At 43.2% G+C, this 71,474-nt stretch overlaps 3 protein-coding genes across 4 annotated transcripts; 2 read left to right on the forward strand and 1 right to left on the reverse strand.

Moving 5' to 3' along the window:
* Positions 1-5,535: 5,535 nt before the first annotated feature.
* Positions 5,536-27,840, reverse strand: USP12 (ubiquitin specific peptidase 12). The gene is made up of 9 exons (XM_081860609.1): positions 27,463-27,840; positions 18,572-18,652; positions 16,404-16,617; positions 15,577-15,806; positions 13,145-13,221; positions 12,432-12,515; positions 9,256-9,453; positions 8,758-8,836; positions 5,536-7,405 (listed from the first exon to the last, which is right to left on the reverse strand). The coding sequence occupies exons 1-9, from the start codon at positions 27,508-27,510 to the stop codon at positions 7,304-7,306; spliced, it is 1,113 nt and encodes a 370-aa protein (XP_081716735.1). The 5' UTR covers positions 27,511-27,840; the 3' UTR covers positions 5,536-7,303.
* A 3,614-nt stretch (positions 27,841-31,454) lies between these two features.
* RPL21 (ribosomal protein L21) lies at positions 31,455-35,931 on the forward strand. Of its 2 annotated transcripts, none has more exons than XM_081859564.1 (6): positions 31,455-31,527; positions 32,706-32,784; positions 33,462-33,523; positions 34,517-34,629; positions 34,994-35,144; positions 35,803-35,931. In XM_081859564.1, the coding sequence occupies exons 2-6, from the start codon at positions 32,718-32,720 to the stop codon at positions 35,890-35,892; spliced, it is 483 nt and encodes a 160-aa protein (XP_081715690.1). In that variant the 5' UTR covers positions 31,455-31,527; positions 32,706-32,717; the 3' UTR covers positions 35,893-35,931. The 2 variants fall into 2 exon arrangements, with proteins under 2 accessions (XP_081715690.1, XP_081715691.1); XM_081859565.1 differs by lacking the exon at positions 31,455-31,527 and adding an exon at positions 31,548-31,583.
* Positions 35,932-46,109: 10,178 nt separating this feature from the next.
* RASL11A (RAS like family 11 member A) lies at positions 46,110-50,499 on the forward strand. Its single transcript, XM_081858934.1, has 4 exons — positions 46,110-46,357; positions 47,537-47,593; positions 48,351-48,430; positions 49,543-50,499. The coding sequence occupies exons 1-4, from the start codon at positions 46,237-46,239 to the stop codon at positions 49,993-49,995; spliced, it is 711 nt and encodes a 236-aa protein (XP_081715060.1). The 5' UTR covers positions 46,110-46,236; the 3' UTR covers positions 49,996-50,499.
* The last annotated feature ends 20,975 nt before the right edge of the window (positions 50,500-71,474 follow it).

Genomic DNA, 71,474 nt, shown 5'->3' on the forward strand with positions numbered 1-71,474 from the left:
ACTAGAGAAGTGATGGGGAATCTGTGATCTTCCAGATCTTGTTAAGACTCAAACTCCCATCATTCTGGTCCATCAGACATGCTGGCTGGAGCTGAAGGGAGTTGAGAGTTCAACACGATATTGAGGGCAATAGGTTAGCCACACCAGGGTTACTTATTGGTGAGGGGGATGCACTTTGCATATACTCAGAATTACTTTGCCAAAACAATAATATCACACTTTGTTGGTATTCCAAGTATGTGAAGAAGCAGAGCCCCGGATCAAATTAAAGCTAAGCCATGAAATGAATTTACCAAAGTATCTGGGTTAATGTCAGAAGATGACTTCTATACAGTGGTACCTCGGGTTACAGACGCTTCAGGTTACAGACTCCACTAACCCAGAAATAGTACCTCGGGTTAAGAACTTTGCTTCAGGATGAGAACAGAAATCATGTGGTGGCAGCATGGCGGCAGCAGGAGGTCCCATTAGCTAAACTGGTACCTCAGGTTAAGAACAGTTTCAGGTTAAGAACGGACCTCCAGAACGAATTAAGTTCTTAACCTGAGGTACTACTGTAATCTCCTTCTCTATAAATACATGACTGGAGTAATGACGTGGATCATGCAAACATAAACAGACTTAGAAGCCTAAATAGCAAAGCTCAGATTTCTTTACAGGCCACATTTCAGTCACACATTTTATTACAAAAGCAGAACATGCACTTGAGCTCTGAAAATTAAATATAGCCACAGAAAGTGAATTATTTCAACTATCAATTCTTCTGCTGTCAATAACCTAGAAACACCAGACAATTAATGTTCTTCTTTCTTCTGTCTTCCCTGAGGCTCAGCTGCCAACCTTTCCCATTCTAGAAAATGAGCCTTTGTGTATACTGAGATTGCATACATGCCCATGCCAAACAGGTCAGTAAATAGTGAATGGCTGATATCAAAGTTTTATTAAACCAGGTACTTCCCTCTGGGGTCAGATAAACTCAGCAAATCCTTTTTAACCATAAGTTAGTAGAAGTTCATATGATGAAAGGAGCAGCACATAGAGAAAATTGTGTCATGATGGGAGGAGGAGATCTTCAGAACACCTGGGGCTTTTCCCCAGCTTTCTAGGTTCTAAGTTCATGAAATCTTAGTCAATTAGATTTTTTAAAATAAATTGGCATTATTAGCATGAGAACAGCAGCTCTGAAGAAAAGTAGCATTATTTATTTTTAGATGCTGCAGCTGTGTTGTAGAAGAGGCAGTGCAACTTCTTTTTTAATACAGGAATAATTTCATTATGACTCACACAGAGGACATAGTGGTTTGGCAGTATTACACTACCAAACTTTAAGACAACTCCATCCCATTTCCACAAGTGTTCCCTATATGGAACGTGTACAGGAGTGCTGCAATAGTTTTGGCACATCACACATATATTCCTCCTGGGGAACAGGTTGCAAGTGGCCCATTATTTTAAAGTGAATAGTTAACAGTAAAGGAACTAGAAACTAACCCACTAGTTTATCACTCTTCGGCTTAGCTGGGACTTCATCACACTGAAACCAACTGAATCTTGCTTTCATTTGATTAGAGTCTGCATTCCTTTGTGCTATAGCTAATATTCCAAGACATCTCTTACTATCTATTGCACCTGTTATCTTTTAGCTTCACAAGTTTTAGTTTACAAGTTGTTTTTCTTCTTCTTTGGGCAATATCCAACTAAAATGTTCCCCAAGCATAAGCACACCAGAACTTCCCCTCACTTCTCAACCCCCCCCCCCAAAAAAAAATCTGTTGTGGATTCCTCCCCACATCCCTCCAGAGCAAATTTAGGAAGTACTCAGGGAAAGGGGAATTTAAGCATGCATACACTCGTAGATTCCTCTGTAATAATCTACTCACATAGGTGACCATTTCAAACATTTGACAATACGGGGCCTGTCTCTCAAAAGTTTATGCCACAATATATTTTTTTTCACTTAAAAGTGTCACAATAAGTGTTGCCACACCCCTGTCCACTGCTACTAGCATGGCTGGACTTTTAATTTACATCCAGCTGTAGCAAGGGGCACACTAAAGGTGCTCTTTCTTTCAGATGCAAGACTGAAGATGCAAATGACCCCATACAAGCCCATGCTCCACCACACCTGTGTGTTACAATGTGTTACAATGGCGTCTCTCAGAGGTTAGGAATCAAAATGTGGAACATGAAGTTCAAATTCTCAAGTGCCGCATTTTCAAAAACTACAAGTTTCAAAAACAGCTTCTTTTCATACAGGTTACACAACAGTAAACTTATATAACAGTGTGCCAGATTCAGAACACAGAAAGGGCTGAACTCCTCAATGCCTTCTTTGCCTCAGTCTTCTCCGATAAAGAAAACAATGCCCGACCTGAAGAATTTGGAGCAAATGATTCAGCAGAGGAAACACAGCCCAGAATAACTAAGGAGATAGTACAAGAATACTTGGCTAGTTTAGATGTATTCAAGTCTCCAGGGCCAGATGAACTGCATCCAAGAGTATTAAAAGAACTGGCAGATGTGATCTCAGAACCACTGGCAGTCATCTTTGAGAATTCCTGGAGAACAGGCGAAGTCCCGGCAGACTGGAGGAGGGCAAATGTTGTCCCTATTTTCAAAAAGGGGAAAAGAGAGGATCCAAATAATTACCGCCCAGTCAGTCTGACATCAATACCAGGGAAGATTCTGGAGCAGATCATTAAGCAAACAGTCTGTGAGCACCTAGAAAGGAATGCTGTGATCACCAATAGTCAGCATGGATTTCTGAAAAATAAGTCATGTCAGACGAACCTGATCTCGTTTTTTGACAGAATTACAAGCCTGGTAGATGAAGGGAACGCAGTGGATGTAGCCTACCTTGATTTCAGCAAGGCATTTGACAAGCTGCCCCATGATATTCTTGTAAAGAAGCTGGTAAAATGCGGACTTGACTATGCTACCACTCAGTGGATTTGTAACTGGCTGACTGACCGAACCCAAAGGGTGCTCATCAATGGTTCCTCTTCATCCTGGAGAAGAGTGACTAGTGGGGTGCCACAGGGTTCTGTCTTGGGCCCGGTCTTATTCAACATCTTTATCAACGACTTGGATGATAGACTCAAGGGCATCCTGATCAAATTTGCAGATGACACCAAACTGGGAGGGGTGGCTAACACCCCAGAGGACAGGATCACACTTCAAAACGACCTTGACAGATTAGAGAACTGGGCCAAAACAAACAAGATGAATTTTAACAGGGAGAAATGTAAAGTATTGCATTTGGGCAAAAAAAAATGAGAGGCACAAATACAAGATGGGTGACACCTGGCTTGAGAGCAGTACATGTGAAAAGGATCTAGGAGTCTTGGTTGACCACAAACTTGACATGAGCCAACAGTGTGACGCGGCAGCTAAAAAAGCCAATGCAATTCTGGGCTGCATCAATAGGAGTATAGCATCTAGATCAAGGGAAGTAATAGTGCCACTGTATTCTGCTCTGGTCAGACCTCATCTGGAGTACTGTGTCCAGTTCTGGGCACCACAGCTCAAGAAGGACACGGACAAACTGGAACGTGTCCAGAGGAGGGCAACCAAAATGGTCAAAGGCCTGGAAACGATGCCTTATGAGGAATGGCTAAGGGAGCTGGGCATGTTTAGCCTGGAGAAGAGGTTAAGGGGTGATATGATAGCCATGTTCAAAAATATAAAAGGATGTCACATAGAGGGAGAAAGGTTGTTTTCTGCTGCTCCAGAGAAGCGGACACAGAGCAGTGGTTCCAAACTACAAGAAAGAAGATTCCACCTAAACATTAGGAAGAACTTCCTGACAGTAAGAGCTGTTCGACAGTGGAATTTGCTGCCAAGGACTGTGGTGGAGTCTCCTTCTTTGGAGGTCTTTAAGCAGAGGCTTGACAACCATATGTCAGGAGTGCTCTGATGGTGTTTCCTGCTTGGCAGGGGGTTGGACTCGATGGCCCTTGTGGTCTCTTCCAACTCTATGATTCTATGATTCTAGAGCTATTAATCTTCAGATCAGGATTAAAGAGGACATGTGGCGCTGTGGTCTAAACCACTGAGCCTCTTGGGCTTGCTGATCGGAAGGTCAGTGGTTCGAATCCCCATGATGGAATGAGCTCCCGTTGCTCTGTTCCAGCTCCTGCCAACTTAGCAGTCTGAAAGCATGCCAGTGCAAGTAGATAAACAGGTACTGCTGTGGTGGGAAGGTACATAGCATTTCCGTAGGCTCTGGCGTTGTCACTGTGTTCTGTTGCGCTGGAAGCGGTGTAGTCATGCTGGCCACAAGACCAGGAAAGCTGTCTGTGGACAAAAGACAGCTCCCTCAGCCTGAAAGCCAGATGAGCGCTACATCCCAGTCGCTTTTGACTGGACTTAACCATCCAGGGGTCCTTTACCTTTCCCTTACCTAGGAAAATACTCTGTGCTGCTAACACCAACTTAATGAATTAATAAACTTTTGTAATTTTTGTAACATTTGTACTACTTATCAGATAGAATGAAACACTGTATGACTCTATCCATGTTTTTGACACTGCAAGATGCATGAGAAAGCTAAGAGAAAAAATTTTTTTAAAGTGTTTTCAAGCTTTAAAATTAAAATCAGAGATCAAGTATATTATACGTAATTTCTCACTGACAATGTACTATTTCTGTTAAATTCTAATCCCCTGCACAAAATACGAACTGCATACCAATCATAATTTATATCTGAAGACTTCTTCCCTATCTCTTTGGAAGGTTGTTATCCTTTTTTCAAGTGACGATTTCAAGCTCTCAGTGCTTCTCAAATTAAGCTGCAGTGTGATGCAAGCGAATTGTTTATATTTAAAGAACCACCTCCTCATATTTTCAACAGCGCCAGGAATAAGATAAATGTCATGGCTAAAATTCAAAAAACTACATGGACCCAAAGAGGTTTTGGACTTGCTTTTGAACAGCATTTCTCTGCCTTCCTAGATTCAAGGTGATGTTAAGGGGAATTTCAAAACAGTTGTGATATGAAAGGGAGCCAGGTGTACAAGGAAATAATTTTTTAAAAAGTACATAGATCACTGGATATATGTACAAGTCCTTGCATGAATCTCTGTGGTATTCAACTCAGTTTTACTCAGTGTTCAAATACTGAAATTAATGTACCTAATTTAATCATGTTAACTAATTTCAGTTGGCCTACCCTAAGTAAAACTTAACTGAATACCACCCTAAGTCATTCTTGGAATTTCAGGCATCTGAGAAACAGTAGCCAGAAGCAAAGCCTCGTTTAAAAAAACTCCACACACATTGCTGATGTAAAGCAACATACACTCTCCTCTCTTTATCAAATGATCCCATATCAAAATTATTCAAGCTTCACGTCACCATATGGGAAAGTCACAATGGCTATGAACCATAAGCCATATATTTAATTTACATTTGTTACTTTAAAAACTACTATGTATTCTCACTGAAGACTTAATATGGTCATCTTTGAAATGCTGGTGTTTTAGCTAAGTAGCAGTTAATTTTTTTAAAAAAAAGAAGAGTGCAGACCAAAACAAGAATTTTATAACGTTTGTTTTTATATAAAAAGAATCTTTACAATTTGACATGACATTTTCACATTTGTTAAATAAAGTAGCCCACTTGGTGACCCTGTTAGAAATCTGTTCAGTTATATGAAGTTGTTTTCCTGAGCTAAATGATACCGATAAAGTATATGCATTAATTATAGCAGCAGAAAAGGGGGGAAAGTTTTACATTTTAACATGTCCAACAAAACAAAAACCACATTCTATCAAGGCATAAATGCTCTTATTGGGAATGTGTGCTCAGCCTCTTTCTTTCTTTCTTTCTTTCTTTCTTTCAGTTACATTCAGCCACCATCAGACAACAATGATAATGCATGGAAATGTTAGCTAGAAGAGTTCAATTCCATCAGAAGAGATCAGTTACCTATCATCTGTTGCTGTCGTGATCCAATCAAATATCAAGACAATTTTTTTATTACTATATAAATTTTACTGAATAGAACCATCACAGAATTGTAATGAGTCATTTTATCCAACATCTGGGATTTTAAAATCCACTGTAGCCACAGATTGAAGATTGAGATATTCTGAAACTATTTTCAATTTTTAATTAAATGTCACAATTAAGCCCACACTCTGATTCTACTGGGACTTAAGCATGAGGAACTCTGACCTACTTTGCAGCCAATTGTTTAGAAGACTTTGAACAGAAAGTCTAGCATACCAACGGTGCTCTAGTCTCTCACCGTGATAAAACAAGTAAGCTGTTTTACAAGGTCAGAGGAAAGTTCCTTTTCCAACTCCTTAAATAAATCATGTCAAATACATAGCCAGAGTCATCAGTTCCTCATGGAAGGAAGTAAAACCTATACCTTCCTCAGTTACTTCAGGCTTTGAATGTATCCTTATTGAGATATGAGATAAATCTTAGATAAGCAATGAAATAAAATATTTAAATCTGATATAAGCTAATATACAAAACTAGGCTCCAAAACATGTTGGAATTGAGAAGAATACAAAACCTCTAGAAGTTACAGTAATACATAAATAAAAATAAACTATAGTTATAAACCAAGTTATTCCCCATAGGGAGTTTAAAATCCCAAACTGTTACCAATTATAGAGGTACATATTACTGTAATGTAAGCTTCTTAAAAGAAGCAAAACATACTTGCCTTCTTGATTCTATTAGCTAACACCAAATTCTATTAATTTATTCTGGCCAGGAAGGCAACTGTTAGGCTAACTCTCTCTAATTAGGTGTGCGATAAACCCAGAAACTGAGTATAAATGAACAAAGAATCATTTGCACTTTTAATAAGAAACAAACAAACAAACAAACAAACAAACAAACAAACAAACAATGTATGTCAAATTAATATTGCTTCTGTTACACTTATTTCCAGTGCAACACTGGCCAAAATTCAAAGCGTACTGAAGATCATGAAAATATTACCACTGACTTGAATGGACTTTTGATAAAATCTTCTAGCAGAGTTTCAGCTGCTCAATAGCTAGCTCTTATGAGAGCAGCTGGCCTCTCTGTTCCCACTGAGCAATTGTCGCGGATCAGCATTCTCAGTATGACACCTGAGCAAATTAAATGAGCATGATATAAAGAGCTTAAGAAAGCCTCTCTGAAACATTAGCTTTGTTCTGTGCAAACTGTGCTACCACTCTTTTGACTCTGCATTCCTTCCTTCCTTCTCTCTCTCTCTCTCTGGAATTATTATTTTCTCCCTTCCACAAATGTCAGAAAAGCAGCGATACAGGAAGTCACTTTTCACCACAGACCCATTTCAGTCCCGAGACTGATAGAAGAGGATATAACCAGACTCAGAGTTTTTTGAGATGTCCGATGTCAACCCGTAGAATTCTTCAATCGCTTGTGCATCTATTTTCTGAAACGAAATGCGGAGGATATAATTTCTGTAAAAAGAAAACCCACTCCAATTTATGGCTACAGCAATTCTAATTGGGGTTGGGAGAGATCAGAGTGCTGGAGCCACTGCCATATCTCAAGGACAATCAAGGGTCTGGGGTCTTGTCAATTCAAAACCTCCAGTGTCCCACCCCAAGAGCACCCCATTTCCGAGTTTTCAACTGGTTACTGCCAATGGCAGAACTACTGGTGAGAGCTTCACAACAGTTTGGGAACAGCTTGGGCCTCCACCACAGCAGAACCTCATCAGAAATGTTTCTCTTTGCTGGTGGGGGTGGGGGGAGACAGGACTGCATGTTAGAATTCCTGATTCATGATCGCAGTCATAGGATTTTTGTCTATCACAAGACAGTGTATGTTTTGACTCCACAGAGTAGGAAGTGTTGGATGTTACTGTGACTGTGTTCCGTGAAGTGGAACACAGGATGTTTGTGTTACTGTGTTCCGTGAAGTGGGACTATTGTCCTTTGTTCTTTTGCTCTTTGCTGTCTGATGCTAGAGAGAGAGGGAGCCATGTTGCAGTGCTCTGTGTGTGTTTGTATGTAAATAAAGTAGATTAGCCAAAATGTTGAGTTGCTGAGGTCTGTCACGCATGATGCGCAAACTCTGCAGATCTCTAAGTGTGCCGGTGTCGGTTGGCATCGGTCGCTGTGATGTTCGGGCTGAAGAAAGCTATTGAAGCTCCCGAACAATCGACCAGGAGGGAGGGAACATGCCAGTCGGGCACGTGTCTCTGCCAGGGTCCTACTCAAGTGTAGGCTGAACTCCTGACAGTCCCTTTCCTCCAACCAACAACAACAGTGGGTGGGGTAGCAAGATTACAGCCTAAACTCTTACACCTCATAACAAAGGAAAAAAGATAGAAGTTAAGGGTAATAGCAAACATTTTGGGAGCACATTGCTGCTAATGCAACAGGATTTCCCCTTCCGCTCTCCTGCAACGGCCTACATACCCCTCAACCCTCTTGAGCAGATTTGGGGTGTGTGCAGGGGGCTGCCAAGGGCAGGGAATACATTCCATAAACTGCATTCATACCTGTGGCTAACAAACACCATTGGCTATCATTTTAAGATTACTACAGTAGCTGTTTGCTAGAAGGAGACACACTGAAAAAGACACTCCAAAAAAAAATAAAAAAAAAATGCAAAGGCATACTCACTAGAAATGTTGAAATGTTACCATGTTCTACTAGCATTGGTAACAGGTTAACAGTTTCTTTGCAAAATCTATTGTCTTGGAGATAAAAAGTAAGTAGTAGACACAGAATAACTACTCTAATGTTTAGAATCTGGAATTACAGACGTTCTTACCTCTACAATGTCATCATCAAAGAGTAACCAAAAATCATGACTCTTCACTATTGCAATATAGTGTCCTCTGTTAGGTCCACTGTGAAGAAGAAAGCAATTCATATTGTGGTCATCATCAACTTTAACATCATTTTTTCCTCAGAAGAAAATGTTGAAGAATTCTGACAACCACTTCCACTTATTTTATCTTTTAAACACAACATTTATATGAAAACAAGCTTCAAATACTGATTTTTCATAAAGAACAAGAACCAAAGAAGCAGCTAAAACTAAAGAACAAGACATGCTCCCCCCCCTTTTTTTTTGCTAATTTAATCACTGTATAAAAACAACAACACTCAACTATGACACTTGAAGGAAACAACAACGTGGGCACATAACTCTACATAAATTAATAGAGTCCATCAAAGGCCTATTGTTTTTATGATTTTAAAGAATGATACAATGCTATTTCACAGTAAATCAGTAGCAGTAATGTGTCACATTGTATTTTCTTACCTTCCACAGTGGACTACCACAGCCACTAGATCATACATTCTGTCGGGATTAGTGGCATCTCCTGATGTATTAAACAGCCGAAGCTCTAAGGGAAACACTACCCTGTAGGAGAGTTTTGTATATCGATGTAGCTGATCCATGTATTTAAATCTCTTCAGATGGAGAGCTAGGATCATAGGCAGCTTTTTCACTTTCATCCTGAAACAAAGTATTTATTTTAGTGTGGTCATAAATGTCCAAGATTCAACTGCATCTTAAAACCTACTTTTTTCTGATGGTGGGCGGTAGCCAATGAAGTCATATCTCACAGTAGACTTATTAAAATCAGTTGACTTAAGTATACAAATATGCTAAACAGCAATACATTCACACAGCAATTACCACTTGCTAGCTGTTGAGAATTGCATGCCGCCGAAAGCCCATAACAATGTTTGGAAGGTGTCATAGCAATTTTGTAGGGAAGGGAACATGGTTGAATCCAAGCAAGTCACAAACTATTATATACAGAAGACTGAAAGCAGTTTGAGAACTTGGGACGGAGCTTCTGAAATAGGAACTAAAAATATTTGTGTCACAACACTGAGCCAAAAGGGGTGAGCATTTTGTGAGCATGTTCTACTCCTGTAAAACATTCCACTCCTTTGGGGCAAATTTTCACATCTTTGCAAAATAATGTAGATTGTTTGCAAGTGGGGTGTGCGTGTGCATATTAATGGAAATGGGAAGACATTCCTGATGCTGAGCCAACACTCCCTCCTATACAATCTAGTCCTCTATACAGTACCTGACTATGTGGGGCAGCCCATTTAAAAAGCAATGCAGTGCAAATGAATAACATGCTTATGGACATCATCAATCCACACGGCATTGTTTTCAGGGGGATGTGCATTTTGACAATGGCATCAACACACTCATTCTGCAATTCCTAGTTGGTATGCAAAAATTAAGAAAGTTCTAAAATGTTCACTAAGGAGCAGCATGTCAGAGCTTTTTGCACTCCTTAACGAACCACTTTTCACACTGAAAATCAGGCATCATTAAACTTCAGGAGTACATCACTGCTTGCAAATGCATGCTTTACTTTCCTGAAGCACAGCCATGTGAATTATTACATACAAATTTACTTTTAAAATAGTCTAAAACATGGAATACCACACTTTATAGACATTAAATTAAAAACTGAACTGAATAAATATACAAGGTTGCAATTCCAACCCTACATACCTTGGAATAGCCCCCATTAAATTCAATAGGACATTGTTCTGAGCAGACATGATTAGGACTGTGTTGCAAGTATACCAACACCAATATTTTATTTAAACTTTTAGGAACCATAGTTATTATTAACAGTTGTTGGATCCTACTGGTAAACAGTGATGGCTAAAGCAAAGGCCTTACTGCTTCATTTTATCTAGTGAACACATCCCTTGTAGAAAAATTGATATAATTTCTAGATTTGGAACTCAGTTTTAACCCTAGCCTCCAAAGTGAGATCTGTTTTTACTGCTTTAAAAAACCATATAGTCTTATCCCTCTGCTTTCCTCCCTTCTGATTCTCTTACTTTATCTCCTCTTTTTCTTAAAAGTGTAATAAAACAAGCAATGGTGCTACTGGTGAGACCCACCGTGAGGTGAAGGTGAAAACCAGTTGCAGACCCAAGTAGCTAGAAATCTATCACTTCCATGGTGTAGAACTACAGCTACCGCAGACAAAAAATGCTGAGTGAATATATTCTAGGACTGATAGTTTCCTGACCCATGGAATCATAGAGTTGGAAGAGACTTTGGAGGCCATTGAGTCTAAATCCTCTACTCAGTACAGGCTCTGTAGTGCAGGATGCAACTGTGGCATACATGACAAGTGGCTGCCCAGCATCTGTTAGAATACCTCCAACAAAGGAGAGCCCCCGTTTTCCAAGGCAAGTCTGTTCTATTGTATAACAGCTCTTGCCACTAGGAAGATTCTTTGAATGCTTAGCCAAAATCCCTTTCCCTGCAGTTTCCACCCAGTGGTTCTAGTTCTGCCCTCTGGAGCAACAAAGATGTCTACTTGTCTGCACGACAACCCTTCAGATAGACATCCTTTTATCAAAACTAAAAACACTCAACTCTTACAGAAGCATCAAGTGAAATTCCACAAAAGTACTGATCAATTTAATTAATGACTTAAGCATAGACGAGAATAGTTTTCTGAAATTTTAATCATCACTCGGCTAAACTGTAGCTTAAGTCATACGTCATCATCACCACGAAGAGTCAAAACTCCAAGGAAAATAATGGAAACATATATAGAAATGAAAATGTTACATAGGTAAATGAGCCACATATGCAATTTTATAAACAGAACAATTCATGCCTATGTTCTCCTATACAAGGATATAAAAATGGATCCTTTTCAGCTGGTCGGGCTCAGATTACATATAACAAAAAGCCAGAGATGGAGAACCTGTCGCCCACAGCCTAATTTCATGCAGCCTCCTCCTTTGGCAGCCTGCTCTGAGGATGAGAAAAAGCCCTTCCCCTTTTGGCTCTGGCTTCTCCCATTGCCAGCATGCAGCCCTTGAATGGGTTTCTCACTCCTGAAATAAGGAGGAGGGGGGAAGAGTGCAAAAAACAAAAGCCTGATGTGGGCCATTCCCGTCATATGCCAAAGCTTATCATGACGTCCAACAATTCCCATTTCTCACACAGAATCTTTGTAAAAAAAGCTGGTTAAAGATAAGATTTTTAATCTTCTTAAAATATACAGTGCTCACCATCTCCAATGATGGATCATATCCTGATAACATCTCACATTGCTTTGTCCAGCCACTCAATGTTGGCTGCTCCAAATAGTATTTGTCTGAATACTGGTACCATGGTAACATCTGGAGCTTGAGCCAGTGTAAGTGTATAAAATTTGCAGATGAAATACAAAAGGGAAGGGGGTAGGTGGGAAGACAGCGAAGACAATTAGGATTAGCTTTTTAGATCATACTGAAATATTAGGGGCTGAAAACGTGAGAGGCAGAAATCACGCAGTTAGGAAATTAATCCCACTGAACCTCAAGTATCTTGGTTGCTACAGAACATTTATTGGTGTTATAACCAAATTAAACTTTCAAAACACAACGTAAGGAAAAATGTTTGGCTAGGTTGCTAACAACTGTGAAACCTACAATATATGCTTATGGTACCTTTTGTGTGCTTCCTGTTTACTGCGACACTCTTCACAGTAATATTTATATTCACTGCACAGGGTTTCTGTATTGCTGAATCCCCTAAAACAGAAGAACAGGCATTAACGTGCAAGACAGACCAACTCTCAACATCTTGCTTAAATGTACTGAATTTAAGCTGGCAGCGATTGACATGCTAATCCCAAAGGACAAGAAAGCCATAGCAGGTATAATGACATCTAGTAGTTCAAGTTTGGTTAATAGAGAGGGTGAAGAGCTCAATGAAAGGGAAAGGCTTGAGATTCCTAGTAGCAGTCTAAGTCGGTGCAATAAAAGATACATTTTTACCAACTTTCTCTCGTTAACTTGCATAGTATGGATGAATACAGAAACGTGAGAATGGCAGCCCAGGAAATTGTGTGACTCCCTTCCCTACAGAGGTGCATCTAGCATATTTGCCATATAGCTTTCGCTATATGCTGAAGATGCAGCTCCTTACCCTGACCTGTGACAGTCAAAGTATGTTGTTTTGCGAGACCCACCTCTTTTACTGAATTTATAGTGCTCTGGCTGGAATAGTATTACTTATTTTTATAACTGTAACCATTTCAGCTGATTTTATACGGGCATATTATATTCCTGGAACCTTATGGTGAAGGGTGGGTAAGAAATCAATCAATCAATCAAACAAACAAACAAAAAACAGTCCAAAATCTGAATATCTTCCATACCTTAAACAGTGAGTGATAGACGTGTTTTGCTCCACATCAACAGAAAGGTCTAAAAAATCTTCATCTTTACTGCTTATCTGCAATTTGGAGGAGGGGGTGCAAAAGAAAAAAATTATTTCCCTGCACAAAGCACATTTTGAAATCAGGTCTCAAAGTGACCTATAAATCAAATGGTGATAAAAAGCTAATAGGGGTTTTTCCAAGATGAATTACCATTTAACAGGCCATACAAGCACATTAGTAGGATGGGTTTACCATTTTCTTCTATTTACCAGTATGCAGACCAGAAAAAATGCTTTTTTTCACTTTCATTTTTTTGTTTGCTTTTTGTTTTTCTTACAGCAGATACAGAAGCTTTATGAAAGATAGAATAGAATACACTGACAAATGCCTAAGGCAACACTTGTCAGAACTTGGTTTGGAAACCTGCTGAACTCTGTATGCTCTCCAGTGAGCAAGATAAAAGCAAACAAGTTGATGAATTGGGAATATAATTTGTCTCTTATGAATATAGTCTTAACAGTATAGATATTAGTTTCTGTTCTGTAATACCCAATGTATAAATACTGACAAAAGAGCAAGTGATACAAATGGAACTGGAATCTTGATGCCTTGACTCTGACTGGGACAACATCTGCAAATAAATTTACATAGTATTAATTGTTTTTGGTACAATAAGCATATGAATATTGGACTGCAAATTCACAGCTGCTTTCCTTTTCTGACACTTGTTACTGAAAAGTGGACTCCATCAGTCTTTGCATTCACAATACCAGACCTGAATCAAAGTCATGATGTATCTAAATCTATTGCTGCTACTACTTCTTTTTAAGTACAAAAACTCTGCTAGATGTTTGTTTTAAATCGTACAAAAAAAATTAGAGTACTAAATTTCTTGAAGTTAAGTTAAGAAGCACTGGGTAAAACTTGGTTATGTGGCATCCTACCCAGGGGGATACCATGTAACAGCAATTTTGAAACTGGGTAGGCTAGGAGAGGTTAGGGGACAGAATGCCAGCGGTGGAGGGTCAGTATCAGAGCACAATGGATATAAAAGCAGACACATACCAGCTAAGTCTTGGATAATTCATTCACTAATGATGCACACCTCTAGTGAAAAATATGCTTACACATTGTCTGTATTAAAAGCTACATAAGATTCTCTTTGAAGTTCCATATTCAATTGTGCTTTCATGCAAGACATGCATAACAGCACTATAATTTTGTTATATTAGAAAGTCAGGACCCTCAAAAAATGCTCCAGTGCTCTGAATACTGCATTGCAAGGCTAAAATAAATATTGAGGTTGGAGTCCTATGTACAGAAAACTCTCCTTTTAAAATAATGGTAACCAATTTTAAAAGAAAGTGCTATGCATTCTCACTTTTAGATTAGGCCTTTTATATTCCACATTTTGACATATAACTCTGAACTTCAAATTACGTAAGTTGTCTATCCTATCATTTATGATAAGGGGCTGAGTTGCAGGTAAATAGCTATTTTGACTACTGGTTGCCCGCATTAGGAATGTCAGGTCTTTAATTTCAAGGAACAAAAACTCTGAGAACTCTAGCAAAACTTGAGTGTTAACATGAAATGCAAGATTTCTTTGTAAATAATTTCCCCATCCCCTTGAAGCAACTTATTAACACATATGGCAGGAAGACGCTTGTTGTAAATGTTTTCTGTCCTGATCTTTGGTACATAGAAATCCTACATATTTTCCATGCAATTATTTTGCAAAAATTGGAGGCACTCATTCTTGTTTGCAGAATCAGAGAGAAATTCTAGGACTACTCCATCATGAAAGGAAACGTGAACAAGTGTTAATTTTAATAGCTGCTATTAAATGGTTAACTTTCATCAAGGTAGACTTCAAAATAAGCAGCTTCATTTTTCTCTGTGCTCAAATCCTCACACAACTGAAATCTTACACCAGTAAACCAGTTTCCTGGTTTGGATAATGTGGGAAACTCTAATTAGAGGTTCCTCACTTTGTTTGCTCACACCGTGAAGGAAGGAGTGAAAGGGCTGTGTGCGGAACGGAGGCATAAGCCTCATTCATATTACTGCTTAATAAACTGAGATATGATTATCTAAATACAGTCAAAAGAGTTGTGATACACTACAGAAACGACACTTGATCTTAGCCAAAAGGCAGAGAAGCGAGAATGCTCCTAACCCTTCTTTTAGAGTCTTTTAGCCTGGTTTAGATTCTTATAGTCTTTTATATATACCTTCTGTTTTAATAATTTTAGCTTTCCAAAACATTTTACAGATTTTAAATGATTCTTCCCCACCCTACTTATGCTGGTCTGTGACCATAATAAAGATTTGATTGATTGATATAGATTGATTTGATTGATTGATATACAAAAAACACATTTGCACAAAAATAAATGAAATCAAAGTAATCTATAGGAAATACCTACCGTTTCACAAGTAAGACATCTGGTTTCATTTGTTAACGTTCCCTGAAAAATTTCATGAACCCATGTTGGGTCTGGTGGGCTGTTGTTATTTTCACTGTCAATGCTGCCATTCGGTAAACGACCGTTTTGCTTCTCTTGTTTACTCTCCTCTTGCAAAATATCGGCAACTGTATTTAGCAGATAGTTCAAGAACTCATGCGCATCTTGCTGCATATAGTTGTCAAAAAGCTCTGCAAAACAAATTAACTAGGATATAAGACGATTGAACAAAAAGCAAGTAAGTTATATCTATAGACAGACCACCTTCCAATATTATGCAAGAGTTTTGCAATAAACAAACTCCACTCCACTCTCCACTATTACACATACTGGCCATCATTCTGAGGATTTTAATGGTTTAAAAATACTGTTTAAGAAGCATTATTGTCCTTAGGATATATGTTATGGCTATTCTAATAAAAAGAGGCAAAGTAAGTGTAAATGATATGGCCATCAAATTTTAAATTTTACAGGAATTTTGCTGTGCATCTTAGTGATATCATGTGATTGTAAACCACCTCAATACAGGGTGACATTTAAACCTTTAAAATAAAATATTTATTGCAAGTGTGGCAAAATACAGGGTTATGCCCCCATTTAATAGGGATAATAGGGATAGTATAGTACTTTAACTATCACCAGGGCGGGGTGGGGAACCGTAAGTTCAGTTTCTGAGTGTCAGTCCAAATTAGAAGAACAAGAATGAACAACAGAGAGACAACACCCTTTTTCTGACTCAGTAAAACTGATAAAGGTAAACATGTCATAACAGCAGAATAAAGCATTACCATTCTCTTTCCGAAGTCTTGTTATGAACTTTTTTGGAGGTATTACTCCAACTTTTTTCTTCTGGGTGGCTATGCTGTGGAAAAGATCAGCTAAGCAAGTAAGAAGGCTTTCCTTTTTTCTGGGCTGACTTTTGTATGCCAAGACTTTCTCCCGAAATGGACGACAAAAATAAAGTGCCTGAAGAACTGAATTGCAGTAGCATGTATTTCCAAACTAGAACACAAAGAAATGATCTATTAGTTCTCAATGAAAAGGAAGACTGTTTACAAAGAGAGTGGTGTGAAACAAAGGTGTATCTTAGCAAAAGTGTCTCTTACTGATTTTTGGAGACTGAAGTATAACTTATCCATTAACTAGTGGCAGATTTAACAGTCAGCAAAGCATGCACCTTTTACTGCCATCTGGCTTCTCTGTTGTACACATTTTATTTTTAGAAATATCTGACAACCAATGGGCTTTCTTTCTACAATGCAAAATCTATGCAGCATTAGTAAATGTTATTGTTTTGAAAATTCACCAGAAAAACTCTGGGTAATATCTAATGTCAAATAATAGTCTAACTGAGCAATGGGGCTGCCTTTTCTCTGCCTCAGATCTGTTTTGGAGGGTCCCCCAAATTTCCAGAGAAAATGTGAGGGTCATGAGGGAAATTACAGGAGGTGGAGAGGAAAGGCCCAATTCCACTCATAGAAACTGTTCCACTCCTGGGAAGTTACATTTGAGTATAACTCTCTATGTTGTATTCTCCATTTTATAAAATGCATGCACTGTTAATGCTGTAAAATTCGAAGTTCACAGTACACGTTCCTTATCAAGAGGCTGATAGCTCTGTTTAGTAAGGTTACAAGACTGAGAATGAGCCATAGGCTAATGTACTTCCTCTTCCCCCTCTTCAGAGCAAGTACCCTCTTTTTCCTTGTCAGGTTTACCTACGGTTCTATTATTACAACTACACCAATGTTTCACTTCAAATTTTGGCTTAGCTGGGAGTTCTGATTAGGGTCAAACAAGGTTAGAGTTGGTGCAAAAGTAACCATGAATCACTATTAAGGTCACTAAGACAAGGGAATTATTGCTAGAAAGAGAAAAGAGAAATGTGTGCAGCGTTATATGCGCCTAGATCACCGCAGAAACATGGGGTTGTTTTTTTTTAATGGGGCGGGGAACAGAGAACCCATATATCACTATTTTAAGTTTTGAAAGCCATACAGTCTACCAGCTGTTTGAGGCATCTTTTAAACGGGTCTAACTCCCAGTCAATTAAACAACTGCAATGAATTTTATATGATTGTCCTTTTGATCTAATGCATTAACTACAAACATTAGAATACAAAGTTTCAGTCCAATTAAGATGGGAGTTTTGCTTGTTGGCTGCTTTTAATTTTTAGTTTAAAGATATCCTAATGCCATTGTTTCTAGCTTCAACAAATCCTCTTAACTTTAACTCCAATGTACCATGAACATGCACCATGGACACCCAGCACACTGCATATAGTTCTCTGCATATTCTGAGTGGACACTCAGGCTGGCACATATGGCAGGCATTGGCTAGCGTCACAACTGGCTCTCATGAACAATGAGAGACCTAGGATATACCTCTCCTGAGGCTGTATGTACACTGCAAAAAAGAAAACTACCAGAGATGGGCAAGCTGTCTTTCAGGGACTCTTCTTCACTTTCACTCACCTTCTCATTGAGTAACCCCTACCAGGCTTCCTAGGAATCCCAGGATTCTCCAGAACAGTTTAAAACACTGCTCTTGCACTTAGTTTAGAGTCTGAACTTAAGTCTGAATAAAGATTGAATATATTTTTCCACTCACACATGTTTACAGTGGTACCTCAGGTTACAGGTGCTTCAGGTTACAGACTCCACTAACCTGGAAGTAGTACCTCGGGTTAAGAACTTTACCTCAGGATAAGAGCAGAAATTGGGCTCCGGTGGCGCGGCAGCAGCAGGAGGCCCCATTAGCTAAAGCGGTGCTTCAGGTTAAGAACGGACCTCCAGAACAAATTAAGTTCTTAACCTGAGGTGCCACTGTAATCAAGTACTAGAGAGCTTTTATAATTTCTTTATGCCCTGAATTTGTGTAGTCCTAAGGCACAGGCAAGCAACTTCATTCATATATATTCACTTTCTTTCAAAACAAGTAATATCTGCAACTTACATTTACTAAACCAAAATAATGCTCATTGACTGGAAACTGTTCCGGACCAATTTCTTTCTCCAAGGCCGAGGCATTAGCGCCCTAGAGGGAGGGGGAAAAACACACCAGTAATTACCATGACCTGTTCTATGGAACAGTTTACCCATGCAGGCAAATTAGGCAAAGAGTTTGCTTAAGAACAACTAAAGGAGGATGCCCAAAATAAGAATACAACCAGCGATGCAAGTTTCTCTGTACATACAACAGTATGGCTGTGCATGTTGAGCTGACAACTGATATACTAGTTTGTGATGCTAACAAACAGTACTTCTGTTTGTTACTTCTTCACACAACACATAGTTGCTGTTGTTTTTAATTTGTTTACAGTATTTATAGCCTGCTCTTCATTATTTTCAATCTCAGAATTGGGAACAAAGTAATAAAAACAGAGAAAAACAATATACCAAAATTACAAATCATATAAACAGGTTTGACAAACAATGTATTAACAAATCTGTCATAAGACAAACAAGCGAGACTACAATGACAAAAATTAAAATTTCCAATTTAACCAGATGCCTGGGTTAAAAAAAACACAGAACACTTTCAAATAGATTAAACCACCAATGGTTTTAGCAGCAGCTCCCATGTCATTTTTCACTTACGGCAACCTACTCACTCCCCCTCTTTCTCTCACACAAAGAGAGCTAAAGGTCAGAAATTATACTAGAAATGCAAACCTGCGATGGCAGGCACATTATCATTAAGCCATAAAACATAATATAATATTGCAGCCTGCTGTTATTAGGATAGAAGGAAGGAAGAAGCCAAACTAGTTTACCAGGTAACATGCTAGCAGTTCCTCAGCTGCTTCAGAGTCTTGTTTAAGTGACCCAGGCCAGTAACTACACTCTGAAATTAAAATGGTTATGCCTTTACTATTTGCCTTTACTATAGTAAATAGTAAAAGCATGCCTTTATTATTTATTTATCTAAATTATTAGTTCTTGATTAGCTAAAGCTAGCTGCTGTCCAGCGTGTTTAAGGACATCTGAAGGATCATTATGTTTTGAGAGATCAATATGGGAGGGAAGAAGCCAAGCTCATAGCTGCGGAAGCCTGACACATTTATGGAGGGAATCCTCACAATTCTACTCCACACTAAAGCGTTATAAAAGGTAAAGGTAAAGGTAAAGGTACCCCTGCCTGTACAGGCCAGTCGTGACCGACTCTAGGGTTGCGTGCCCATCTCGCTCAAGAGGCCGGGAGCCGGCGCCGTCCGAAGACACTTCCGGGTCACGTGGCCAGTGTGACGAAGCTGCAACTGGCGAGCCAGCACCAGTGCCGCACACGGAAACGCCGTTTACCTTCCTGCTATAAAGCGGTACCTATTTATCTACTTGCACTTAGGGGTGCTTTCGAACTGCTAGGTGGGCAGGAGCTGGGACCAAACAACGGGAGCTCACCCCGCCGCAGGGATTCGAACCGCCGACCTTACGATCAGCAAGTCCTAGGCACTGAGGTTTTACCCACAGCGCCACCCGTGTCCCTACCGTTATAGTCGTTATAGTCATTAAAGCATTATAGTCAGTTTTAACTAGAAGGGCTGAAAATTAAAGGCATCCATGCTCATTTTTGAAGGTTGTAGCACATTATTGGAATTGTGATGTTTAAAAATAAAGATCCTGCACATGTTAGTTATACGCATGCAAAAATTAGCTGATCTTTACATTGCTCATTGACTTGATAACATGCATCTGTTCCTGGGACCTATGCCTGTCTTGACAAATTTGTGAATATAGTCCAGCACTTACAAGGACTTCTTGGATTAGTTAAACATATTCAAGTATAAGCAAAAACCTTAGGCATGGCTATTCAGAAGCTCTGGTATGTTTAATGTTGCTCTTTCTTACATTTGTATAGGACTCCAGGTTAAATTTTATGGTAAAGGACTAAGTAGCATTAATTTGCACACCCATCATTTCTGACATTAACTACCAGGATAACATCCCAGTACTAATCTCCTTCCATTTTTATGTATAACTGGAATTAATATACTTAAATTTACTTAAATATTTAAATATAGTCATGACGGAGGAAGTAGCAACACAAGAATGTGATTCAATTCCTATTGATGACCTTACTGCCAATATTTTCTTTTTTAAATGAATGGATGCTCCTCTGTAGGATGGATAAACAGTTTTGCAATTATGGATCCAACATTTCACATTGAAATCTTTTATGAAGTCACTGGTTTAAAAATACAAAGAGTTCAGAGATCACAATTCTGCTTGAACCTTTACCAATGGTTGACTAAAGTGACATTGGTTGTCTTTTGAGGAGACTTACAGGGAGACTCTAATTGATGAATGAACTTTGTACATGTTGCCCTATTTAAAATGTATGGAAATATACTTTTTCAACAAAGCACATGACGGGCTTCATAATTAAGTGCATAATCACAATGTCAAAGTATACAGAAGATCAGTAAAACAGAAAATGTATTATGTCGTGAACATAAAACTATTCAATCTACAATGTGACAACTTGCCTGATGGTACTGTTTAAACCTGTTGCATTCAGCAAGGGATGTCAAGGGATGGTGAATTTAATATGATTGGGTGGTTTGTTTCCCTGGGGTGGTCTGAGTTGCTAGGATACTGACAGAAGAAAAACAAAATGGAAATCTATTACCCAGCTGAGAACCCCCTCTCACAGTAACACTTCGTATTATCTTCTATCTGCTGTAAGCTACTTTGGGAGCCAATTTTTGGTTCAAAACAGCTTGAAAATATAAAAAAAACCTATTAGCGTTTGTACAGATAATTGGTTTTTCAAGAGTGTGTTCACCATTATACCCCTTTTAAGGTTGCACTTCCCTTGCACACATGGGGAGCTTCCCGGCTTACAAACCTACTTCCTGATTAGTGCTAAGCTTAGTTTGTCAACTTCAGACTTAATGGCAATCAATGATTATATCAAGCCATTGAAGCCAGAGGAGAATCTGAGTGCTAGTCTACTGCTATCCCACTTAATGTTATTGGAAGATTTGACAGGAAGGTTTCCGGGGTGTGTGTATGATTATTCTTTTTTCCTGAGTTTTTATAATTTTAATGGCTGGGTCAGTCCATTTCATACGCTCTCTTTGGCATGCAGCAATGGGCTTGTGCTTGATTATGAAGATTAGTTCACTCTTCACCAGGCCTTTGATTCTATCCCTAGGTTTTAGAGATATTTATAGGGGAAATGGTTAGGTTCATTTGGCCTCATTTCCTTTACACTCCTTCTGGCTCTAGGATGGGTTTGTTTTCTCTGATGATGTATCTCAATATTTGACATATTGGCTGCTGTGTTGTGCTTTCTTATCCACTTGTAATTTATTCATTTTGGAAAGGAAGGTTGGATAGGTACATTAAGTATTGAAGAATTCACACTTGATACCCAGCTCTACTTCTCTTTCAAATCAGAACCAGTGAAGGCAGTGAAGGTCCTGTGTGAGTGCCTGGAGGCGGTTGGTGGCCAGACGGTGACTAACAGATTGAGGTTGAATCCTGACAAGACAGAAGTACTCTTTTTGAGGGACAGGAGGCGGGCAGGTGTGGAGGATTCCCTGGTCCTGAATGGGGTAACTGTGCCCCTGAAGGACCAGGTGCGCAGCCTGGGAGTCATTCTGGACTCACAGCTGTCCATGGAGGTGCAGGTCAATTCTGTGTCAAGGGCAGCTGTTTATCAGCTCCATCTGGTACGCAGGCTGAGACCCTACCTGCCCGTGGACTGTCTCGCCAGAGTGGTGCATGCTCTAGTTATCTCTTGCTTAGACTGCTGCAATGCACTCTATGTGGGGCTACCTTTGAAGGTGACCCGGAAACTGCAATTAATCCAGAATGCGGCAGCTAAACTGGTGACTGGGAGCAGCCGCCAAGACCACATAACACTGGTCTTGAAAGACCTACACTGGCTCCCAGTACGTTTCAGAGCACAATGCAAAGTATTGGTGCTGACCTTTAAAACCCTAAACGGCCTCGGTCCAGTATACCTGAAGGAGCGTCTCCACCCCCATCGTACTGCCCAGATACTGAGGTCCAGTGCCGATGGCCTTCTGGCGGTTCCCTCACTGCGAGAAGCCAAGTTACAGGGAACCAGGCAGAGGGCCTTCTCGGTAGTGGCACCCGCCCTGAGGAACGCCCTCCCACCAGATGTCAAAGAGAAAAACAACTACCAGACTTTTAGAAGACATCTGAAGGCAGCCCTGTTTAGGGAAGCTTTTAATGTTCAACAGAATATTGTATTTTAATATTCTGTTGGAAGCCGCCCAGAGTGGCTGGGGAAACCCAGACAGATGGGCGGGGTATAAATATATTATTACTATTACTACTACTACTACTACTATTATTATTACATGTGATTGAATTGCTTTCTTCAACACAAGCTGGCAGCATTATTTAATGATATATGAACCCTACCAGATCACATACAAAACCTTTAAAGTTCCATGTTTCGAACCAATCTCAGAAGTCAAAGAACCTTATTGTTCTCATACAAAGATTGAACTATTCTCACAGTGGAGAGCAAACTTGCATAACCTCTGGTCTGGGTAATCAGATTCAGCGCCTTCTCCTACCAGGATGCTTAATCAGCCATACATACTTGCTTAGTATGCCTCTTATTAGCACACAGGGCAAAGGCTAAACTATAGTGTTGTATTAGGAGTGAAGCAGCCCTGCCACAGACCTGATCTAGATCTCCTCTTAAAAAAAAAATAAAACCACGAAAACCTATGCAAATCTATGCATTTAACTTAATATGTAGCTGGGCTTTGAAAAGAAGAATGTCAAGTATAAGTTTAAGTGAGGAGAAAAGAGTAGAGCTATCTGTCATTGTCCAATGCATTCACTGCAAATCTACTATCCATTGCATTTACCTCATGATGCTCAGCCCAACCAAGGGTTCTCACAGCAGCATACAAAACCAGAAATCTAGAAGCATTTCAATATTCATTATCTAAAACCAGCAACATTTAAAATCAGATTTTTAAAACACTTTTGCTATCCACCAGTATTTGTATACCCTTGTGGCAGAACCTGACTTGTGGAACTGCCTTCTCAAAGAGGGTTGTGGGGCACCATCTTTATTCTCTTTTCAGTACTAGATGAAAACTTTATTTACATTTTTTTTCATATTGCCATTTTTTTATTGTCACATTACTGTATTTCATCTCTTAAGTTGCAATGTTGCTCTGAAATGCTTTAATAAGTATATAGGTAAAGGTAAAGGGACCCCTGACCATTAGTTCCATTCGTGGACGACTTTGGGGTTGCAGCGCTCATCTCGCTTTATTGGCCGAGAGAGCCGGCGTACAGCTTCCGGGTCATGTGGCCAGCATGACTAAGCCACTTCTGGCTAACCAGAGCAGCACATGGAAACGCCGTTTACCTTTCCGCCAGAGTGGTACCTATTTATCTACTTGCACTTTGATGTGCTTTCAAACTGCTAGGTTGGCAGAAGGGACAGAGCAACGAGAGCTTACCCCGTCGCGGGGATTCGAACCGCCGACCACCTGATCGGCAAGCCCTAGGCTCTGTGGTTTAACCCACAGCGCCACCTGCGTCCCTATTATAAGTATATAATAGTATATAAAAAGATACGACATTCAGTCTAGAAATCTGCAGCACTGTACAGTTGTCAGAAATTTCAACAGGCAGATTCAGGATAGATGCTGTTCCAACCAAAAAAATAAAATATGATGGCAGCAAATATTGTGCCAGAATAATGACTGATAACAGTGAACTACTCACCTGCTACTAACATCCCATAGTGTCAGTATTAGAACTATCCCAATGAATTTTGTGGCAATGCAACTAAATAATTAGACATTTTGATAATGTCTTAATCAGTATTTCATCCTACTAAAGTATTAAAGCACTGTTGCTCTAGACTCCTGTTCTACTAATTTTATTATTGGTTGGTTTTGTGGTTGCAGTTTTATGATTTTAACGACCGTGTGTGTTTTTTTAATTGTGAAATTTTTGTAACCCACCCAAAGACTATATGCTGAAGGGCAGGCTATAAGTTTAAATAAATAAATGTGCCACTAGTGCCTAGCAAGAACTTGCATATCGGAACTCTGAAAACAGATATTGTGACAAAAGATAAGAGATGGAAAATAACTATCAATGTATTGTGGTGATACATCAGAGTGGTTCAAAATTCCATTTTATTAGGTTCACAGCTCTGCTTAGTCCATAAATACTTTACTGCAAGTTTAACTATTTCTCACATTACGAGCCTTTCATCAGTTCAGCACCCACTGGTAAGTATACATGTTTTCGCTGTCCCTCTTCCTTTACTTTCAAAATATTTTCCCCCTTATGTTATGAAAGAATCTCACAAATTCTCATTCCAATGCCTTTTGAGATTTTTTTTTGTCTTGGAAGGATATGTGCACAAGCACATCCCCTGACCCACAATCGCTAGATACTCAACTTCCATGAGAAAAAAGCAGCAAATGCACATATCATTTGTCTCACGTTTCTTCTTTTCCAGTACAGACTGAGCATAGTATAATGGCATCACATTGTATGTATGGGGGTGGGGCTGAATAAAGCAGTCAAAAGGCATCTATGCCTAATGTATTCTTGTAGAGCCCATCTTGCTAAGGCACATTGGCATCTACTGAGGAGATTAAAAAGATCTCCCTGCTAATAAGTAGGCATGTCAACTACAGGAAGAGGTGATGGCTAAAGACAAAAAAAAAGAAAAGGAGAGAGATAGGTATGAACAGTAAGAGAAAGAACAAGGGCTTTGTGGAAAACGCCACAAAATATGAAAACTTGGATAAAGGGGAGAAGGAAGTAATTTGAGATTGGGGGAAAGGAAGGATGTACTGTAGTCTTTAAAGCAGAGACTACATCCTACAGGCTACTTTTTCAGCAGGAGGGCTGCACTGAGGGCTGGCCACCCATCTGAGACCTACATATCAAGAATGGAAGTGGTCAGAATGGCATGGTCCATAAATGCATGAGATGTGCACACACAAACACTTACCATATATACAACAGATGCCCACACAAACACACAGCCAGACATACACACATTCAGACAGGCAGGCAGACAAGGGGGGGGGGGTGTCACAGTATTTCTGCTTCTATTCCATCGCTGTGCTGAGGAGCAAAAATTGATTCAGAAGTCTTCTTACTTTGTAAATGTGCCTATTCTCCTTCCCATTGTAAGAAAGTCTTAGGGCTCAGGAAACAGGACGAAGTTAACTTTCTTGTTTCCAAAACTCTGAGGCTTTCTTGCCATAAACACCTCACTATAAGAAGGAGATTTGCATTTAAGTTCAGGGAGAAATGTCCACTTTTGGGGACATCCCAAAGCAATATAGTAGGAACATTACAGCACTTTAGCAGAGTTGTTTTTTTAAAAAATTAGTTGCCAAATTACTCAGGTCCAGGGGAGCCATAACATAACCCTTCGGAGGACAGGGGCCAGCCTGTTCGAAGGAAGGAAAGAAAGAAAGATGTCACTAGCCACTTCAATGCAAACTCCAATACTATGATTCTCACAGACCTGTGGGGCTGAGGCTAATAACTGCTACAAATCAACTGGGCCCAGATAAGGCAACATTTGCAGTCTTCTGCAGAATGGTGACATATCTTTTGGCAAGAGATTTCCTATTTGCTTTGCTCCTACCTTCTAAAAGGCTTCTATGTCAAAAGGGAAATAGTATCAAGTTTCCCCACTCTTAAAGTAAACAGTTAAGGATTTTAAGGTGAGAAAAGTCCAGTCAGCACACTTAACAGATTATGAATAAAAATCCACATGTGCTAAGAAGAATGTCCTTCTTGAGGGGGCTTTTTAATTTACTCAAGCGGCCGGTCTGTATTTGAAAGCCTCATTTGCTACTCTCTTTCATAGCTACTTAAATGAGCCACACGTCAAAGTATGCCAGTGTTGACATCAATGTTGTGCCCTCTAAAGCTGATTAACAGCGGTTTTGATCCTGTCCTGCTTTCCCAAGTAATTAAAGCATAAGGAAATGAAACCTATGTGGAAAGTAAGCTTTAGGAAGAGGAAGCTGAATATTCAAATGAATATGTTGACAGGCAGGACACTCAACCTGCCGGATGAAGCAAGCTCTTAGCCCACAATAGCTTATGCCACAGTGTTAGCCTTTTAAAAACACAGGATACCTCGCTTTTGGTGCAACACGCCAGTTACCACACCAGAGTGCTTTAATTTGCATGAGGAAAAGCACCCTCCTCTCTTGAAGCTCTATGTTTTTAAGTTGTATTCATTCAGCTTGTTTTTATTATTGCTTGTTAGCCGCCCTGAGCCCGGCCTTGGCTGGGGAGGGCGGGGTATTAATAATAATAATAATAATAATAATAATAATAATAATAATAATGTACTGCCTTCATAGGAGATACTCATATCCTGCTGTGCCAACCCTCCTCTCTATATAGTGCTACCTTGAGGCCCACCTCCAAAATCTTTGCCCGCCCACCCATTTCCACACCTTTTTCGTTTTAAGGGGCTCACGCGTCGTTCCTGACCCGCCTCCAGGTCATGATCCAGCAGCCCAACCCCCCGCACGCTTCTGCTTTAAGGTTTGCCCCAAAGCGGCAGCCCCCCTAATCCAGGTTCCTAATCCAGGGTGGGCCTCACCCCCGGCAGAAAACCTGCACTCGAGCGGAAATCCCCTCCCGCCGCCGCCGCCCCCCCTCCAGGCAGGGAGGTGCCCCCGGTGGCCTCCCGTCCCCTCTCGGCACACGCCCTCAGGCCCCTCCGGAGCCCCGCTCGAGGCGCCGCCTCTCCCCTGGGGGGCTCCTCACGCCGCCATCACCACACAGGGCAGCCGAAGATGGGCGGAAGGGAAGACAGCAGCGCCCACCCCTCCGCCCGCTCCTCACCATGGTACAGATGGAGGCGAATTTGGAGACTGTCATTAGGATTTCCATCCGCGCAGCGCCATCTTCCACCCAATCACACGTCGAGGCGAGCCGGGGGAGTTTCCCACCGGATTGAGGAGGAGGAGGAGGAGGGGAAGGGGAAGGAAAAAAAGAAGACCCGGGCGCCGCCCCCAAGCAACGGCTGAGGGAGAGCGGGATGCCTCCGCCCCCCTCCGGCCTCCCCGAGAGCTCCGCCCGCCTGACGAAACGACCCGTGAGCAGTTCCAACCGCCGAGACAGACGACGGTGGGCGGGGGGGGGGGTGAGGATGACGGAGGGCACGCGCTGCGTCCGCTCGCCTTGCCCTCGGCACTCAACCAACCGCGCGCCGCCGCCGCCGCCGCGCAGCCTCTTCCGCCCGCACGAGCCCCGCTGCCCCTACTACGGCTTGCTACCCGGAACCGTAGCGCCGTAGTCTCGCGGGCCCCCAAGAGCGCAGCCAATCCGCTTTCCCTGATCAGCGCGAGAGCACGCCGGCTGCCTCTCCGTGGCTCCCCGAGGTCCTAGCGCTAGACGACGAATAGTTTTTATTTTGGGGTGGTTCCCCCCCCCCCGCTCTTGCTGTTCGTGGTTAATACGCGTCTTTCTCTCGTACACGCGCGCAGGTGATGCGTTGTGTGTTTTAGGCTCCTGAGAGCACGAAACAAGAGAGGGTAGTACAGTAGTAGGTATGTTAAGTGTTTCTGCAGCGGGAGCAACCGTAGCGTAATGAGATAGTTGCAGCCATGCTCCCCACCCCGCTCCAGCGGCCACACCCTTTCTAAGATTATGCAAGCTTCGAAGGTTGTACAGTAAGTTTATAATTATACAGTAATAATTAAGGATACATTGCAGCGATTATTGCAGATCCCTGTGGGTTGCCTTTCATCTAGATATATACCGTTTTATGCGCTCATAACATGGGCAAACGGTTTGGGAGAGCTCCAATATATTCATTAGGTTGCGTTTTCCGTGACATTCCAGTAAATGCAACACAGTTCTCTTGGAATGGAAGCGCCTGGTGTTTTCAGGTTCCCTAAATGCTTGGCTTTTAAAGCTCTCTTTTCATGTTGGTTTGGCGGCTCTAGGACCCCGGAGAGAGGGATGCTGCAGGGACGCTGCTGCAGAAATAGTAGCCGCCGACCACCACGACCCTCCCCACGTGCACACTACACCACCTTAAAGATTGGAATTAATTATAGAATAAGCTTTTGGGACACACTCCACTGCATCAGACACATAAAGTCATGATCAGTTGCATCTTCAGGCGTCCCATCAGGCTATAGGAGAGGGAAAGAGATGGGACTGCTGTGCTGAAAAAGCATCTCTGTTATGTTCCTTCCTCAAAGGTCACAGCAAGTCATTCCATCCAGTTATAGAAGGAGAGAAAAATGGGATTTATCTCCATCAGTGCTGTGCTGCTAAAAGACCAGCAGCTTTCATAACTCCTTGAAATATTTCCACTGGTCATGCCAATAATTAAATTGCCAAGAAACTGTGCAAAATGGTATGTCCACATTACCAATAACTGCAGTCAATGTGTTACCACCACAAGTTTTTGAAGCTGCATTCACATGTTGTTAACCATAGTTTCTTCACAAATGTCGGTGTTTGATGCATTTCTCACCTCAAATCAGCTTTAATCCAACTAGAAATTTGGATGTGGAGTAAGTGGGAATGTGAACGTATGAGCCAGCTGTTGTGCGTGCGCAGTTCTAGGGTGTGTGTTTACAGCGGTGGAAAACCAAAGAAGTCATGTACATGGAATACAGCCCGATCCTTTCTCTGATGTGAACAGCACAGGACAAATGCAGCTTGAAATGGCAGCAGGGGTAAATGATCTTATAATCATAGAATCTTAAGAGTTGGAAGGGACTCCAAGGGTCATCTAGCCCAACCCCCTGCAATGCAGGAATCTCAGCTAAAGAATCCATGACAAATCGCCATCCAACCTCTCTTTAAAAATCTCCAAGGAAGGAGGCTCCACCACCTCTCATGAGAGTCTTTACCACTGCTGAACAGCTTTGTAATAAAGTTTTTTCCGAATGTTTAGTCACAATCTCCTTTCTTGCAATTTGAAGGCATTGGTTCAAGTCCTACCCTCCAGAGCACGAGAAAACAAGCATGCTCCCTCATCCATGTGACAGACCTTAAGCTATATGAAGATGGCTATCATATCCATGTCCTCTCAGTTTCCTCTTTTCCAGGCTAAACATACCCAGCGCCTTCAATCGCTCCTCATAAAGCTTAGTTTCCAGACCACTGATCATCTTGATTGCCCTCCTCTGCACATGTTCCAGCTTGTCACATCCTTCTTAAATTGTGGTGCCCAGAATTGGACACAGTATTCCAAGTGTGGTCTAACTAAGGCAGAATAGAATGGTACTATTACTTCCCTTGATCTGGACACTACATGTAGCCTAGAATAGCATTAGCTTTTTTTTTTACTGCTGCATCTTGCTCTGTTTGAAGCAACAAATATTAAAATACCCCAATATTGCTTTTCCCTCCCCCCCATCCCCTTTCCTTTTGTGCTGTTTTTTATTAATTATTTACAGCATTTAAATACCACTCTTTGGTTAAAAGTCTCCCTGAGAGCCTTACAAAAATCAGTTCTAAGATGGTCCCTGCCCTCGGGTTCACATTCTAAAGAGACATGAGGGAGGGAGGGAGAAGCGAAAGGCAAGCTTAAGCACAAATTCATTCCTTTTGAAACAGTTATTATTGTGGCTATCTAGAAGAGGAAGAGCTCCTGGTTGTCATACTGCTCATGCATCTCTCCATAACATGGCCTGATGCAGTTTAAAGCCACTGTGTAAGATGGTAGTACAGTGGTACCTCAGGTTAAGAACTTAATTCATTCTGGAGGTCTGTTCTTAACCTGAAACTGTTCTTAACCTGAGGTACCACTTTAGCTAATGGGCCTTCCCACTGCCACCACCGCACGATTTCTGTTCTCATCCTGAAGCAAAGTTCTTAACCCAAGGTACTATTTCTGGGTTAGCGGAATCTGTAACCAGAGGTACCACTGTACGTCAAAATGTTGGTAATGCATTTTGCACTTGTCTCCCATTTGATGGGCCTCCAGGGCTCCTTGTATAAATAAAAGGTGCAGAGAATCTTTCCTACCTCATAATATTAGAACTCGGCACCATCCAATGAAGCTGAATGGTGGAAGATTCAGGGCAAATAAAAATGTACTTTTTCACACAGTGCATCGTTCAACATGTATCCAACTGACTAATTAGCATTTACTCAGGGACTCTCCAAAGTCTTAAAACATTTGAAATTGGCAGTGGCCATTATTGCATCTTAGGTATTCCCCATTGTGTGAGGTGTTGAAGCAGTAGAAATGAAGGCGGGAGGTGTGTATGTGAACCTGATTAGAACTGATCCTTAATGGTTGAGCCGATCAGCTGCAAGGAGCAAGCTTAGCTGTTGTCCACAACAGCTCTAGAACTTTCTCTTACGTGCCATTCATTCTTTCGAAATTAGTGCCGGGAGGATGCAGCACTTGAGATCGCTTACAGTGGGCCAAAAACCTGCCCTCCATCGCAGTTGTTCCTCCATAAGAAAAATAAAATGTCCAACACGGCCTATCCGCTGCTTGCAACATTCATTTATTACGTAGATGGTGCTATTCACAGCGGCACATGACTCCATTCCACCGGCTCCCTGGGACCACGTGACGGCAGCCAGCCGCACGCGCTGCCTACCGCCTGTGTGGGCGGGGTCAGCTCCTCGGTCCCGGGCTCCCTTTTGACTTGCAAGGGCCTCCTGGAAAGAGCGTCTACGACAACTGCCTGCATCCGTTCACAGTACTACGGAAGACAGGTGTTTATTCCATGCTCGGCTGCTTTCTCCCCAGCATCCGTCTCGCTTCCTATACATATTAATTTTCCACGCCAGCACTCGACGTCGCATACACTCGGGCGTTTCTGCGGGACAGCCCTACATCCCGGAGGGCCCCTGCACGCGGGCAGGAAGGATCGGAGAGCGCAGGAAGCCCCGCCTTCTTTCCTTTCGGCCTCGGACGCCATCTTACAGGTACACGGCGGAGCTCGGCTGCTCCTCTTCCACTCCTGGGGGGCCGCTTGTGGGGGGTCCGTGAGGGGCTTTGGCGCGAAATGGGCCGGCGGCGGGGAAACGGGAGAGGGGAACTGCGCCGGGCGGCGCTTGGAAGTAGGGGGGGCGAGGGAGCGAGAGCCGTTTCGCCGAGGGCGGCCTGGCCTTCGGGAGGGATGGGAAGAGGGGGAAGGTTGGCTGTGTGGGAGAGGGCGGCGGCGGCGGCGGGACTCGGACCCGGGAGCGGCGCTAGTGGGGTGCACTGGCCTGGGAGGAAACGGAAGCAACGGGTGCGATCCAAGCGCACGTGGAGGTTTGCGATGGCCGCCGCCTCCTGCTTTCTCCTCCTCGTCCAGAAGTGGGCCGAGCGCATGCCTTGCATGCAGAAGGCCCCAGGCTCCCGTCCCTGGCTTCTCCAGTTAAGGCAGGACCTCGAGTGGCAGGGCTGGGAAGCCTCAAAAGGTCTAGATGTCACTAGGGTGTATAGTCGCTCTTGGAAACGTTCCTTGCAGCAGTTCTCAACCTGTGGGTCCCCAGATGATGTTGGACTACAACTCCCATCATCCCTGAGCTCTGGCCTTGCTAGCTAGGGGTGATGGGAGTTGTAGTTCAACATCTGGGGACTCACAGGTTGAGAAAGGCTGCTTTATGGAGATTCTCTCCCCCCCCCTCCCCAATTTGCCTGCTTTTGGGCGTCAGTGGCTTTTCCAGAGGCTTGGGCAGGGAGATCTTTTGTACCGCCTCAACTCCTGGTCCTTTTTATACTGGAGGTAGCAGAGACTAAACCTATGGCTTAACTATGCATGTGCAAATGAACTTGGAAGTGTTTTGGAGGATATTGTGTGTATTCACATGCAAGCAAACGTGGGTGTAGATATCTGGGTGTAAAGTGCATGTATATGGATTTCAAGATGTTGCACAGGTAATTATTCTGACGAGATATTCAGGCTTGAATGAGACATGATGCTAAACATGTTTAATGCTAGGCAAGGGCTTTTCTGCAGTTTTGTAGTGTGAGGGGTATATAATCCCTCCCGCCTGACAATCTTGACATATGCCCCCTCCCCTCATTGTTATTTGCTTTGGGGGAAAGCTACCATTGTGCATGTTTTAATTTTATTTTCTGTTAATTTTTGATCCAATTGTATTTTCTCTTTCAGTAAACCGTCAAGATGACCAACACCAAGGGGAAGAGGAGGGGGACACGTTACATGTTCTCAAGACCCTTTCGCAAACATGGTAGGGAATATTTGTTCAGCTAGTTTAGTTGGTCAGTGGGTTTGTTGCCTCTAGTTGATCCAGGAATAAGGGTTATTTCAGTAAACTGATGTGACCACCAAGGTCAGGTGAACCTTCACATCCCATAGTCCATATGCTATCAGTATCGGCTGAGACTTACGCATCTTTAATTTATTGAAAAATGTCTTTACATATACACTGCTAGAAATCTGTGAATGCAGGCTAGAAAGCTCAGAAAGCAGCACTAATAGAGGGGCTTTGGGAAGAGGAATTGCTTCTATGTGTAGCTTATTTTACTTATATAGCCTGAATGTTGTGAGTCAATTTTAATACTTTTAATACATTTCATAGAGTTGGAAGAGATCCCAAGGGTCAACTAGTCCAACCTCTGCTTAAAATCTTACAAGGAAGGAGAGTCCACCACCTTCCCAAGGGAGTCCACTCCATTGTCAAACAGCTCTTACTGTCAGAATGTTCTTTCTGATGTTTAGTTTGAAACTCCTTTCTTGTAACTTGAATCCATTGGTTCAGGTACTATCTTTCAGAGCAAGAGAAAACAAGCTTGCTCCATCCCTTAGGTATCAGCACATTAGTTATTTGAAGGTGCCTATAATATACACTCTCAACCAACTAACTTAAGTAAAAATATGATTGATTATTATTACATTTTTTCATAGGTGTGGTCCCTCTCGCTACCTACATGCGCATCTATAAGAAGGGTGATATTGTTGACATAAAGGTATTTTTAAATTTTAAAATGCTGCTCTAATGCTAAATCTAATACTGTAGTTCTCTCATTATCCTTCTAAAACAGAATTCAAATTAAATACAATCTAACAGAATAACAAATATTGTTTTGCTTGCCCTGCCCTAGAGTATTAAATGCTGGGATTTGAACTATGCTCACATTTGCATTTCATCTTACAATGTAATTTGGAAAATACACAGAGGAGTATTAATTTGCCAGAAGGTTGCCCTCTTCAGTATATCACACTATTGCTGATACAGAACTTTCCTTGAAAATTTTATTTCATAACACTCTGGAGCTTGATGATGATTGTCTCTTATGATTGCTTTTGTAATAGCAAAGTGAGCAAATCATTTCACCGGCACTGAAAGCAAACCAGAGATGTCCAGTTCTTCAGATTTAATTTTATTTGATTGAATATTTTAAGATAGCGTTAATGTGTAAGGATAATTGTGGCAACCATGCGTGTATTGGCAAAACCATTCATCAGTCTGGATATGACTGCTGCATGATCTGATTTCCTGCAACAGGATAAGTGAGCAACTGGAAGACCCAGTACTTTGCTCTAGAATTTTATTTCAAATGGTAAACATTGCTTGATATACAATGCTATTCCATTCGCAGAGTATACCAATTGAAATCTAGTGCATTGATTGCAATGGGACTATTCTGAGTTTTGCAATTGCAATTGATTGCAATGGGACTATTCTGACTTGCTAGATATTACCCACTGTATAATCCAAAACATAGTAGCTTACTTCATAGTTTATTTATTAGACAGATGCTTAGTCTAGTTAAAGCTTGGGAACCTGACATTGGAGGACTTTGGGACAAATATATATTTTTAAACATGTTCTTTCTGATTGGAAGCTTTTGGGAAATTTTGCTAATGTTATGATTGCAACTGCTTTAGTTCAATATATCTTTGGCATTTTTTTGTTAGATAAGCTATGGTAATATTTTCTGTCTGTCTTTTATTAACAGGGCATGGGCACAATTCAGAAAGGCATGCCCCACAAATGTTACCATGGCAAGACAGGAAGGGTATACAACATTACCCAGCATGCTGTGGGCATTATTGTGAACAAGAAAGTTAAGTAAGTGCTATTAAAATGGTTTGGAGCTTTAATTGCATTGATGGATTCCTTTCTCCCCATTCACTTTGCCAGTTAGACATTTGTTGTCTCCATTGGCCATTCAGGTGGGGCAGAGACAATATCCTTTTAAAACCCAACCAGTTAATACTTAATTGGCTTGGATCCTGTCAAAGGAAACATATTGAAAAGTTCTTCAAAATCTGAAAGCTTACATGTTCCTACAGCAATCAAGAGTTGCCTGTGGTCTGAAACCAGCATGGTAACCATGTGTACTGACTTGGGCTCAGCTGTTAGTCCTACTTGTTTTTTTAAAAAACCCACAGGAAAAGCTGCTAAATCTAACAGGGTTGTGTTCTGTGTCTAGGGGCAAGATTCTGGCCAAGAGAATTAATGTGCGAATTGAGCATATTAAGCACTCAAAGAGCAGAGACAGCTTCTTGCAGCGTGTGAAAGAAAATGAAAGAAAGAAAAAAGAAGGAAAGGAAAAGGGAATTTGGTTTGAACTAAAACGCCAGGTAATGTATTGAGATGTGAACAAAGTATATGTACTTTGTCTGCAAACAAGGGGGGGTGGGTTGGCGGAAGTGGAGAGGAAGAGCCTAAGTGGCTTTAACATTCTATGACTAAGATGTCAGGAAGCAATTAATTTTCTGACAAGAGAAAAACGTCAGGTAATTAATTCCATTAACACATTTTTCAGATTAGAAGGAAGTTTAGTCATAAACACTAGTGGGGGGGGGTTCTGCATAATCCAAGTATGTTTCAAATGCATTTAGCCTTGGTATTATTTTTATAAAGTTATTTTCAGTGCTAGTAGGTAATCTTTGTGCATATTATGGGGGGCGGGGGGAAGAAAGCTGCTGTTGGCTTGTTTTAAAAAAATGCTACTGTGTGACTCATCCTATTCTCAAGTGATACAGCAAACTTTCTAAGGGAAAATATATTTAATAAATTATAAAATGATTCATGCATAGAATTATCAGTTGCCATGTTGCGAGACGAGGTGCCATGCTTTCTCAAGTCTAAAGTGTTGTAGTTTTTTGCTGTAGATTTTTTGTGTTCTAGGGACATAGTGCTGCAGTAAAAACAAGGAAAGTCCAACAGATGGCACCTGGACTAAAGAATGCTATTGTAACTTGTATTTATGTTTAAATTTCTTTTTCTGTCTTCTAGCCTGCTCCTCCAAGAGAAGCCCACTTTGTGAGAAACAATGGCAAGGAGCCAGAGCTGCTGGAACCAATTCCATATGAGTTTATGGCATAGTGTATGTAAACAAAATAAAATACCATGTTGAGGACCTAAGTTTGTGTTGGTGTGGTCAAATTATTCTTAACAAGCACTGTGCTCTTGTAAAAAGACAAGAACTATTTGGCATGAATAGAGTGTTGAGTTAAATTATAGGCAGAAATGATCACTTAAAGGTAGCAAAGTTCTTTCTCGCCCCTAAGGGCTGTCCAATCCCCAATGCACTATAAATTGGCCCAAAATTCTTACTTGTGGGTATGTTGTTGATTTAATTCCAGCTAAGTGAGCTGGATGTTTAAAAATACATAAATAATACTTATTAGTTAGAGCTGATTAGCATAGTCTCTCAAAGAATTGGTTTGGGTTATAAAATTTAGTAACTTGAGCAGAGTTCTAGGTGTGCCAATCTGGTATGTGAGATATATCTATATCTATCTATCTATCATCTATGCAATGACCGTTTTGTGTGTGGGTTCCATTCCTGGCCCCCTGCACACATCGGTGGAGCATGTATGAGCTTGACCTGTTCCGCCCCCTTTCTGCCCTCTTTTGGGTCCAAAAGGACCCATACGTCTGTGGTTGCACATCAGTTAAATGCACACAAAATGGTTGTTGCCTGTGTGTGTGTGTGTGTGTGTGTGTGTGTGTGTGTCTATACGCAACTTACCATTTGGCTAATGAAATCAACCTATTCTCTTGCACTAATGGGATGAAGCAGAAACCAAGTGTTTTTTCAGTCTATAAAGGGTACATGCAGATGGGAGTCCAGCTTTTGATCAGTAAGGGTTATTTATCTCTGTTATCTATGCCAAGCTATATCTTTACAAACTTTGGTCAACAAAATCCATTTTGGAAAAGTTGAGCACGTTCCAGTCGCCCATTCTGTGGCTGTGTGTGTGGGAAAATGGCATGTAGATCACATGTGTGAATTGAGAGTTTGACATCTAGCAGACTCTAAAAAATAACACCCTTTGTTCTTATAAATTAAGTGCTGTTCATTACATTGATTGTGCTTTCCTCTTGTCCTTGATGGCTTAGTACAATTATGCTTTCTGTAGCTACAGGAGTGATGTTCCAAAAATACACCAACATAGCCCAGTTTAATCACTTGGTGATTCAACTACAGTTGGGCTGAAGTTGCTGAACTGAGTAGCCTCTTCAAAAGGAATCCAGTCTCCAATGAAGTTTTTTGTCCTTTATTGTCTCAGGATAAGGGATGACAGCATCCCTTATTTCCCTTCCTCTACCCCCTTTCCACTACATTTGCCTCTTGCCCCTGCCAACACTAGGGGATCCACTTAGTGTGAGATTATAAACCCATGTCAATCTTTAAATATGATTTGATTCTGCATTTTAGCCTTGTCACCCTGCTGCTTGGCTTACTTCTACAGAAAACACATCTGTGGGGATCAATAAGAAAAGACAGTGATCTGGGAGATAAAAAATGGGATGAACGGGCTGGTACGTCAACAGAAAACACTGGTTCTGATAAAACATCCTAGAAATGGCATGGTTTTTTTCATGGGTTCTACACCATGAGTACTGCGATGTCAGACATCGGATCTATGCTGACAAAACACAGATCTGGTGCCTTCCAAAAAGGACTGCATTCTTAGGGGTCCTTGTAATTTTTACCAAGGATTCCCTTAAGACCACCATCAGATCATAGGTTAAGGCTAGAAGGTCTGTAGCTCAGTGACAGGGTATCTGATTACATGTTCAATGTCCCAGATTCAATTCTTGTCCAGGTAGGGCTGGGAGATTCCTACCTGAAACTGAAGAACCTCCATCTGTCTGAGCTAGATGGACCAATGGTCTGACTATAAGGCAGCTTCCTATGTTATTTTCTGTCATTCTACATAAAAAGCATAATATCCATGTCTCTGAACAAGTTGTGCCAGAAAGCACCATGTCTTTACCCTTGGCTGTACATTCTACCAACAGATTTTGGAGCAGCACATTTTTCAATCTTTAAAGATGTCACCTTTTTATACTATTTAAATCTTGATCTCTGTCTCTTTGTTTCTTTCTGTGGCTCATCCCCCTATATTCTCTTCATTAGCATCCTTTTTCAAGTATTTCCATTTCTGAATCTTCCGCGGTCCTTCCCCTTGTTTGCTGCTATTCCATCTTCTGTCTCATCCAGTCTTAGCTCTGTATCCTCACCCCCACATCTGTCATTCAGCTTCTACCTGGCCAGCTCATTCTTGATGGGTCAAAATACATTGAAAGAGTCACAAAGCCACTTCAGACCATGTGGTGTATGTTTCAGGAGTGCCATACAAATGTGCACTTTTACAGAGAGCTGCAGAAAGCAAAAGATGGGAGTCAGAAATAGGTTACATTATTAAAAGCAACAGCTTTTGACTGGAAACAAATCTATCAAGGTTTTTCTCTCTTTTTATCAAATAAAAATGTAGGTGGGCAAAACAAGCTTCCTATTTAGCTATGTGGTTTCATTGTTGAAATGAACTGAATAGAAAAAGTGACTGTACTATTCTATGGGAGAAACATTGATGAGAGTGTGATTCAGTCAGGTGCAGAGCTGCCCACTACAAAAGGTTACGAGTAACACATGCTTCTCCACTGTCCCAGGAGTGGGATCTCCATTTTGCACGTGTGAAAAGGGTTAAAGGATGTCCAAGCAAGTCCCCTTTGTTCCAAACTCAGAGGAGGCAGTAATAGTTGCTGGAAGCTAGAATGCTGCTGTGGCAGGGTCACAAGTTGCAAGTTTTCCACAGGCTTCCAGCTGGTCATTGTGAGAACAGGATGCTGGACAGGGTAAATGGCCTGATCCAGGAGGCTCTTCTGTCCTTTTCTCATAATACTGGAACTCAGGGCAATGAGTGAAGGCAGACAAAAGAAAGTAACTTAAAACTAACATCATCATTCATCATTTTTAATTTGTATACCATGTATCTTACAATACCCAAGGTGGTTTACAAGCTGAAGAAACAAGGAATGTACACCTTATAACAATCTAATCCAATACAAAAATGTGATAATAAAACATAACTACAAGCAAACTACATCAAAAATGTAACATTCAGCAACAGTATAGAATAATAATACCAGCATATAAAAATTTAGCAGAAATTCACTCTTAACAATTACGATAAATAATTTCTAAACTACAATCAGTAAAACAATGGCAAGCCACAGTGCATAAAATAATACAATACAAATTGAGAAGCAGAGACTAGAGGGTGGAGCAAGGCAGGTGGAAGAAGGCCTTGCCTGATGAAGTCTCTCCCCTCACAGTACTTCCTCCAGGACCACTGAGCCTCTTGGGCTTGCCGATTGGAAGGTCGGAGGTTTGAATCCCCACGACAGGGTGAGTTCCCGTTGCTCAGTCCCAGCTCCTGCCAACCTAGCAGTTTGAAAGCGCGTTAAGTGCAAGTAGATAAATAGGTCCCGCTCCACCGGGAAGGTAAACGGCATTTCTGTGCACTGCTCTGGTTCGCCAGAAGCGGCTGCGTCATGCTGACCACATGACCCGGAAAACTGTGGAGAAACATAGGCTTCCTCAGCCAGTAAAGCGAGATGAGCGCCACAACCCCAGAGTCGTTCGCGACTGGACTTAGAACTGTCAGGGGTCCTTTACCTTTTTAGGGCCGGAGGCTGGGGCAAGGCAGCTGGAAGAAGGCCGTGCCTGATGAAGTCTCTCCCCATACCTATGAATCTGTGTGTAAACTGCTCAGGACTGCAATACCTCAAGGACCGCCTCTCCCCACATAAACCAACCTGGACTCTGTGTTCCTCACCTGAGGCCCTTCTTTGTGTGCCTCCTCCCCGAGAGGTCCAAAGGGTGGCAATCCGAGAGTGGGCTTTTTTGCTGTGGCTCCCTGTTTGTGGAATGCTCTACCCAGGGAGGTTTGTCAGACGCCTTCATTATATATATTTTAGGCACCGGGTGAAAACATTCCTCCTCAACCAGGCCACTGGCTGATTAACATCCTGCAGTCTTTTAAATGCGTTGGGGGGTATTTTGTTTTTGTTTTACCATTTGTTTGTGTTTTTACCTTGTGCTTTTATCTTGCGAACTGCCCTAAGATCTTGGGATGAAGGGCGGTATACAAATCTTAATAATAATAATAATAATAATAATAATAATAATAATAATAATGATGATGATGATGGATGCCCAGTCAAATGGCTTTAAAAGAGGATTAGACAGTCTTATTTTCACAGTGGCCAATGGCAACTAGTCATGCTAGCTCTGTTTTCTCTTTTTGGTGATGTGCAATGGGCTACCCTTTATCCCTCCTCCTGCAGCAGCAGCAGCCCAATGTATTTCTATGCCGGCAGACTTGACTTTTTTTGCCGGGTGCATGAGAGACACCAGCCTCTCAAGTTGCCTGCATGGAGTTCCTGTTCACCCACAGCTTCCAGAGTAGTGCATGAATATAAGGCTGCTTTAAACCATATGCTGATAATTGGGTTATTCTGATACTTTATTTAAAACATTTCCATAACCACCATTCAACTGAAAATGTCCAGGGAGCAGTTTACAACCATTGGAAAACAGTTTGTTAGCTATGTATTTGGACACTTCTTAGGATATCCAAAATCGAAAAGACAGAGCAAGTTAAATAATCATGAACTGACAAAATGTAAAACGACTGTCATTCTACAAGCAGGGAGCCTCAACCCTTTTGCCATTTGCTTTACTAGTCCCTTCAAGCAGCAACTTGTATTTCCTCTCTGCTCACTGAGAAGAGTTAATACAGGCGCAAGAGGATGCTGGCTGTACGCAGAGAAGGAAAACACAAACACCCACATCTGTTTTCAAGCCTGCACCTATGAGCCATATTTGCACAGCTCAAGAGGATGCAGGAGAGGGGATGGGTGGTAATTTCGGATCTGTTGTCAGCAGATTGTTCAAGGAAATGACAATAGGCAATATTCCAGCTTTTGTGTGTAGCCTTGAATCAATAAATCCTGCACTCAGGTGTTGCCACTTGAAGAAAGGAGGAGAGAGAAAAACAGCCTCTCAATTCATATTTGTTACCTTTCCCCATGCAAGTACAATAAACAAGTTTATATGAGCAGTATAAAGGAAAGCAGACTTCTCTGCTCTCGTATGGGGCATGGCTCCTAATTGTCCGTTTGCAGGTCAGCCTCCCATTGCTTGGGAAAGTGTCGCACCTCAGTAGCAGAGCATTTGTTGTGCCCAAAGAAAGCCTCATATTCAATCTCTGGCATCCCCTGGTAGGGCTGAGAGAGGATCCTGCCCCAAACCCTGGGGAACTGCTGCCAGTCAGTGTGGGCGATACTGAGGCAGAGGGGCCAACACACCTGGTTCAGTATAAGGCAACTTCCTGTGTTCCTAATAGAAACGCATTTTTGGGGTCAGTAGATTGCAGAGCTCTAATGCAAGGTGTTGCAGCCCTCCTGGATACTTCAGTCCATACTGTGGTAAGCACAGGTAGATTCAAAAGTCAGCCTGGTTGGGCATCTGCTAGAGGCCTATACTCCAACAGACCCACTTACAAGAACCCCAATAATTCCCCTGCTGCAGTGAGGTGGGAAACTTCCGGGGGGGGGGCGGCTACAGAAGGCGTCTTGCCCAAGAGTATTCCAAGAATGATTTCCCATTTGGATTACTGCAATGCGCTCTACATGGGGCTACCTTTGAAGGTGGCTCGGAAACTACAACTAACTCGGAATGCAGTTGCCATATTGGTGACTAGGAACGGCTGCCAGAACCACATAACACCCGTCCTGAAATACCTACGTTGGCTCCCAGTACATTTCCAAGCACAAGTCAAAGTGTTGGTGTTGACTTTTAAAGTCCTAAATGGCTACGGCCCAGTATACCTGAAGGATACATGTCCACCCCCATCATCCAGCTCAGACACTGAGGTCCAGCGCCGAGGGCCTTCTGGCAGTTCCCTCACTGCCAAAAGTGAAGTTACAGGGAACCAGGCAGAGGGCCTTCTCGGTAATCGTGCCCACCCTGTGGAACGCCCTCCCGTCAGATGTCAAGGAAATGAACAACTACCTGACTTTTAGAAGACATCTGAAGGCAGCTCTGGATAAGGAAGTTTTTAATGTTTGATGTCTTACTGTGTTTTAATTTGTTGGAACCTGCCTAGAGTGGCGGGGGCAACCCAATCAGTTGGGCAGCATATAAATATAAATTATTGCAGGGGCAGTCCCTAACTCACTGAGGTTCTGAGACCCATTGGCTGCTGTCACCTGGTTGAGCCAGTCAAAGCCATGCCCGGAATATGGCTGCTGTCACATGCTGACAGCTTTAGGAACGAACCACTTTGATCATTATTGACCATGTGGATTGGGTCACGTTTAGGCAAGGGGAGGAGGGAGTGTGAAAGACTGTCTGGCCCATTGCTGGGCAGGAGCACTCCATACTGCAACATTTTCTTGCAGGTTCCCTTTTTGAATGATCCACGTACACAACCTTTCGCCACATTTTGGGAACTGCTCTGAACTGGCAATGACATGCCCTGTATCTCTGATCTGCTAGCGGTGCATTCACACCCATGAAATTGAATTCACACTGGAAAGGGAACAATTCAGAGTGCCAGCTAATAAACCATCTCAGAAAGGGCCCATATTAGCTGCGATGCTTCATGTGGATCCACATAATGGTGCCTCGCATCTCTCTTATATGTGAGGGTGTTTCTTTTTCTTACAGATTTCAGCCAAACAGCTATGAAGCGCATCCCTCTAGAGGACTAAAATGGGAGCCCATTTCTTTTAGTGTGTCAGTAGTTTTATTTTATTTTTACACAGGGGAGAAAAATATGTTCAACATATTTCCAAAGCCAGCTTAAAAAGTAGATTAGTAGTGCAGTGTGATATTTTTTGCAATGTGGGTTTATTGCAGTTACAAAAGCAATATTGCACTCTTTCCTTTCCTTTTTTATTCATTTCACAACATGACTGAGAAATTCAAATTTTAATGACATTGTTTATGAGCAAACCGGAGAGGCACATGAGACACAACAAATGCGCACCACACTGTTACCAGAGATAAAAATCTGGAAGAGGAGAATAACAAAAGCTTGTCCCAGAGGCTGGTATAGTTTAAACTCTTCTCAGTAAAATCACACAAGTCTAACTAGATATGCCAGGGGAGCCAACATTGTGATACCCAGAAGTATTTAGACTACAGTTCCTATCAACCCCAACTAGAGGCAATCAATGTGGAGCTCTCTAGTGTTTCCAAATATTTCCAGCTGTTTTCAGACTACAGTTCCCATCATCACTGACCACTGGTCCTGCTTGCTAGGAATGATGGGAATTGTAGTCCAAAAACAGCTAGAGACCCAAGTTTGGGAAACACTGGCTTTGATCATTATTGACCATGTGGACTGGGTCATTTTTAGCTTGCGTACCCCATGGTCCTCTCACCTACCACTGCCCCCATTCAGGTCCTGAGTTTGAGCCCCACGTTGGTCAAAATATTCCTGCGTTGCAGGGGGTTGTACTAAATGACACTCAAGAGTCCTTTCCAACTCTGCAGCGCTTGTGGCAGGGACTGGGAGTAAGCTGAGGGAAGGGGGCTGTGGGCCGGTTCTCCCAGCTCCCTCATGGCTGCTTTGCGCTTGAAAACCGCTCTCGCGCGTGGGCTGCAGCTATTCTTCTGAGAGAATAGTTTCTCTGGCATGAAAACAGAATTGCTGCAATTTTAATTTTCATACAAAAGAAGCTCCCATAAGCAGGCTTCTGTTGCCAGATGCCCTGATTGAATCAGGGTTTCCAGATTATGTAAAAAGATGCTTAAAGGACACAATAATAATAATAATAATAATAATAATAATAATAATAATAATAATTTATTATTTATACTCCGCCCATCTGTCTGGGCTTCCCTAGCCACTCTGGGCGGCTTCCCAAAAAATATTAAAATACTGTAATACATCAAATACAAACATGATGTGTGTTTGTGACAGCTGCACTTCACACATGTTGCAGGTAACATTGCTTCCCATGACAGCTGTACACAGAGGGGCAGCCTGGACCTCTGCAGAATTACTTAGGGTGTGTTCACATGGCTCCCTTACAAGTGCAGTGAAATTGTTTTTCCAGTGTGTTTCACGGCTCCTTCCCTCCCTAGCTGTTCATGTCAGCACAGCTTCATTCATTTCTGTTTGTATTCACATCAGTGGGCACTGGTAACATGGCTGGCATCCGTCTGTCTCGGGAGACAATGGAAGAGTGTTCCTTCATGGGTGGAGACAAACCATTGGCGAGTTACAGCACACTGCTGTGGCTGTACAGACCGGTACAGGAAAGACATATTTTGTTGCAGCTGGAGCAAAGGAAGGCGTCCAGTTATTCTGATGCAGGTGTACCTTAGCGTTTCTGCTCTTCACCTTTTGCAAAGGTGTTCACATATGGCTCAAGACGAATTAGGAGCAGCTTAAGGACTCCGATTGGTGTGAAACCAGTTTGAGAAACAACACATCAAAACAATAGGCTTTTGAAGCACAGGGCATATATGCATAACAGGAATTTAAAAACACAGCACTGGAAACACAGCGAGTGCACAATGAACAGGGAACACAGCCTGTGATGTAAATCCAACTGTATTTAATTACGTGCACTTTTCTAAAATAATTTTTATATTGGCAAAGAAGCGCAAAGGATAGATTTTTAAAAATGGCATGACTGGAAGGATAATACTGAAGATGTATTGAGGTGTACAGGTACATCATCCTAAGCATACCTGATACCTGATAGCCATACAATGGGAGGGGGGAACAACTTCTGATAAAAGATGGAGGGGTCATGCTAAGGAAATGCTCTTAAGAAGCATGGGATGAGCATAGCTCAGTTGGTACAGCATGAAACTCATAATCTCAGGGTTGTGGGTCTGGGCCCCATGGTGAGCAAAACGGGGGTTGGACTAGATAACCTATCATGGTTCCTTCAAACTCTGCACTTCTAAGATTCTGTAATCCTAAATATGTATAACCACTGAACAAACAAATCAAGGTGAATCCAGGATGAATCTCCATTGTCTTAGATCCCCCTGCCCAGGAAGCAAATCAGACCAAATGTTCAGTAAAGACCAGACATGGTCTAACCTCCAGGTAAGTTCCACGTGAACAAATCAGGGCACATGCCCAATAAAAGTGTCATCTGGAGGAGCTTGAAGACTTCTTTGATGATGTCGTGATGCCCCATAAAATGTAAGTGAACAAAGCTTAGCAATTCCACACAAAGCAGGCCATCGGTGGAGGCAGCCCCAGGTGAGCTGAATCCATTGGATGTAGTGAGGCTTAATAAACTTGCAAAGGCACGTGAAAGCAAGTGCACAGGACTGCACTACACATGTATTTCTTAATCAATTTGTAAAACCAATTGAACCTCTTGTATTCATCAATTTAAAAATAAAGTGTAGAAATGGGTGGGATAAAAAGAAGCACCATATTTTAACATAGTGACCAGCATCTTGCTTTACAGAGGGCAGTCCTATATTTGAAGGGCTGTCCAGTCTGGTTAAAAGATGAAGGACCCTCAGATTAGACAACAGAGGCCATCAATAGTCAGCACCGACCTGGACTAAAACTGAGCAGGTGTACTGCACACCTGACCGCAGTGAAACTGCAGTGTGAAATGTATTGTATTTCTTGTTAAACTGCAGCCATGATTTCTAAATTCTATGTACATCAGCAAACGCAAATGTTGCACAAACCTGGGTCATCTTTCATCCTCCTTTTTTGGAGATGCGTTTCCTTTTTTTTTGTTGGCTTTGCCTTACTGTGTCACCCTCTGCCTTTTGGCAGTCTGTGCGCGCCATAGGAGCAGACTCCTAGAGACCAAGGTCCCCTCCAATAAAATACTGGAAACCCCACCTCTCCACATTTTATTCACGTAGGCACTCCCGGTTTGTGAGGAGCGGGGGGGGGCGGGGCTCCCATTCATTCACGCCTAACCAAGCCGCAAGCCAGGATCCAGCCGCGGCTCTCCAATAAAGCGCGCACCTACACAAAGCTCCCTCGTTTCGCTGCCGCCGCACAACCTTGGCGCGCCACTGGAACCTGCATTGGATCCGCGGGCATCTCCCACCGTCTGCGCTGGGCGGCGCTCCGCGCGGTGCGCGCACAGCTCCCGGCCCTCGTGCGCGCGCAGCGCCGGCCCTTCCCCGGCCCATAGGTGGAGGCGAAGGGGCGGAGACAGCTCCCGCCCGCCCGCCGCCCGCCGCGCTTTAAAGGCTCGGCGGCTGCGATCCGGAGCAGAGGCTGGAGCTGGGAGCCTGCCTCGCTGTCCTGCCTCGCCTCGCCTCCAGCTGCCCTCTGGAAAGGTCGCCTCGCCGCCGCCGCTAGCTGCGCCCCTCCGGATTCGTCTTCGCCTCGCCGGGCGCGGGAGGAAGGGGAGCCTATCCCCATGCGGCTGTCCATCATGTCTCACAACTACCTTTTAGCTCCAATCCAGGAGTGCCCCTCCGACTACCTGGTCAAGGACGTGAAGCTGGCTGTGCTGGGAACGGGGAGCGTGGGGAAAAGCGGTAAGCGCCAAGGTCACCGCCGTGTCCGTGGAGGGGCTGCTGCAAAGCGGGATGGAGCCGAAGCGGGCGGGAGGGCGCGTGTTTTGAATGCGAAAGGTCCCGTTTGCCCCACCCTTGTAATCATAGAATTGTAGAGGTGGAAGGGACCCCAAGAGTCATGGAGTCGAACCCCCTGCAATGCAGGAATCTCAGTTCCTGGTCAGTGTGGCCACTCTGGACCTAGATGCATCCTTGGTTTGATGTGCCTATAAGGCAGCTGCCAGATGCCGGTGGACTAACTCAGTCTCTCTCTCCCCACCCGGCAACCCGATGCTCTCCAGATGTTGTGATCTACAGCCCCCTTCATTCCTGACCATTAGCCGTGCTGATGGGAGTTGCAGTTCACAACATCTGCATTGGCTGCCCTTGTGCAGGCAGTAGTAAGCAGTGGGGGCAGGGCGGTGGGGGCCGGGTGAGCCGCCCATGGGGGTGCCGTGGCAATCCACCCAGGGGGGTGGCGTGGCAAGCTGCCCATGGAGTTTGCCTGGCAGGCACAAGCCCCACTCTGCTGTTTTGGGCAGTGCAGGGCCCATCACTCCCAGGAGAGACGCTTAGCTTGGGTGTGCTGCAGGCCCTTGCCCTGTGGTAAGTGTCGTCCCCCCCCCCCCGGTGGTGTGCCATGTTGTCACCCCCTCAGGGATGACACCCAGGGCGGACCGCACCCCCCCCCCCGGTAAGTGGGAAGGATAATTTTCCTGGCTTGTTGCAAGGCAGCCACCTCTGTTCCCAAAGCCATCCACGTTTCAGCCCCCTTGTCTCCCAGAATGAATGAATGAGTGAATGGCTTCTGGGGGAATGCTCTCCTAAAGCCACGCAGGCATGTACGTGCAGATCTTCTCCTGACACAAAGAAGCTGCGAACATATTCAGGGAAGAGAGTCGCTTTCGAAGCAGACTCTACACGCCTGTTGCGTTATAGGCGGGAGATGCCTGCGCTGGCAAGCAGGCGTCGTAGCTAAGGAGACCACACTCATTTTGCTGAATGCTTTGTGTGGCTGTGTTTGCTTGTAGTAGGACATCATCGCAGCCCCCACCTTTTTTTGCAAATGCTATTTTTATCAAAGGGATGTGTGTCGTTTGATGCGTCTTCCTTTGCCACCTGTCACCGCTAGTAAACCCGACAACTCTCATTTCTTTTCAGCTATGATTGTACGGTACCTAACCAGGAGGTTCATTGGAGACTATGAACCCAACACAGGTGAGCCTCTTTCTTTCATAGAATCTCTCTGTGAATCTGGGTCTGGTGCTTGTGGGGACCATGCACATATAGCCTTGTTTTGCTCCTCTGGAATGGTTCCGTTCCAGGAAAGTCTGGGAAATGGATCTGTTTATGCTTCCCATAACACCATCTAGCCCTTCTCCTGTGCTTCTGAGGACAGGGAAGAAGCAGTGTTGTGGGTTGTTGTTTTTAATATAACCTTATAATTTTGCAGACCCTAGGTCTAGTGCGGTGAGACTGAGTCTAAGACTAGAACTGGAGAGATCCAGTTTCTGATTTCAACTCTGCCATGAAGCTTCCTGGATGACCTTAGGCAAATGACTATTTGTCAGCCTAGCCTCCCTCGCAGGGTTCTTGTGAGAATAAAATGGGGAAGAGGAATGAAGCACCTTGAGCTCATTGGAGGGCGAGAGATATAATAAATAAACACTAACAAATGAATAGAATCACACCATTCCTCCAAAGTGACCAGGAAAGTGTATGCTAGTTTTTATCTTCACAGCAACATAAAAAGGTAAATTAGGCTGAGAAAATGTGAATGACTCTTGGTCAGCCAGTGAGGTACCTGGCTAAGCCTCCCCAATTCTCTGACCACACCGGTTCCTTTTATTTACATTGCACCCCCATGGAGAATGAATGTGTTTAGCATCAGTTCCCCTGCTTCTTTATAATATACCTCCTACCTCCAAATAAAGTGCAACAGTTTTTAAATGAGCTTCCATTTTTCTTTCTCCAGGCAATCTCTATTCAAGGCTCGTTCACGTTGAAGGTGACCAGATTTTCTTGCAAGTCCAAGACACCCCAGGATGTATTGAGGTACGGAAACAATCATAAATATGTCCATTCTGTTGGCCTTTTGAGGTTTGATTCATTCCATCAGTAGATATGAATGTTGCTGAGAAAATTCCCATTGATAGGAGAAGGCTGCTATCTTTCACGTTCATTGATGCAATCTGCACATTAATGCAAACAACGTTCTGTGACTGAAGTCGTCCAGTGGTTAAAGGGTTGGAGGAAACAAATGGAAAAGATTTGCTGCATAGAATGTGGAATTGCTCGGCAATTGTCTGTGACCACAATAAGCAAGTAACTTGTAGGCATTTCAGAAGACCCACTGTGTTTTCAAGAGGGCCTATTTCAAGCAAGCATTTTTCAACAATTGTAGAGTATCTCCTTTGCACGCAGAAGATCCCAGGTTCAATTCCTGGCATCTCCGGGTACTGCTGCCAGTCAGTGTAGACAGTACTAAGCTAGATTCACCAATAGTCTGGCTGCATAAGGCAGCTTCCTATTATTGCAGTCTTAGAAAGGATGCTCTCGTAGGCTGTTTAGAAAGTGGTGTGACTTTTGCTACGTTTCATGCAGAAACTAAAAGTTCTTCGAAGCTCTTTGTTTCTGCATTATATAGCAGAGTCGCACACCTTGCTGGTTGGGGGTCAAAAGCCACCACAGATGAAGACCTACACATTGCCTTTGGCAATCCCTTCTAGATTCAGATGCAAAAGCATCAATGGTCAAGCGGGTATCTGATGAGTCTTTAAAGCTGTTGCACTTGTGCCATTCCACATGGCACAGTTAACATGCACCAGTGTCATGCACCCTTTGTGAACTGGCTATTGGCTAAGACAGCCTCCCCCAACCTGGTGCCCTCCAGACACTTTGGACTACAATTCCCATCCATCCGCCTTGACCGTTGACCACGCTGGCTGAGGATGATGGTATTTGTATTCCAAAACATTTGGCAGACATCAAGTTGGGAACAGCTGTGCCAGCAACAGATTTCAAGCTGGATTTTCTCTTTCCAAAGCAACCAGCCCGTCTTGAAGCAAACCTCTTCTTATTTGGAAAGGCATCTGATATAGTTGCTATTGAAAAGTTTCCCACTTGTATCTCATTTATTTAAATCTATGTGCTCTTTTTCTTTCCAGGTGCAAGAAGATGTTGCACAGATGCTAGATTCACTCTCCAGGTGCCTGAAGTGGGCAGATGGTGTTGTCTTAGTCTATTCCATTACAGACTACCGTAGTTACCAGTCCATCCGTCCCCTTTATCAACACATCCGGAAGGTCCGTCCAGACTCTAAAGTCCCTGTTGTCATCGTAGGCAACAAAGGCGACTTGGCTCACTCCAGACAGGTCGCAGCCAGCGATGGCCTGCAGCTGGCCAATGAACTGGGCAGTGTGTTTCTAGAAATCTCCACCAGCGATAGCTGCCAAGGTGTATGTGATGTATTTCAGTATCTTTGTAAAGAAGTGAGTAAGTTGCACAGCTGTGGCAGCGGAGACAAAAGGCGGTCGTCTCTCATTTCTCGACCCAAATCACCTAACATGCAAGATCTCAAGCGACGTTTCAAACAGGCTTTATCGTACAAAGTCAAGTGAGCACCAACCTTGACGTCAGCCCCTGCTGAACAGACTGTTTTGTAAAGCATACATTTATAAGAATAATTTATTTTTGTACTGATGCTGTTTGTTTATGCATTTGCAGGTATGCAGCTTCCTTGCATTTACTTTTGTATTAATTGACTCTGCAACCCCACAACTGAGTGCTGGATTGCAACAGAATGAAACTGTGAAAGAGACAGTGCCAATATGCATATCCCTCTGTTTGATAGTGACCTGCTCTTTAAACTTAGGGCAAGCAAAGTTGAAAGTATTTGGATTTCACGTTTGTCGAACTTTGTTTGTCTGAACTTGGCTTAAATGAGAGTATTTCCATTTTACCAGATGGTGGCTAGGGTTGCTCATCTCTCTTTGAGCCTATTCAAATACACATTTAAATCCCCCCTTAAAAAAGAACTTACAGACTGGTGTTTCATTCTGTATGTAAACACGGGGAAAGAATTACAACTGATTTTGTAAAACGCTGCGAGGATCTGAGTTATACAATTGCAAAATAAAACTATTTAAATAAAATAATTAAATATCACTTTTTTATGTGTGGACCCCTTCCCTTCATTTTCCAGAAACCCTTGTTATATTAGCATATTGAAATCAGGCCGGATATAGGCCAAGCTCCATAGAACTATGTAACTAATTCCACTAGCCAAATGAAGGTACTTTAAATTCTTGAATACCAGTCTCTAGTACTGTCTATGTATTAGAATCTAGGGGAGCGGGTGGTGCTATGGTCTAAACCACTGAGCCTCTTGGGCTTGCTGATCAGAAGGTCAGCGGTTCGAATCCGTGCGGTGGGGTGAGCTCCCGTTGCTCTGTCCCAGCTCCTGTCAACCTCACAGTTTGAAAAATCCCAGTTCAAGTAGATAAACAGGTACCACTGCTGCGGGAAGGTGTTTCTATGCGGTCTGGTTTCTGTCATGGTGTATGTTGCACCAGAAGCGGTTTAGTCATGCTAACCACATGACCCGGAAAGCTGTCTGTGGACTAACGCCGGCTCCCTCAGCTTGAAAGCGAGATGAGTGCCACAACCCCATAGTCGCCTTTGACTGGACTTAACTGTCCAGGGGTCCTTTACCTTTACCTTACCTAATACTGTGTGGTAAACTGCTTTTGAAAAGTCCTTTCAACACTGGTTTGCAAGATGACTGAAAGCGCCTGCTGTTCAAAGGGGAACACATGGCAGAAACCCAGCTGGGCATACCAAAAGCAACTTTCTAGATGCCAGGCTTAAGCTACTATCCCTAGGCATACCTGCTTGAGACTAAGCCCAGGGGGACTTCATAGTAAGCATGCACAATGAGTCACTGACCTATGATGCACATTGTAAGTAGGTACTCATCTCTTTGGCCTTCAGAGTTTGCCGCTCAGTCTTGACTGCATTTTGTATACCTGATTCATACTATTGCTAATACTGGAGTATTCTCACAGTAATTGAGATTTACCCGATTTCTATTTGTGGATTGTGCAAAATCACTGCAATACATCAACAACATCTTGTTTGGTACATTTCTAATGACACCATCTTCCATGGAATTATCCATTCTTTATAACATAGGCCCTAACTACCGTATATTGAGACTGCAGACTCTAGAAGCATTTGGGATTGTAAATCCCATTAAAATCAAAGAATTCTGAGGAGTCATCCAAAGGATTTGCATCATAAGTCATCTTAATATTCCTACTTTGATTTCACAGCAGTACATGTGGCTTCATGGAAGATGCTGCCTCAAGTCCCTTGCTGGGAGCTTTTGAACAGAGCTTTAGAGCAAAGCTCAGAAATAAATGTAATACGTAAACAGTGAATATCATAATACAATAGCCTCATTAGGTGTAAGCAGTGTAATCTCTCTCAGCCTAGCTTTTTGTTCTGGTTCCAACAGGATTAACTCTCTTAAATGCGAGCCCAATAGTCCAATAGAGTAGCCTTTTATTTTGAAACAAGAGTTCAGTGCCCTAGCTTATCTCCAGCCCATTATATTTTCAACATAAAAGAATAATGATGGTTGGCTTGCCATTATCAGACTTTCCCCTGCCTTTTAGTAGCTGTGTGGAAGTCAAATCAAGAGAGAAGCCAGAGGCGGATTTAGGGCAGTGTGGCTGGTTCCGCAGCAATACAGGGTTGCAGATGCTTTGGGACTACAACTCCCATTATCCCTGACCATTATTGACCACCCTGGCCAGGTCTTATGTGTGGGAAGGGTTTTAATGGATAGGAGAGGGCATATTGATGGCAATTTACCCCTCCTGGCGCTGCATGTCTGGGTTAAACAGAGTTTCAAAATCCCATCCATGGCTGCAAAATTCAAAGCATAGGAATTAGGCCGTAAAACTTCGTTTTGAGCAAGTCCAGTGATGAAGTAAGCCGGCTTTCCCTTTCTTACCCCGCTTAACAAAGAACCAGGCAACAACTTGTAAAGTAAGTTCAAAAATAAAATTTACTTACTTTATAATCATGCATTGGTTCACAGCAATGGTAACAGTAAAGACTATGCAGGCAAAATGCTTATATTTACAGCAAAACCAGCTTCAGGCATGTTCCTGAAGAGAGAGAGAGGAACAGGAAGTACTATATGCTCCTTCATCTCCATGAGAGGAGGGGAAATGACATCACACAGAGCCCTCTCTACTGATTGTATTTCTATGGTCTGAGTAGTGGCCTGTCTTCAGTACAACTCTGTGGACTTAGCCCCTTCTCATGCTAACTAGCAAGAATATGCATTAGTTAGGTTTGCCTGCTAATCTCCCACATTATGGGAGCTGGAGTCCCTATCCCTGCTAGTGCAAAGGGCTATAGCTCAGTAGTAGAGCAGCTGCTGCCCATGCAGAAAATCCCAGGTTCAATCCTTGCCTTTTCTGGGTAGGGCTGGGAGACAGACCCCTGTCTAAAAGCTTCTGCCAGTTACTGAATTAGATGGACCAATAGCCCTACTTGTTAGGATCATCCTACTTGCGTGTAGGACCCTGGTAGAGACACATGCCCAACTGGCATGTTCTCTCCCTCCTGGTCATTTGTTTGTGAGCTTCCAAAGCTTTCTCCAGCCCAAACATCACAGCAACTGATACCAAGAGGCATCAGCACACTTAGGATCCTGCAGAGTATTTGCAGTTTGCGTAACAGAGCTCAGTAGCACAGCATTTTGGCTAATCTACTTTTATTTACATATAATACACTCGGGAGCATTCTGACTTAGCTCCTTCCTCTTTCTCATCAGACAGCAAAGAGAGAAAGGACAAAGGACAACAGTCCCACATCACGGAACACAGTAACAGCAAAACATCCTGTCTCCGTCACTTTCCACTATGTGGAATGAAAACATACACCGTCACGTGATAGACAACAATCTCATGACTGCAAACAGGGAGCAAGAATCCCAACACTATTTCAGTATATGGCAGCTTCCTATGTCCCCATGAAAGCTTTGAAGGGAGAGGAAAACGGCCAGCAGGGAGAATATTGCACTCCTCCATTCAACACTGCATCCTCCTAAGCTTATTTTCCCTAAAGGGAAAAACAAACAAACCCCTGTCTGAGCAGTTACACAGATTTGCATGTAAAGTGTCTTCTGTCCTTTCTAACCTTTTCTACTTTAAAATCCATAAAGTATTTAGAAGCAATCTGAGAAGTATAAACATAGGGGTGGGATGCAATTGCAGCCGTAATCATGGGTTATGCTGCATGAAGAGAAAGGAAGGGTTTCTCCTCCTCCCACGAGTCACTGAAATTGCATTTATTATGGTGGCGTGAAAGACAGACATGTTATTCTCCCTTTGGAAGGGAAGTTAATGGGATGTCTGCCTTACACTCAAGCAACCCCATTGCCCTGGTTTAACACACTCAACCGCACTTTCTGTATGGTTCATTCCAATTTAGAAATGAACTCTGTATTCAGGAGAGATGGGTGTGTGATTGCTTTGGGAAGCATAAGCAAAGTGGCAGATGGGAAAGCTGGAAATGGTTAGAGAGAGAGGATATTCTTTCTGCAGCATGTGTGGGTATTTCTTTCGTCCTGGTCTTGCCTCTGGTCAGATGCCGTTTGTGAGTAGTCATGATGGTATAGGAGCCTCCAATCTACAGTCATACCTCATTTTACGTCTGCTTCATGTTACGTTCTTTCAGGATACGTCCCGTGGCGACACGGAAGCACTGGAAAGGGTTACTTCCGGGTTTCGCCGCTCACGCCTGCGCAGAAGCGCAAAATGACGTCACGCCCATGCGCAGAAGCAGTGAGTCGCAACCTGTGTGTGCGCAGGCGCACCACTGCGGGTTGCGCTTTTCATGTTGCGAACGGGCCTCTGGAATGGATCCCATTCGCAACCAGAGGTACAACTGTATCTGCTCACTAGAGACAAAATGTGTGGGAAATGTTCACTCTACAAGAAAAACCCATTCCTTCAAACCACCTTCAGTTCTCTGAAATTATGGCCACATCCACACCATGGACTTAAAAGCAATCTTATACCGCTTTGCCAATGACTTCCCCTGAAAGAATACTAGGAACTGTAGTTTGTTAAGGGTGCTGAGACTTGCTAAAAGACTGCACGGAGCTACGTTTCCCAGTGCCTGTAACAAATTACAGTCCTCAGCAGGGGTGCCAACTTGAATAAAATATTGGGGAGGGGGCAGATAAGCCCCACCCTGCATCATCGATCACATGACACAGTGCATGCAAAGCATTTGTTTTCTCATGAAAATTGAGATCATGCCTGCCTCAGATTACAATTGAGGAACACCCCCCCCCCAAAAAAAAAGAAATCCAGGAGGAGGTTGAAATTTCAGTCTGGCATGCCAACCACATTAGGATGCTGGCCAATCAGTGCTGGTTATAGAATGGTATAATTGTACAGCTGGAAGGAACCCTGAGGATCATCTAGTCCAACCCCCTGCAATACAGGAATATCCCCATATGGGGATCGAACCTGCAAGCTAGTCATTATCAGCACCATTCTCTAACCACCTAAGCTATCCAGCTGAATGGTCATGTCAGCATCATCAGGCACCCATCCAGGCCTACATTTTAGCAGGGGCCTACTGCTGACCACCCTCCAGAACCCCTTGGCTTTCTTCGTCTTTGCCGCTATTGCTGCCCATTGTCTTCAAGCATGCAAGCAGTGACAGGAGCAAGGAGAAGCATCTGGTTGCCTTTCCATCGTTCCTGGGCCATGGTGCTGACTGGGCCCAGGAGGAAATGGCATGTGAATGGGCTATGGTGAAAAGCAACAAGGAGGTGGGTCCTCTCAAGGAAGGAGTTCTGAAGAGCACACCTTGCCAAAGAACCTCTCTTCCATAATAATAATAATAATATTAATAATAACAATAATAATATATCAACCCCACCTAGAATTAACACTGCATGAACACAATTTGGATTGCATAAATGAAGCACACACCATGCACAGAGTGGCTACATATGAATGAATGTTTCCCTCCCAAAGGCTGCAATCCTTAGTATATTCTATTGAAGCCAACTGGAACTTGCTTCCAAGGCAATGTGTGGAGGACTCAGCTATAAATCCTGCAGAGACTCTGAGTGGCGGTTGTCATAGTGACAGATTCTACTAACCCAATGTGGTAGCCAATGTTCCGTTGTTAAAAAAATAAATTGTTAACTTTCTTTTCAGAAAACCCCAGCCATGTATGAGCATCATACCATTGCATTTGTTTAGCCCTCTGTAAAAGGATAAAAATAAAATTCTGATGACCAAGTTTCTGCCTGGTTCTATTCTCAAAAAAGTTGTATGGGGGGCTAATTCCACCCACCCTCTACATTGGGGTGAGGAAACATTTCTGGTTGGTGGGCCGGATTTTTATCTCTCCATCCCTGCAGAGCCAGTTTTAACAAATGGGCTGCCCCACACACTTCTCAGCGGCCTGATGCTATAGTGATGTCAGATGCCACCGCTCCTTGAAGCCCTAATTCTCTGGACTTCGAAGCACGTTGCAGGCCTATTTGAAAACCCATTTACAAAACACCTCCGTGCTGCTCTTCAAACCTCCAGGTTAACATCTCCAAGCTGACTTACACCCATGTGAGATTCATGTGCGTTGCTGTTTTGCTTATGCAAGGGTTATGCCAGATACCTTTAAATGGTGCATCTGAATCTATTTCCATATTCGTTGCCCTTGGAGAACAATACTCCTGGAGATGACTGTACAGACAATGTGATTCAGCCTCGCGAAAGTATGTAATACTCTTCTGGAGGTAGCAGTTCAGGATGACACAGCGGTAACCATGGTGTGCGAATAAAGAAAAGTTTAGCCTAAATAAATAAATAAAATACTACTGCGCTATAGCCTCCTCATAAGTGAGTAATATCTGTAGTGATCTAAAAAAAGAGAGAGAGAGAGAACGGCAGTAGCATTAAGAAAATTGCATTATTTCTTGATGATGAGAAATCTCTTTCTGTTATTTTACTTACCTATCATATTTGTACCCCATCTTCTCCCAAAGGGATTCAGGGTTTGTAAAAGGAGAGAGATGATATAATGCTCATGGTATCCATGATGCAGTGCAACCATGAATCTGGGGAAATCTGTGTGGGCTTCAGGGAATTCTTCAGATAGCTGGCCTAGAATTACTGGTGGATTCAGAAAACCCAACACTTAGGTTTTGCCAACTCCCTAACATTTATTAATTAACATTAAAAGGGACGTGGGTGGCACTGTGGTCTAAACCACTGAGCCTAGGACTTGCCGATCAGAAGGTTGGAAGTTCGAATCCCCGCGACGGGGTGAGCTCCCGTTGCTCGTTCCCAGCTCCTGCCAACCTAGCAGTTCGAAAGCACATCAAAGTGCAAGTAGATAAATAAGTACCGCTCCGGCGGGAAGGTAAACGGCGTTTCTGTGCACTGTTCTGGTTCGCCAGAAGCGGCGGCTTAGTCATGCTGGCCACATGACCCGGAAGCTGTATGCCTGCTCCCACGGCCAATTAGACCTAATGCTCAGGGGTCCCTTTACCTTTACCTTTTAACATTTACAGATAGGTAGCCGTGTTGGTCTGCCATAGTCAAAACAAAACAAATTCCTTCCAGTAGCACCTTAAAGACCAACTAAGTCAGTTCTTGGTATGAGCTTTCGTGTGCATGCACACTTCTTCAGATACGTGCACACGAAAGCTCATACCAAGAACTGTCTAGTGGGAGTTTGTTCCAACAAGCTGGAACTGTTCTTTTCAAACCACTTGTCTCTCTCTCTCCATTTACAGAAATCAATCCCCTTTCCAATGAAACCCACAAATTGTTTCTGCCTTTATGACCTTGTTTGTGCGGCAACTGAATGTGCCAACAGCACCTCCAGAAAAATGAGGGTTGGTTGTTGTTTCTTGTTCAAGGCAGATGAAAGTCCTTTATGACTCCTCCAGGCTTATAAAAATCAGACATCATTTCATCCGAAACCTTAGAGTGAAAACAATGATTGCTTATTTGGGGGCAACTGGGGGGGGCTGTCCCCCAGTGGACAAACCAGAAGATGCAATTCAAGATCCCATAGAACAGGAATGGAGATTTTTGATTTGTAGGAAAAGGCAATGGAGGCCAGCTGATGGTGGCTGGAGACAGAGCCCAAAGTGGGCAGAGCTGAGTTTGCAGCTCTTCAGGATTGCATAATAATAATAATAATAATAATAATAATAATAATAATAATAATTTATTATTAATCATTTATACCCCGCCCATCTGGCTGAGTTTCCCCAGCCATTCTGGGCGGCTTCCAATCAAGTGTTAAAAACAATACAGCATTCAGTTCTTTTAGAGGTGCTTTCAGACTGTCACTTTTCTTGAGTGGAATTCAGTCCTCTACAGACTTCTGTTTTATTGTGCTTTCAGGATGTCAGGCAAAGTGAAGAGTCTGAAGCAAACCAAATTGCACATACCACACAACCTGACTTGCAGCCCCTAAGTGACGTGCTGCATTCAGGTATGGTGGAAGATGCCATCCCATTGCCAGGCTAGCATTTAGCTGCTAGTCTCAGGGCCCCTCCAGTCATCCCTTCCATCGTGCGATCATGATGATTTGTGTTCATGATGCTGCTGGAGAGCATCACACGTTTGCGTTTGTGCCTGCAAATGTTTTGGGACAGCCATACTGCTTCATTTCCAATCCATGCAAATCCTTTAACTTCCCGCTAAAATCCCCCTACTTCTCATGCCAGAAACATACTGGTTAATTTTTGTCCCACTTTTGATGTGCTATAGGCTCGCTGGACAGCAGTGATGTGGTAGCACTGGGGAAGCATCACAGAATGAGCAACAGAGCAGAATAAATCCACCCTAATGCACCATTATTGCGTCCATAGCACATTGTAGAGTTGCTCTTGGCACCTGCCTGTCTCGAGAGACAATGGAGTGTGTCTCGGGGTGTGTGTGAAGTCAAACTGGTGCATTTGCAGCACCCAAGTAACCTCCCCTGGGCTCAAGCCTGGGCAGTATGTATGGAGGTCCTGGGCTGCCCAGATGAGAAGATCCCCCTCTCAGCCTCACTGATGCAGTCAAAAGGAAAACAGAGCAATACATTTGGCACCAGCTTGGCTGCAAGAGTTGCCGGAAGGAGGCCTACAAGGCAAAACAAGTCTTAGGGATTCCACTCAGGATTTGTGTAAGGCTTCCTCCTTAGCTTTTTCTCCTCCTGAAGGTGTCCTGCAAGGCAGCGGAGATTTAGGATCAGAGTTTTCTTTCTGCTAGATGGGCTCACTTCCCAGGTTGGCAAGCCCCATCTGACCCTCACTTCCCTCTGCAGCACATGCAGAAACCACCTTCTTGACCATTGGACTCACTATTGGTCTCATCTGCTCCATCTGCCAGAGCCTGTCTTCACATGCAGGGAAGTCCCTAACTTAAGGTTACCAAATTTTTTTCAAACAATCTGGGGACACTTTTTTTTTTTGAAAAGAGAAAAAAAAAGTTTTTTGTTTATTTAAAAGAAGAGAAGTAATATCTTCCCCTCTGTGGCCTCCTCTGTCGTGTGGCCTGCTCTCTTGGAGCACTAGCTGCCATGGAGTAGGCTCGGATTGGGCCTGGGCTCGGCCATGTGTCCTTGCCCTCCTAGTGCTCTCCTACCACTCCTCAGCAGCAGCAGCGGCATGGCAAGGTCGGGGCTCCCCTCTTTTTCCTCCTTCCTCTTTCTCTCTCTTCCTTCTCCTTCTCCTCTCCTCCTTCTCCCTGCGTTGGCTCAGGGGTTGTCCTGGCCCCAGAGCACCACTGAACAGTCAGCCAGGTGACCGGGCGCTCTCGCTCCCAGCTCGATTTGGGTTGCGGTGTGTGTGTGTGTCAGCGATTCCCCCAGTTGACACGCTGGACGTCTCCGGTTTCCCCTTGGCAGTGGCGGTGGCAGCGGCAGTCTTAGAAGCCTGGAGCCAGCCTGGTAGCGCAGTTGGCTCTGGCTGGCTTCAGGAGCTGTTCACTGTCGTGGTGCCTGCCATTTTGCCTCACTAGAAGTCCTCATATGATGTGTCTTGTGCTGTTGAACCAATCATGCAACGTTCATTCCCTACTAATAAATCTACAACACTTAAAATATAAATCCAGGGACGTTAAATGAAATCCGGGGACATTCTGGGGACGGATTTTGTCTGGGGACAGATTTGTAAATCTGGAGACTGTCCCCGGGAAACAGGGACATCTGGTAACCATAACCTAACTCACTGAAGATTTGAGACCCATCAGCTACCCTTACCTGGTTTAGAAGGCCAGTCAAAGTTGCTTCCCAGGGTGCGGCCGCTGTTTCATGTTGACAGCTTCTAGGAGCCACCAGTGAGAGCTGAATGCAGGGAGGGGCATCAAATTTTGGCCTTAATACACCCCCCCCAATGTACAACAAAGCAGCGTGTGGCCTGCAGGTTCTGTGTCAAAGTACTATTGTGGCCCACTTGGTGTGAAAAGTTGGACTGCCCTATTCTAAATAAAGAAATATTCCCACCCCTCCCTCAGCTTCTAGTTACAGGCAAGACAAACAGTTGAAGGCATCCAGTTCTAGCCTGCCGCGTGAAATTGAAAAATATATGTGCGCGCAGTCAAAAAAATTATTTGTGGTTTCAATCCTCATGAAACCTTTCATCTCATGCTAAAAATATATCTGAAATAAAATGCACCGTAAAGAACAAGGAACACTGAATGCAATTAGGTTTGAACAGAACTCTCTGTACATTCAAATAAAGTCTTCTTTATTTATTGCCTTTTGCCTTTCAAAGACCACTTACCTTGCTGTGAGCTCTAAGGGGTGTGCTTTATATACAGGCTTTGTGTCCAAAGGGTTTTAGAAATAATCTTACATCAAAATATATATTCTACTCTCTAAATAAAAGAATATATTCCATTTTCCGCTCTAGACTTTCAGGATAACTATTTATAGATATTATCACTGCCACCTGGGCCCATTTCTTTTGTAAACTAAGATGATAATAAAGGTTAGCACTTCAAGATGCAGAGATTCCTGAGTGTAGTTTAATACTGAAACACTATGAAAGCAGTGTACATTTAAGGGAGCAATTTACTGAAGTTGTGGATTGAGGTTTAAGCAACATTTTCACTTTCAGTAAAGCAGTGCATGTGATAAGGCATACAGAAGCATCTTAAAATAAACCCCAATCTTCACAGTAAACAATAAGCAAAACAGCTTTAATCCTTCAAGTTGAAGATGGAAAATTGCAATATGAAACTGTCTTGGAGAATCACAGGATTGTACAACAGTGATGTAATTGGTCCTTTAAGTCTACATCAAGGAATGGAGAGCTTGTGGTCCTCTATAGGTTATTAGACTCTGACATCCATAAGCCTGAGCCAGCACAGCCAATGGTCAGGGATGATGGGAACTGTAGTCCAGCAATATCTGGAGATATTAAAGTAAGTACCAGATGAGCTCCTCTTGGGACACCACAAATAGAAGGGCCATAGCTCAGAGGTAGAGAATCTTCTTTGCTGCTTTATACTGAATGAGACCATTGGTCTATCTGATTCAGTATTGTCTACACTGACTGGCAGCAGCTGTCCAGGATTTCAGGCAGGTATCAGGGACTGGCAGGATGCTGACAAGTGTGCACCGGGGGAAGGGGGGCTGGAGTCTGACTCAGGAGAGGGGGGCAGTAGTCTGTGGGGACCGGTACCAGCCAGGAGGCAAGAATCAGAGGCAGGGGAAGCTTCGGAGCTGGAGGAAGAGGAGGAAGAGGCAGGCCAGGCAAGTGAAGGTCTGGATGAATCCCTAGAGATCCACTATTTGGGTGCCACGCAGCTTGCAGACAAAGGCTTTTAATGAGATTAAGAGAGTGAGGGAGTTCTTAGTTTTCAGGATCAAAGGTTTCCATGGGAGGGAATAAAACAGGACTACAATGGTGAATATTGCAAAAGTGTACCCATTTACCTAATAGAGGTATTTTGTACTCCAAGTGTGCAGTGTACGCCTTGTGAATCTGGTTAGACAGCACACTTTCCCCGTTGCACAAAAACGCTTGTAGATTAAGAAAAGAAAAGCACCCTGTAATTTATTGTTGGAAGTACATAACTTGGATAGAAAGTTTATCGTGCTAATTTAACTACCTAATCTACAGAAGGAAAAGGCAGTGTCAGGGAATGGTCTGAAGACGAGGAAGAAGAAGAAGAAGAAGAGTTTGGGTTTGATATCCCGCTTTATCACTACCCAAAGGAGTCTCAAAGCGACTAACATTCTCCTTTCCCTTCTTCCCCCACAACAAACACCCTGTGAGGTGAGTGAGGCTGAGAGAATTCAGAGAAGTGTGACTAGCCCAAGGTCACCCAGCAGCTGCATGTGGAGGAGCAGAGACGCGAACTCGGTTCACCAGACTACGAGTCTACCACTCTTAACCAATACACCACACCACACTGGACTGGGGAATGCATTCTATGGCAGACCAGCTTCTCTCCAATGGAGAGCTGGAGGGGGAAGAGTCTCCCCCCCCCCGTCCACAGCATGTTCAGAAGCAGAGAGACAGAAGCCAAGCAGCTTAAAGAGGAGTTACCCAGTTTTGGGATAATGACAAGGGAACCAGAAGGGAGGGGGCAGCTAGTTGAGATGTCTCTTGAGAGTGTGAGGGACCCCCCACCACCACGGACTTGGAGGTCTGAACGTATCAGGGAGTAAAGGAGTCAGAAAGAGGAAGGAACTTCCTGTTAGCACCCAAAATGCTGCGGAAGTCGGAAGGAGGATTAGACTAGCCAACTGGCCTCCTTGCGGAGAGCTGTGTATATATGCTCGCAACATGATGGTGTAATAAAAGGTTTATAAATCTATCAACTCCTTGTTAATTCTTATCTGTGTAGTTACCAAAGAGAGGGGCGGACTCTCCATGCCTGAAAGGCAGCCATGTTTGCTGCTTTGTTCTCAAAGGATGGTCCCATAGGGACCTCTCATCTTGAGGTCTGAGAGTGAAGTGGGAGCAGGAAGAGGAGGGAGGGTGTAAACTGGATGCAACCCAAGAGGATCAGTCTAAACATCAAAGAGATAGAGGGGTCAGCTATGGAGAATATGGAGGTCCCTCACTCTAGCTGTCTTAACCTATGATAAAGTCATCTTCTGCAAGTTGAGTTGTGCTCAAACTCCCAACAGAAGTGGGCATGGGAATCATTATTGTGAGATTTGTGAAGCACTCCGTACATCAAAAGCGCTATAGACATTAGTTTGGAGATATTTTGTTTTTCAATAAACCAAGAATGTCATAAGGTTTGATGTTACATCATGACATTTCTCTCGATGTGTGAAAAAGAGCCTTTGTATTTCAGAAGCAACAACAAAAAAGAGGGGTAAAGTTTCTTCCAGTCAAAAATGAAACAGCAATCATTTCACCAATCATGGAAGAATAAGTCCGGAAAGATTTATCTTTAAAGCAGAAAGTCATAAAAACGAACATTAAGCCAGTTTTATGCTTCTCCAGTAAATACTTGCACAGCGGGGTAGCCTTTATGGTTGTGGACAGGCAAAACACATTACATAATTTCAGCTATGAAGAAAGTGGGGTGGAATACGATAATTCTGTCATCCTGGGCGTAAAGCTATACCTTTATTGATTCCTTCGGAGCAGAGCAGAGCAGAACAGAACGAAACTTGGAGGCAGGGGAGAGTACACCATTTCCAGCTCTTTAATGATGATGATGATGTGGGGGGTGAACAGGATACAGGGAGAATGACTCTTCCATTGCCATTCTTGAAATGTGGATCAGGCTTTGGACAATCATGCAAGCACTAGAATTTGCTGCAGCTCAATTGGTCTCCAGCTCCTCCTTTCAAAACCACCAGAATATTGTAGTTACCATAGTACTTTGAACTAGATTCAAAGTATGCCTGCCACAAAAGCAAGCAATAAGACAGAAATGTGGTCCATTAAGAAACACACACACACACACACACACAGAGAGAGAGAGAGAGAGAGAGAGAGAGAGAGGTTGATCAAGGTATTCAATGGAAAATAAAAAGCTTGCCACTACTTTGGCCAAGTCCTTTTCTTATACAGTGGTACCTCGGGTTACATACTCTTCAGGTTACAGACGCTTCAGGTTACAGACTCTGCTAACGCAGAAATAGTACCTCGGGTTAAGAACTTTGCTTCAGGATGTGAACAGAAATCGTGCTCTGGCGGCGCGGCGGCAGCAGGAAGCCCCATTAGCTAAAGTGGTGCTTCAGGTGAAGAACAGTTTCAGGTTAAGAACGGACCTCCAGAACGAATTAAGTTCTTAACCCGAGGTACCCCTGTTATTACAGAACTCTGGCCTCCATCCATTCAGTCTTCCTTTATAACCCCCGTTTCCTTAATGTCATTGTCAGTTTAATGATTGCCTCCCACAAATTCCTTAGTCAATTCCACCATATTAGGCTTGCCATTAGCCTTCCAAACTTTTGCAAGCACAATTCTTGCTCATGTTATATACAGCCCTTTCGTTTGGAAGTTCCTTGGTATCCTTTGTTTATCCATGGAATTCAAAAGGCGTAACAATGGGTCGCTGGTCATTTGAAATGGAAACCAGCATCTTCCAGTCATGTCTGGCCTTCCTGCATTCCCACTAGCATTTCCTCCAGCCCTCCAGGCTCACAACTCTGGAAAATATCCGTCCAGCGGATGATGTTCTTTTTCCTGCTGCAAAAGCAACACTGGAGCTTGGGTGTCCTGGGTTCCTGGCTCCAATGTGCCAGCACATTTGCCCTTAAAGCATGCAGACATGGTGCAAATAGCAGGAGAACAACTCCAAGGCATTTGGACAACTTAGCTGTGAGAATGGCCAAGGGCTGCTGAAGTATGCTTCTTCCCATTAAGGGAGATCCACATGAAAAAAAGCAGGCTGCAGCTGATGTAAATGCAGATGGTCATCTAGATATGCACCTACATTTTCCAGAGACCCAGCTGGCTGCATCTGGAGCCACTGGCTGTTGAAATATGACTAATTATACATGACTAGTGTTAGATCAGGGCCTGCAATTTCGGGAAACAGCGTACAGAAATCTCTTTAAACTGTCTGTGTCTCCGTGCGGAAGTGCCTTTCCCCCCTGTTTTTCCTCTTGGGGCGGCTGGGGGGGTGAGGGTGAGGGAAGTCCTTATAAGGAGCCGTCACACAGACAAGTCTTTCTGTGAGATAAATGTTTACCACAGATCTACTGTTTATCAAAGCTTTTTACAGATGCATCACTTACGCAAAGCCATGAGTCACGGCAAGTGCAGTGTATGAAATCGCTGACAGGCTGAATGATTTCCCCCCCTTGCATGACAATAAGGGTCAGTAGAAAAATAGAATCATAGAATTAGATCACTAAGAAATGTATTGCCCCAAAATGGTTTCGATTCACCGCAGGAACAATGAAGGGAAAAGGAGGGGGGAGAAAGGGAGAGAGAGAAAGAGATGAATTTAATAGGTCACAATCTAACGCTTTTTATTGGGGATTTTGCTGCTATATGCGCCCCACGCTCTTTTAGAGCTTGTAAACTGTATCCCATCTCAAAACAGGCAGCTGCTATTTAGGTAGCTGGTGACCTTCCATCCTATTTGATGTCAGTTTGTTCTGCAGTAAATGTGGGAAGAATTTTTATGAAATGCACGACTTGGCCTGGGGTGCTGCATGTCACAGACAGGTTATATATAATGGCCAAATAAACAGACATTTCTCAGCAATGGTGAATCCTTCAGTCTGGGAGCCAAGGACGACAGAACCATTGGGTTTCTTGGCAAAGCTTTTTATCTGTTTGCTCCCACAGAAGCCGGTAGCATTATCTTCTGAGTCTTCCTAGTGCTTTTCTGTTCACAAGCGGAGCAGAAAGCTTTCTGTTGTCAGGAGAAGAGATGAGGAAAACTGGATACACAAGGGCTGCAAGATCTTAGCATATCCCTCAAAGGGGAGATTATCTTGAACCTTAGATTACAGCGGAAGTCTGGGCTGCGGTTAGATAAGGGGAAATCCTGGGAATGGCCTGGCTAGATCGGAAGAGATGACATAAATTATAAGGGCCTTCCACTGATCTCAGTTCCCGAGAAAATCCTGGTGAAATCAGTGGAAGTCAGAGATTTACAGCAGCTTTCCTTCACTCAGTTTAGCTATGGTGGTCTTTGCTCAATAACCACAGAGCACAGACTGTAAGGTATGGGAGGAAGCTCACATTTATACAGCATCCCACACCATGCACAGACCCTTAAATATGAATCAGGGCTGCAATGTACAGGCCAGAGATTTTTCTCGGTCTGTACCTCTGGATTCCAAAAGACACCAGGGATTTTGGAGGTTGATGGACTAAGGTCAGCCTTATGGGAATAATTAACCACCTCTCTGGTGGCAGTGAGTTATTTGAGGGGAAGGATGAACAGAGCAGTGGGGTACTACTGTCTAGAACTCCCCTGGGCGTGGGGCCCAGGGCGGGTGAGGCGGCCATTGTTATGTATTCAGTGGTCTGTGTTTGCCTGAGCTTGAGTCTGGACTAAGGAATCTGAGCTCCTGTGTTCTGATTCGAGACATGATATCCAATCACAGAACATTTCAGGATTTGGGCCTTTGCCATTGGACCTTAAACTCTGAGTCATGATTCGCAGCTTGGAAGTTTAGACAGCCAATCATGTTGGGAGTGGCCGAGGCCTCCAAAAATGTATATAAGCAGTTGCTTTGCCCCTGCTGTCTAGTTCGGTTAGTTCAATAAAGGTTCTTGCTGTTTTCACTGTGTCTTGTCTCATGGGAACCCACCTATACTTCAGCTATCACACCATCTAAATTCTACTAATAGTAGGCCCAATGAGATTAATAGACCTAAGTTAGACATATCCATTATTTTCAACAGGTCTGCTTTGAGTAGAACTAACATTCTCTAGCCTGGCTGGAAGACTATAAGAAGTTGACTTATAGCAGGTCAGACTAACTGCCCATCTATCCCAATAATCTCTACTCTGGCAGCATCAGGAAGAGTCCTTTCCCCACCACTTTCCTTATTGCAAATAGCAAGAATTTGAACGTGGGGTTTTCTGCTTATACCGTAGGACACTTAGCTGTTTATTTTTCCTGAAAGTCCTGAATTCAAATTTCACCTCAGCCGGAACCTCAGTAAGTAGAAAAGCCAATCCATCACAACACCAGCCCACATCAGCAGTAAATAACACTGCCCTTGCTACCTCACGGAGCTGCGGTAAGTTCTGCCAAAATGTCTGTGAAGCACTCCAGACACTGAAATGTGCTATAGTAATTTTTATTATAAAGCAGAAGAACAATGTGATTATTCTGTGTATGTGCATAATAATCATTGTCCAGAGACTCTGGAGTAACTGACTGCTCCAAAGCACAGCACGGTGCTTTTATATACATCCTCCCTGAGACTACCTCTAATGTAATGAGCGGCGAGGCAGACAGGAAATTTGCAAGCTTATTAGCAATTGCAGGAAGGGAAGCCAGAAAGCAGGTTTCAGCCCTGAATCCCTTTGTGGCCGCCTCCAATCCCAGCTCCAGCTTTTCTCCTTCTGAAAAATGAAGCAATAATCACAACGAGAAATGAGAACATATTTCACAGAAAACAGCTCCTTGCCTTTCTTTCTAAATAGACCAGATGGGAGCACAGCCTCGAGATCGCACATATAAATCTCACCTAGAATATGAGGTTTCCCAGTTCTGGGAAGAGTCCAGGGGGCTTGTGAAATGTCTCACACATTTGATGGCTTTTATGATGTGGTTTAGGGACTGTGCAACTTATTAGCTCCCTTGCACCCTGAGAAGCCACTGCTTGAGGCTTCTATGTGGCTAGATAAGCAAGTTCAGGGTTAAGACTGGGGTTTATGGATTGGGGAGGGGTATAGTTCAAGGTGCTTTGTGTGCAGACGGTCCCCTGCCATCTCTGATTAAATTATTTCAGCAGCAGGCAGTGGGGAAGAACTTTGACGAGACCCCGAAGAGCACCTGTGACTTCGAATGAATGCTGGGTTTAGGAGAATTAGTAGTCTTCTGACTCAATATAAGGCAGCTTCCTATTCTCATCCCATTTAATGTGATGGGAGTAGGATGGGGAGATTGATATGGAGGAGACGAGGGATTACAGACAAATTCATTCAGTATGTATCTGCCTGAATCACACTTCCTAAACCATCACATGATCTGAAACACAAGCCATTCTTTGAAACTGGCCTCTGAGTGGTTTAAGAGTCAATCCTTCAAAGGGAATGACAGACCCTCCAAGTGTCCCTTATTTTCCAGGGACAGTCCTGGATTTACAGAAGCTGTTTCGGTTTCCGATTTGATGTCCTACTTTTCCTCAGGACGTGCCTATTTTCATCAGAGAAATGTTGGAGGGTATGGAGTTATGCAACCCCCGAGCCAAGGAGATAAGTAACTATACAATCTTCAGAAGACATTTCAAGGTAGCCCTGTATAGGGAAGTTTTTAAATGTTTATTATTATTATTATTATTTAATTAATTATTTTCATCGGAGAAATGTTGGGAACTATGGGACTCAGGGCTGGCCCATCCATGAGGGGCCTCAGGGTGGCAGGTTCCACGTAGCAGGGAGGGGAAGCAAATCTATTTCCTGTGCTTATTGGCTGCTGCTGCCACCTCCTCCTCCGCTGCGCACCCGCTGCCTGCTCACTGGGTGCTTGTGGGTGCATGACTGTGGGCATGTGGTGGCACAGCAAAGAGGGAGGAGTAGCTCAGCATTTTGTGTGTGGCCTCTGGTGGCAAAACGAGCTGAGCTGGCCCTGCAGAGAACTGTAGCTCTGTGGAGGGGAATAGCGTCTCCTGAAAACTCTTGAGCACCAGAAACAAACTGCACGTCCCAGAATTCTTTGGGGGAAGCCGTGACTGTTAAAAATGGTATCACATTGCTTTCAATGTATAGTGCAAATGTGGCCTATGTCTCATATTCAGAAGGGTGAGGAGTTCATCAGCTCCTCTGTTTTAATCCGGGCCACTCTCTTTTATAATAAAAGATACAATATATATATATATATTTAAAGATGCCCCCCCCCAACCTGCAGATTTTGTCAAAATTTCTAGGAAACAACTCTAATAAATGCTAGAAGTATGTGGTCTCCAGACAAGCAGCAGGATCTGGTTGCTGCTGCAGGAGAGGCAAGGCCAGCGGTCCACACAGGGCTCCTTCCATCCTTCGCTTCAGTGTTGGGTTAATAATCAAAGACGTTGTGGAATTAATCATCACAATTGATTAAAAGAACAAAAGCAGCATCTGTTTGAACTTTCATTCTTGGAACTCTCTGCTGGAGAGTTTCCACATTCTTTGAAAAACAGCACTAGAGCACATTAAGGAGCTGAATTCACTCAAATATGGCAAATAAATGAGCCTACTTTTGCCTTATTCCAACTTGCTCAATTTCCCCTATTGTTTTCTAGCCGCTTTGCAAATTGTATGCTTATTTGTGTGCATGTAATGTGTGTAGACAATGGGAAAGAAAAAAAAATGCATTTGGTTTAGGGACTGGATTTAAGCCCCTTTGCAAGTTTGCCTGGGTGGGCCACTGAGGGCGAGTTCTCACATTTTCAGCCCCCGCTTTCCACCTCATTATTCAGTCCTTTTGTATGTAGCAAAAGAACTAGCACTGGAAACATTTTTTAATGATGATATTTTGATGACGCACATTAATCAGGTATCCTCTAAGACAGTCACCAGATAATCTGTATTTGATGTCTGTACATGAATGACACCAAGGTGACACCAAGACTTTATACGGGACCCCTGATCCAATTACGTGCCCAATCCAGTGCTTCACAGTGGCCCTGACAGTGGAACGGTCTCCTTTGGGAGGTTGTGGTCTCTCCTTCCTTAGAGGTTTTTAAGCAGAGGTTGGATGGCCATCTGTCATGGATGCTTTAGCTGAGATTCCTGCATTGCAGGGGGCTAGATTCAACTCTACGGTTCTTTGAGTCTATGATCATTTGCTCTGCCCACTCTTTGTCTCTTGCCCTGCCCAGCACTGACATGCAACCCTCCCTGAAGTAGACTCCCCACGAGGAATGCATCACTCAGGCTGAAAAAGGTTCCCTACCCTTGCCTTAAAGATGAGTGGATTGTTTACAGCATGAGCTTCAATAATAATAATAATAATAATAATAATAATAATAATAATAATATATTATTTATACCCCACCCATCTGGCTGGGCTTCCCCAGGCACTCTGGGTGGCTTCCAACAAAATATTAAAATACAGTAATGCATCAAACATTAAAAGCTTCCCTAAACAGGGCTGCCTTCAGATGTCTTCTAAAAGTCTGGTAGTTGTTGTTCTCTTTGACATCTGGTGGGAGGGTGTTCCACAGGGCAGGTGCCACTACCGAGAAGGCCCTCTGCCTGGTTCCCTGTAGCTTGGCTTCTTGCAGTGAGGGAACCACCAGAAGACCTTCGGTTCTGGACCTCAGCGTCCAGGCAGAACGATGGAGGTGGAGACGCTCCTTCATATATACTGGACCATGGACCACAGATGGATGGCAGAAGCCAAGGATGAACAGCAACCTGGGCATCCCTGTCCCAGTGATGTGGGGAGTTGTTGTCCAACAACATCTGGAGAGTCACAGCTTCCTTGCCCTTGTCAGGAGGCAGTGATGGCCACCAACTTGGTTGGCCTAACATTGTATGCAATGAAATGCATAACAAATGAAACTGATTTGTAGAAAACACACTTCCGGGTTAGCGCCTCTAGCAATGGCGGAATTCCTCTGATCGGGAGGAATTTACTCCGTGGAAACAGGGTCTGGCTGCCACGGCGAAGGCGGAGACCCACTAAAAATCACAGGCGGGAGAAGCCTGTGAACCTGGAATTCGGCTGGCACCTTTTGTGCCTCCCATACTCGCGGGGAGACCTGGTTTCGGGGATCCGGAGCGACGTGGGGTGAGCGGCACGGTGCTTCGAATTGATTGCTTCTTTCACGGAGTGAAGCCGCATTGCTGTTGCCGGAAAGCGCAGACTTTTTCCTGTGGACAATTCGATTTTAAACAACTACCCGTGAGTAGAACGGAAAATTGGATCTATAAATGTCTTAATTTGGCACCGAAACGGGAAGGTTTTAAACAGGAAGTCCGCCTTCCCCTTTTGTAAATAGATTGAAGCAAAGACGCTGCAAGCTAAGGCCTTGGAAAGTCCTATGTAAAGAATTAAACTTCCATCGGCTAAAATCATTAAACCCCCTTGGAGGCAGGAGAAGAGGGGGGAAATTTTGGATCGCGCAAGCCTGCAGGAGAGAGTGTTGAAAATTAAATCACCATTGCTCCGAACCTGGAAAGGGTTCTGCCAGTAAGATTGACGTTTTGAAGTTCATTGGCTGAGAATAGAACGCATCTTGACAGTTAGCTAAATAAGAGAAATATATTGTTTCCATTGTCCTCTTCTGTGTTTAAAAAGGAGGAAAAGTAACTGAAAATTGAAACTATATTTACTGTTTGAACTGTGCTTAAAAGGATTGACACAAATTGAAACTGTTTCCCTCTAGAGAGAGCTTTTGAAACTGTTATAAGAGCTGAGCTGGGGAAACCAGCTGCAAGATAAGAGACTGTGAAAATCAGGGATTGACCTTGGACTTGAAAATGTCGACAGAATAAGCTTTAGTGATTGCATTATGCAAGATAAGTCACTCGGAATAACTCCACAAGAAGACAGATGTTATGACTACTAAAATTGATAACTTGGGACAAAAAGTGACTAACTTGGGACAAAAAGTGGCTATCAATACAGAAATTATTCAGGATCTGATACAGGAATCTACTTTGACAGGGCAAATTGTTGAGAAGGTGAAGGAGAAAGTTGCTGTTGTTGAACCTAAAGTAATACAAGTGGGAGTCCCAGCCTTACAGAGGCAAATTGAGGACTATGAGTTGAGGCCTTTTATGATTGATTTTGGAAAAAGTAAGATTTTGAAGATCAGAGCCCTGCCTGGACTGGAGAAGGAACGTTGGACAGATCCCTTCATGCAGGGATTTGCTGACTTTTGGGATTTGGACTTGGGTAGTGAGGAGATTGGAGCTGTGGGGGCCTTTGGATTTGGAGGAATTTTGAAACATGT

The sequence above is a fragment of the Podarcis erhardii genome (genome assembly GCF_964252035.2).
Source record: "Podarcis erhardii genome assembly, chromosome: 4".
Lineage (NCBI taxonomy): Eukaryota > Metazoa > Chordata > Lepidosauria > Squamata > Lacertidae > Podarcis > Podarcis erhardii.

Excerpts from the sequence above, each read along its gene's own strand:
- USP12 (XM_081860609.1), bottom strand. The coding sequence starts at position 27,510 with ATGGAAATCCTAATGACAGTCTCCAAATTCGCCTCCATCTGTACCATG. Across the intron at positions 12,516-13,144 it reads TCTATCACTCACTGTTTAAG|GGGATTCAGCAATACAGAAA; the intron begins GTATGGAAGATA and ends CTTCTGTTTTAG. Across the intron at positions 9,454-12,431 it reads AAACAGGAAGCACACAAAAG|GATGAAAGTGAAAAAGCTGC; the intron begins GTACCATAAGCA and ends ACTTTGTTTCAG.
- RPL21 (XM_081859564.1), top strand. The coding sequence starts at position 32,718 with ATGACCAACACCAAGGGGAAGAGGAGGGGGACACGTTACATGTTCTCA. Across the intron at positions 32,785-33,461 it reads AAGACCCTTTCGCAAACATG|GTGTGGTCCCTCTCGCTACC; the intron begins GTAGGGAATATT and ends ATTTTTTCATAG. Across the intron at positions 33,524-34,516 it reads GTGATATTGTTGACATAAAG|GGCATGGGCACAATTCAGAA; the intron begins GTATTTTTAAAT and ends TTTTATTAACAG.
- RASL11A (XM_081858934.1), top strand. The coding sequence starts at position 46,237 with ATGCGGCTGTCCATCATGTCTCACAACTACCTTTTAGCTCCAATCCAG. Across the intron at positions 46,358-47,536 it reads GGGGAGCGTGGGGAAAAGCG|CTATGATTGTACGGTACCTA; the intron begins GTAAGCGCCAAG and ends ATTTCTTTTCAG. Across the intron at positions 48,431-49,542 it reads ACACCCCAGGATGTATTGAG|GTGCAAGAAGATGTTGCACA; the intron begins GTACGGAAACAA and ends TTTTCTTTCCAG.